This window comes from Python bivittatus, unplaced genomic scaffold, assembly GCF_059951505.1.
Source record: "Python bivittatus isolate LINGU-HERP-01145 unplaced genomic scaffold, Pbiv_v1 ctg000220_np1212, whole genome shotgun sequence".
NCBI lineage: Eukaryota > Metazoa > Chordata > Lepidosauria > Squamata > Pythonidae > Python > Python bivittatus.
Genome location: NW_028277048.1, coordinates 35,165,954 through 35,238,042, shown reverse-complemented (window position 1 = coordinate 35,238,042; position 72,089 = coordinate 35,165,954). Strand labels below are relative to the sequence as shown.

The 72,089-nt window shown below is 39.3% G+C and overlaps 1 protein-coding gene and 1 long non-coding RNA gene across 3 annotated transcripts; both read left to right on the top strand.

Moving 5' to 3' along the window:
* The first annotated feature begins 38,017 nt into the window (after nt 1–38,017).
* On the top strand, nt 38,018–48,361 carry LOC103064498 (uncharacterized). The gene is made up of 5 exons (XM_007421676.3): nt 38,018–38,045; nt 38,838–38,896; nt 42,416–42,467; nt 44,763–44,972; nt 47,498–48,361. Exons 2-5 carry the CDS (start codon nt 38,840–38,842, stop codon nt 47,857–47,859), a joined length of 681 nt encoding a protein of 226 aa, XP_007421738.1. The 5' UTR covers nt 38,018–38,045; nt 38,838–38,839; the 3' UTR covers nt 47,860–48,361.
* A 4,006-nt stretch (nt 48,362–52,367) lies between these two features.
* Nucleotides 52,368–66,818, top strand: LOC148216322 (uncharacterized). 2 transcript variants are annotated; one of them, XR_015795734.1, is made up of 4 exons: nt 52,368–55,507; nt 55,971–56,666; nt 57,453–57,635; nt 66,091–66,818. It is a non-coding gene; the product is annotated as an uncharacterized LOC148216322 (long non-coding RNA). The 2 variants fall into 2 exon arrangements; XR_015795733.1 differs by having other exon boundaries at nt 52,371–56,666.
* The last annotated feature ends 5,271 nt before the right edge of the window (nt 66,819–72,089 follow it).

Genomic DNA, 72,089 nt, shown 5'->3' with positions numbered 1-72,089 from the left:
AAAGATGTTATTGGTGGGAAGCCTGCGGTTTCATTTCATTGATGAACATCCCAGTCACAAGAGACTCAAATCTCTACCTACACTGGAGTAAAGCAATGCAATTAAGTATCACAGTAAAAACAAGAAATGTAAGAACAAGTACAATATAGTGTTTGTTCAGCTCAGGTACCCTTCCACCCTTCTTTTCCCACTGGAAGTATGCAACAGAATGAAGTTTGTGTTTATCTGAGACAAAAAGAGAATCTCTATATAGTCCTAAACTAATAACTACCTAAGAGAGCCAGTTTGGTGTAGTGGTTAAGGCACCAAGCTAGAAAGTGGGAGACTGTGTGTTCTAGTCCAGCCTAGGCACAAAGCCAGCTGGGTGACCTTGGGCCAGTCACTCTCTCTGAGCTCTAGGAAGGAGGCAACGGCAAACCACTTCTGAAAAACCTTGCCAAGAAAACTGCAGCCCAGGCAGTCTCTGAGAATCAGACACAACTGAATAGATAAAATAACAACAACAACTACCTAAACCTGAGCTGTACCTCCTGACCAGCAGCGCATCTCTATATATGCTGTCTGGCCACTCCCCAATCCCACCTTCTCTTCATTGCTCACCTCTCTCCAGTGGGTGCCAAAAGAAGACAGCAAAACAAGATGTTCTTCACAGCAACTAGATTGACTTAGGGCCATCCTAGTTCCTCCTGCGCACTGCAGTGCCATTGGAGCCACAATAAAGAAAGCCTTATATAAAACCTGCTTCAGTGCACTGAACTGAATCCACATTATTTGGACTTCCTTCTTTCCTCCCACTTTTCTTTCCCTGTGCACAGATGTCTTAGATAAGTCTTATTGTGGACAACCAGATACATATGGAGAAGAAAGGCCTTTTGCTTTGCCCATGGTGCACATCTTTAAAATGGCCCTTTCTTAATTCATGTTTTCAATGATTATTCCTAACAATTGATCACCAGCTCACTTCCTCCTTAGATTGCAGTCAACCCTGGAAACTGTCCAGTCCAAGTTTATAAGAACTATCCTTGCAGTTCCAAGATGTTTCATGAATGCTGGCTTACGGTTCAAGACAGGTTTAGTTTCCATGAGTGTCAGAGCCTGGTACTATCTCATTAATTTCTATTTTGTTTTTGTTTTTTCCCGTGGGTCTGGCTCCATTGGTTCTCAGAGATCATTTTAAATCAACCTGCCTAACCAGAACTAATAGCAAATTCCAGGCTTAGGTCTCTCTTTGGAGAGCCTCTGCCCATGGGTTTGAAAATGCCAGGAGCCATCTTAAGCAACTTATTGGGGACATTGATTTCCAAGCCAGTCTAAGCCTAGTATCCAATCCCACAATCCATGGATTTTTACCAAATGTGCACATGGCATCATCCTATCTCTCCTTCATTCTAACTCCGGCTCTTGTCAAGCCTTCCTTGGCCAGGTTGGATGCACCAGCCTCTGCAGTCCTGTGGGGGCATTCCTCTTCAGCAGTGTATATGCCCATGTGGAGAGAGCTCTGTGAAGTCCCTAAGCCACATGTTCCTCTGTAGCTCTATCTTTATAGGGAATCTTGGAAGTCCTTCATCTATCCCATCTTAAAGAACTGCCCTGGTGGAGAGGACAATGGTTATCTGTGACTTCATCTATCCAGCTGGGACCCTGATGTATCTTTCTAGGTTGCCCAATGTTGTGCCTCTGTTTGTTTTATTCATCCCACATACAGCTGAAGTTTTCTGCTAATCTTGGTGATGGCCATTGTTATTTATATTATTGTTATCATATTAATTTTGTTTTATGTAATTTATTGCATTTTATGCCTACTTTTTAGACTTATTAATCATCTTAGGTGTATGTGTTTCTATGTAATTTTTTTCTGACCTAAAGCCACATTAAAAATTTTGGATTCAAATTGCAGTTAGTTATTTCCAGTCTTTGGGCAATGGGAAACTTTTAAATGGCCACCACATGGCTCTTTGTTACCTCCTGGCTTGAGAATTATTTACCCTTGAGGCTAAAATTTAAGATTAGACCAGTTGCCAGAATATATGTGATAATTCTCCTGATGCATTTTTACAAACAAAGTGCCACAATAATCACTGATCTGGCAGGAACCATGTAAGCTTTTGAGTCCCTCCTAACTCACTGCAGGAACCCACATCAAATCATCCCCAACAGATAACTCTCCATCCTCTCTTTGAACAGTGAAGGGGAGCCCACCATCTTTCAGTAACTGGTTTCACTGTCAAATCACTCTTACTGTTAGGAAGTTATATGTAGTTGGAATCTTCCTTCCTGGAACTTAAATCCATTATTGCCTTATTACTATTCTCTGGAGTTATGGAGAACAGAGCTTGACCTTCTTTTGTGTGACATCAAAACTATCACAGACACAAAATAGCAAGCTCTGGGCTTTCCTCCATTCTATGGAGTCCTTGGGGTTCTCTGAACTTGGTTGTTTTCTTGCAAACATTTCATTACCCGGCTGCATAACATCTTCAGTGCTAGAATGGGATGGGGTTTGCTCTCTGTTTATATACTGTGGCATGCCCTGCCGGTGTTGGTGGGGGTGGGGGTTTTGTTTTGTTCTATTTTTTTCTTCTGGTAGTTCCTTGATTAAGGTATTGTTTACTGCTTGTATGCCTGGTGGTAATCTTGATGTTAATGTCTGCTTATCTGGGTGATGATTGCTGGTGAGGAGATGTTCTGGTCTTTTGTTTTCCTTTCTTTTATCTCTTTTGAATAGTGTGCAGATGTTGTTTATCTCTATGTGCCTGTTGATGGCTGCCTTCTCTGAATACCAAGCTTCCAAGAATTCTCTTGCATTTTTGGATTTAGCTTGGTCTAAGATGCTGACAGTTTCCCAGTTGAAACTATGGTTAAGTCTGTCCATGTGTTGTGAGATTAAGGAGTTTTCATCATGTCTTCTGACTGCTAGTTGGTGCTCATGGATGCGCTCTGCCAGTCTTCTGCTTGTCTGTCCTACATGGTGGTTGTTACAGTCCCTACACTGTATGTTGTAGATGACTCCTGTTTTTTCTTCTTGTGCTACTGGGTCTTTTGATTTGCTTAAGAAGTTTTGGAGGGCTTTAGTTGGTTTGTGTGCTATGGGGATGCCATGTGGTTGTAGTAGTCCGCTGGTAGTTTCTGAGACGTTTTTGATGTATGGCAGTGTTATCCTTTTCATAGCTTGTGTTGGTTGTGTTGTAGTAGGTTGAGTGGTCAGGCACTTTTTGATAAAGTTGCGTGGATATCCATTTTGTTGGAAGATGTTGTATAGGTGGTCTTTTTCCTTTTTCTGCTGTTCTGGGTTGCCGCAATGCATTTGTGCTCGCTTGAATAATGTTCTTACACAGCTCCTCTTGTGGAAGGTTGGGTTGTTACTTTGGTGATGGAGTACTTGATTGGTGTGGGTTGTCTTCCAATAAACTTGGGTTTCTAATTTGCAGTTGTTTCCTCTGCTGATGAGGATATCCAGGAAGGGTAGCGTGTTGTTGTTTTCTTCCTCTCTGGTGAATTTTATTCCTTTGAAGATGTTGTTGATGGTTTCATGTGACTTCCCTAGTTGTTCCTTTTTTATTATAACAAAGGTGTCATCTGTATACCGGATCCATACTTTGGGTTGTATGTGTGGAAGTGCTATAGCTTCTATAAGTGCTTCCACACATACAGCCCACTATAGCACTTCCACACATTGCACCAGCTCTGTTTTCTGAACACTTTTCATGATCCTCCCCACATACAGCATATTTTATTTGAATGGGAATAGAAGTTTGCAACTGGCTATTAAGCTTTTACTGATTACTTGACTAGGAAAAAGGATCTACCAATCTTTGAGTGAATATGATATAAATCTTGTTGCAGGTTTCCCCACGCAGTATGGGGAAACTGGAGATACTGGAATACAGATTGCAGATGAAAAACTGAGAGTAGGGACAGAACACAGTAGTTTACTATGGGGGAGCAGAAACTACACCACAAACATTTGTACTTGGCCTTTGAATAGAATATTGATTTATATATTTACAGTTCTTTCTCCCAGCGAAGGAGGATTCTAAATTAAAACAAGGAAATACTGATTACTTATAATTAATTATCTATCTATAACTAAAACAAGGAAATATTTATCATCTATCTATCAAACAGATTAATGAGAGAGAAAGAGAAAGTCTTAAGAAAAGCTGCAGTGAACATGGACAGGGACAACAAAATCACTCAAGGCCACTGTTCGGCATTCACATTCTCTCAGAACTCCTTTGGAAAGCTGTCAGATCTCACACATATTGCAAAAGCTAAAGTTTAAAAGACTGGTAGGACATATTGTAAACAAAGAAACCATAGCTGTAACATAACCTGTTTAATTAGGTTATGTTACAAAGGTAGGTGTGGTATTACTGATATGCTATGCATAAATGTTTCTGAAAGGACAATCATATTCAGCTGAGCCAGGAAAGGTAAATGATTAAAAGATAAAGGCCTTCTACAGGTGAGCTCTTGGTGACTTCATAGAATTTCAGTGTAGTATTTTTGGCCATAATACACTACTATCCCAACAATTTAAGGACAATGTAGGGAATTATGCAGGTCTGTGTTTATGCTTTAAATTTATATTTGGTCAATGGTATTAAAATGACTATCCAGCTGAATATACCGTTTAGGCCAGATCTAGGTTTTCATCAGTTGATTATGTAGCTATCTCTTCAAAGTTGTTAACTCATTTAATAAGATTTAAAATTGCTAATCTCCCTGATAGTGACCATCTTTCAAGAGAACTGCACTTGAATTTTTCAAGAAATCTTCTTTTCCTATAAAAAAAACAAACAAACTTTTCAAACTCAGTGCTGGAGGATTGACATTCTGTGCAAGATGGTCTCAAAAAGCACTCAAAAATCACAGGATCATTTTATTGCTGCAGTTAATTCAGAACCACTTCTTTACTTATTTTCTACTCTGTTAGCTTCCAAAATTTCTAACAGTATTGTGGACCATTATAACAACATAGGGGTAATCCTGCAGCCAGCCTTAATTGCCAGGAATCTATGGACAGACTAAGATGCTATCTACCCTTCAATGACCTAGTTTGACATAGACAGTATAAAGAACATGCTTTTGAACTTTGGTGTTGGAGAAGACTCCTGAGAATAGTGTGGACAGCCAAGAAAATGAAAAATGGATCATCAAACAAATTAACACTTGAGGCTCGAATTGTCATGCAAAGACACATTATGCCAGGACCGAGCTGTCTGGAGAAGGCTCTAATTCTGGAAAGGTAGAAGGAAAGAGAAGAAGAGGAAAACCAACAGCAAGGAGGATGGACTCAGTTACAATGGTGATGAGCATACCATGGGGAGACCTGAAAGATTAGGTTAAGACAAATCATCATGGAGAAAATTTACCTATATGGTTGCTAAAAGTTGACAATGACTTGATGGCATGTAATCAATCAAATTGTATAAAGACCAAAAGAGCTCTCATTAATGCATATCAAGAATACAGAGACCACCACCCATCATCCTTTCCTCCATAGAAACTTATATGTCTAAAAAAGCAAAACAAACTGCTCAAAAGCAAAAAGAGGGGAAGCTACAAGGATAGCCTGGCAACAACATATTACTGTGGCTCAGTCTAAAAACTCAGCATTTTTCTGGCATGCTATTGCATCTCACTCAACTCCAAAAGTCACCTCAATCTGATTGCCTTACTCCTCCAGCAGTGTGGGCGGAATGGTATCAGGCACTATGCAAAAGGGATGAAGCCACTCCTGTGCGGAATCTGGAGTGGACCTCCCCCTCTCCCTCCCAATTGGCCACCAAAAACTTGTATGGAAATAGTTTTGAGGGTAAAGCAGCTAAAGCCTGGTAAAGCTCCTGTGTGTGTGATTTCCTCACAGCAGAAGAAGTCAAGAACAACCTGAGGCTGGAGGAGAAGCTGCATTTTTATAGCTTTGTCCCTCATGCTTTGATTATAAGAGGGCATGACCCAGCCAGGAAGAACATCAGATAATGGGTGTTTGATATAGAACAATAAATGGGGAAGAGCCTAATCCCCACTGATGTTTATTTAGGTATTCAGGTCACCAAGCATAAGCCTGCCAGATATCTCAATCAGATGGCTACCCGAACATTTTGAACAGCTCTAACACTTGCATGCTGAAATGCTTTGCAAATTGAGGTTTTGGAAGGGAGATGCTAGAAAATTCCATATAACAAACTGCTTTGTCACTGCAAATCAGGAGCTATTGAAATAACAACCCATGTACTTCTCTATCATTAATTTTATCATGAATTGCAATACAAACTTATCACACCCTTATTACCTCAAGTTTCAGATTGCAGTCATTCTTTTTGCCTTCATGACCTTCTAGCTGACCAAGGTGATATACTCTCTTAAAATGTCACCAAATTCTGTTTAATAGTTGGCAAGATCCATCAAGACATTACCAGAAATGGTTTGATATGATTAGTCTTATTTTACTACTCTTATTCTGCTGTGTTATTTTAGTCTGGTCAGTGATTGAAATAAAGTACTTTGACTTTGGCCATAATACAAAAGTGGTTTTCCTTGCCTTTTTTCTATGTATTTTTTCAGTTTCCCAATCTAGCCTACTGCCCTGCTATTTCCTGATGATCTCCCATCCAAGTACTGACTAAGTCTGATGCTGTTTAGCTTTCTGAGATCAGCCAAAACCACCCTAAATGTTGCCTCCTCCTGTGGACTAAAAGTCTCCCTTGAGTTGAGTTAGACTCCTGGTTACATCATAGATACACCCCTCTAGTTTTCTTGGTAACAATATGCAAGTGGTTTGCTATTCTTAGGTTTTTATTTTATTCTCCCAATCTAGTCTAAAGCCCAGGGATTCCTGTGGCCTCTCACCTACACACTATCCAAGACCAGTTAGCCAGAATTAGCTAGAACTCAATAAGTTATTAGGAAGAATAAAATACTTAGGGTATTTTGGATTCTATATCCAAAGGAGTACACAGCTGGTTCTATGTAGCCAAAAAGGAACTGGGCTTGTGTTTGGTGAATGGAGACTTCTAGACTGGATGGCAGATTTGAATTCACATGAGTTTCATACACAGTTTGTGATGTGCCAGGTTGCCCTGTCTTCATAGGGGTAAAGGCACAAGTTGCCATAAACTCAGCTGAGCTCTCCAAATCCCAGCCGTGGGAAAGAACAAAAGCCTTTTTTTAAGTGGCATTCTCCTGCCCCCCACCTTTCAGTATCATCACTGCCAGAAGCGAGAATAGCACCAGCAGTGCAATCGGGACCTTAGCTTGCTAAAAACAGACAGCAGGTACACCACAGAAAGCTGCCTGGAGAACAAACAGTTCTGGATAACACACAAACCAAGCCACATGTTGCAAAGTGAGGCAAAACCAAACTAAAATAGGATTACCAGGCTGTAAGCAAATGATCTTCTGACTTCAGAGTGCATTCCAGTTCAGATTCCATGGAGGAAATGTTTTTTGGGAGTGACTGCAAGTTGTCCCTTGTTTCTCTGGCACACCCCAATGACTCGAAGGAAAGCTCAATTCAGGAAACAATAGAAATTACACATCTTCCCAAACAGACTGTTAAGGGAGAGATGTCTACCTGTCTCGTTTTGGACGGCTGAGCCAGATTTTTTTTTAAATGTACAAGCTCTATTTATTCTGAATGTTCTCTTCCTTGAAACCAATTTTAAAAATATTGATTTGAGGTAATTACAGCCTGTATATATCAAAAGAGCCAAGAGAGTTTATAGTGAAAATGTTCTCCATGTAGCAAATTATTAGGAACACCTAGAGCAAAATGCTATGTACACTTTACCAAGCAATAGTTTAAAGAACTTAGTGGGAGGAAGAGAACCAAAGACATATCTTTATTTACCCCACTAAATCAAATCTAACCCCATTTTCCTTTCCTTTCCTTTCCTTTCCTTTCCTTTCCTTTCCTTTCCTTTCCTTTCCTTTCCTTTCCTTTCCTTTCCTTTCCTTTCCGTTCCTTTCCTTTCCTTTCCTTTCCTTTCCTTTCCTTTCCTTTCCTTTCCTTTCCTTCCCTTCCCTTCCCTTCCCTTCCCTTCCCTTCCCTTTCCATTTTTAATAGAAAGCCAGGATGAGATGGCATTATATGTCTTGGCTGTTTTGGAACATGTTGAGATTCATCACACTAGAAGGATATTCAGAAATTTAAACAGAGCAAACATGGGATTTATGCTCAAATTAGAAATATCCATTCACTGCTGCTTTCTGCATCCACTTTTACTTGGACAATAAAATGCATATCCTGCCCTGAAATTAAAAACCCAACAGATTAGCCTTTAAAACTGCAAGATAAAATTCAGATGCTTAACATTTTAACATGAGCTGCATGAGGGCTGGTGGGAAAGGCCACAAGGAACTCAGCTCCATTGTCTGCTGCAAGTTAAATACACATTTGTTTTGTTTTTGCAGGTTATATTAGTCCTGGAGGGGTATCAGTGGGTTTGGTAACTGAAATTAATTGGGAGCCTCAGGACAGAGATGAACAATCTATTTATTGGTGAGGACTACATTTTCTCTGGAGAGCCCATGTGATGTGTGGGACTGAGGAAAGCAGTTGTGGGGAAGGGATAAACATAGTTTTTCGGCAGGCATCCTATTCCTTTTCCTTTTTCTGGCATATTTTTCCTCTTTCAAGCTGTAGAGAAAAGACATAGAGTTCTTATTAGAGTTCTGAACTAATCTTTTGCATCACAGGATTTGAAATAAGGGCAAGGTCCATATGAAATTAGCCCAAGAGTTGCTTGCATTCCTAGGAACTGCCTTAGGGAAAATATTTATCCAATCTGCCAGCTTTTAGAATGAATTAGAGGCATTAAGACAGGAAATGATTATAGTTGCCTCCTAACCAGATGCCCTCCAAATGTGTTGGACTTCAACTCCCAGAATCCTTTGCTTTTTGGCCATGCTCACTGGAGATTCTAGACACTGAACTTCAGGGCATTTGGCAAGGGTCACTTTAGGGAAGAATGACTTAAGGCATTAGATTTCGCTCTTTACAGAGATGTAATGTAGCAAGTCTGCAAATCTCTCTTTATCAAGCCACATTTCTGTGTTATAACACCCAGTCCCTGCCAGGCTGTGATAATTTCACTTCATTAAGTTTTATGTACAAATAAACATTTTATCTCTGTAGCATTTTGTTAAGCATGATAAGAAAACACAGGGTTATTGATTTTATGGGGAATACATGAGACATAAGAAGAAGAAAAAAACATGGCTTGCAGCTTATACTTGTTTGCAAGAGCCAAAGACTATCAAACAAGCCAGGTTTTGACTTTTGCAATGAAAAAGAAAAACCTAAATGAAGAATGAAGCATTATTAGCTAGAATGGGAATGCCTACTAAAGACATATCACTCCAACCATGATTAAGATCTTTTAACTCATCACTCACCAAGACTATTGCATCACTCCAAGAAAAGTCATGGGTTCAAATGTCTTCAGTGCCATAGTAAACAGTATATGAGAAGGTCACTGGGAGTCTTCAGCTTGTGCTTGTACTCTTGCAGCAGTATTGCTAAAGCCTTCAGTAAATTCTTTCCTTTTGTTCCAAGCTGAGGAATAGAGGGCATTTTATGGCATTGGTATCAAGCAATGCTTTGCTGCAGGAGACAGCCATCTTTATCCATCCTCACAATGGATAAAGCTTCAGTATCACCTGTAATCACCTCAAAACTAATTTTGAAAGAAAAGAGGCTAAGATCTCCTTTTAACTGGCTGGTGAAAATGGTTGGGGGAATGACAGGCTCGTCACTAAACTGACCAAACATATGTAATATTAACTTAGAGAGGAGGATGGGGTGGCCAATATTCTAGGATATCATCTAGATGTGCTATGCAGAGTGTTGCACTGAGAACTAAGGTATGGAGTGTGTAGGAAGAGACAGAACAAGGTTCAAAGTAAAGAGGCTGAACCCTGAATTTCTAGGGTTCTGTATTCTCTTCAGTAATGTAGAATAGCTAGAACTGAATGTCTTCTTAAAGTGTTTTATATCAGTACAGCTGCAATCCTTCTTGATTTTGAACTTCCTTCCTTAAAAGCAGCTCATGAATCCTGAAACCATCACCAGCAAACCAGCTACAGAACAACAATGTAACAGTAATCAATACCTGAACTGCTGATGTGGGGCATTCAGGAGGCATGTTTACTAAAAGCAAATATAAATAGGTTTGCTTTATGGGGATAGAATGTACTAAGATCCATTGATGAGTAGATCTTTGCCCCTGTCCCCATATATCTTATGACAGAGACATGTGAATGAGTATAGTGTAACAATTATTCCATGGCTGCCTACACCCACCCACTCCTATTTTCTCCTAGAAAAATTCAGCAGTAAAACCAATTTTGATGCACGTGGAATGTTGCCCTCTTCTCCGTCTTTAAAGTTTCAAAATGAGATCATTAAGTTTTAGCACATATATTCAAAACTTTTAATACCGAATTTCCTCCACTAAAAAAGCTCATTCCCCTGCTAATAGCAGCTTCCATTCTTTCATGTTTTGTTTTCCTTGCTATGTAAGCTATGGCTCTTACTTCTCTTCTTCTCTGACTAGGTTTACATTTCAACCTGGTGACCAAATGTATCTTCTGTGGCTCTTGGAGGCCAAAAACATTTTTAAAAGTGCATGCTCCCTATAAGAAGAAAAGTTGCTACCCTTAATGTAGTATCTCAGTGGGTTCATACTTTCTTCATTGTTAGGAATGCCATGGAAATCTGATTCTATCCAATTTGTATGTGAATTTACCATATTTGGATCCCCAATATGTATCAGAGACATCAGAGTGCATTGAAATACTGAATGTAATAACACAGCTTACAAGTGTGTTTTAAAAAAAAATTCACTATACACAAAATACAATATTTAAGGGGGAAAATAGCTGATGTTAAATTGAGAAAAATCAAAATTAAAATTGGAAAAATAGTATTTTTTTCCTCTATGGTTCAGTTTTTCCCAGTGTCTTCCTGCAGATTTTGAATGACAGAGAAACAGAATGGAACTTAGTGAATACCATGAAGATAAACTTCAGGATCTACCCTCTGGGAATGATGAAAAGACCTTTCAAGAGCATTTGATGAATATTTGGTAACAAATTGGAAAATAGGTAAATTTGTTCAGCTCTATAGAAATCTCCAAGCCATTATGGTTGTAGAAACAATTAATATATTAGAAATATAGAAGAATATTATTATGCTGCCTTGCAATGCAGTTGATTGATTAATTATGTGCTATCAAGTCACTGTCAACTCTTAGCATCTACATTAGATTTTCTCCATGAAGATTTGTCCCCAACCTGGGACTGAGTGCACATCTTCCAAAAGTGCACCCCTTGCCATGTAACTGAGTCCAACCACCTTGCTGCTGGTCATCCTCATCTTCTCTTTCCTTCCACCTTTCCCAATATTAGCTATTTCTACAGAGAGCTAGGTCTTCATATAATGTGTCTAAATGCCATACAATGAAGGCAGTTTATTTTCCCTCTCACTTTAAAATCAGAATGGGAAAACCAATGACTTCTTCATGTCATCCTATTGTCATAATTTTATTAAAAGTGCAAGACTCTCTTTAGTGATGGCTTGGAACAAATATTTCCTAGAGTCACAGATCCCAGTGAGATATAAATGGACAATCGGGTGACCAAAAGCCAACCTACTATATCTGTATCCTACACAGCTTCAGTTCTTCCATTGCCTTCCATTGCTGTTTCCATTTCATTTTTCCCTTATAAATTCTGCATCACAATGCTTCGTTATGTCTTTTCATTCTTAAATCTCTTCTTTCTCCTGTTCCTCATTAACATCCCTCACATCAGTTCTAGACATTGGGGATAGTTAAAAATGCTTCCTCTTTATTTATGAAATAGTAGCCGGGATTTTAGCTGTGTGGTTTGTCCAATATTTTGGACATAGAAAATACAGAGTTCCTGTGTACAAACCCTAGGAAAAGGGGGAAGTAACCAAGCAAGCAGCATCCATTGGCCTCCTGTATGTAGTGGCATCTGAATGGAATACCTACACCACACACCGACATTGCCAGTTGGGCAAAAGTCTGAATCACAGCTCAGTGCTGCGGCCCGTCTTCTAGATCCTGAGTTCCCTCTCATTTACAGAAGGACCATTAAGGAAACCTAATTAATGATCTTGGCCAGAATGAAATGATCTTGGTGGGAAAAGGGGAATTTTATTCTGGCTTATTCTGGAGCATTTCTTCCTGTACTGCTTGCGGGGTATATTCTGAGAACTTTTTTCCCCCCTTAAGACTAAATTCCTCCTCCCTCTCTCTCCCCCAACTTTGGTCTAGAATTACAATATGCATAGCCTTTCTCCTCAATCCTTGATAAATGGTTTCACCATTCTTTAAAGGCCAAAGGGAAAAAAAAAGTCGCAGAAATAATATCTTAATATATTCCAGATTAGGCAACATGCTATAATAAAGACTGGCATCCAACATTGGTTGGCAGGTTGCTCTTATGAACAATTATCCAAATAGCTATTAGGGTCTGATTGCACTCATTTCCAAGCAATGCTGAATTGCCAGGGCCAAGCTTGGCTGGGGGCTGGATTTGGTTTGACTTTTGGAGAAAACCGCAAGAATTTGTCAGTCATTTGGACTGTCAGGGAGGCTCTTCATGCTGATGCTAATTTTTCCCTTCTTTCAATTGCAATGGCAAAAATATGTTCTGATTTGGTTTCAATTTGTATATGATTTTTGTGGGGGGAGGGGGTAACCTCTTCAACAGTACTATTTTTTTTAACTGACTATTTTAAATGACGTATCGGAAGGTTAAGACAGATAGATCAATTTATTTGTCATCTTTCACAGGTTCAGCTTGTTCTGTCCTAAGTTTGTTATCTTATTTCTGCATTTTGAAGGCACCAAAAATGCATTAAAATGCAATGTAGTTCCCTAAAATATCTATTTAATTGAGATTTTCCTTAAAATATACTTCCCACCCTACAATATCAATTTCTGTATGCATTTCTCCCTAAATAACACTTTTCTGAATTATTGAGAAAGAATAGCACTCTATAAATTGGAGAAATACACAACCATTGGGAATTAGGTTCTTATTTATTTGTTTGTTTGTTTACTTATTTATATTTCTTTAATATACAAAAAAAGAAAGAGAAAAGAAAAAAAACCAGACATTTTAAATGGTAAAAAACCCACAGGAAATCAAACAGAAAAAGAAAAAAGGAAATAATGAAAACATTATATTACATATAAAAAGCCATTCAGCCCAATTTTTAAACACATCATTAAATCACACTGACCACATGGAATAATATTGATTCGTCTTTCCATTACATTGATAGAAAGCCAGTTTATAAATGGAAAGTGAACACCTATTGGCAATCCCAAATGTACTGTTCAACACTGAAGAGCAATTTTGTTTTGCTGCCCCCTGTGATTAATAAAGCCGTAATTCTTGATATTGTAATTATTTAGAATTGATTGCTATATAATTCAAGAGTACATTCACATCTCTGAAGCATATTTATCTTTGTAACACCATAGTAACCTACAGATAATAAACCAAAATATTGCAATAGTGGGACAACCTTATATTACATGATTAAACCTTAATCGTTTTACACCAACAGCCAACCCCCTTTAAAACATTCTCTGGAATGTCCTGTGTGGGGGAAAAAAAAGTGTATTTAATTGGTCTTATCTTAAGGTTTCACAAAATATACTTAATACTTTTTTTAAAAAAATAGTCTCTGATTTTTTAAATAAGGGATATTCCAACTGTTTATGCCAGAGTTCTTGAAGATAACTAATATCCACCTTAGCCACACTCTTTCATTGTTTATTAAAAAATGCAGTAGACTTGGAATAATCCAAAGCATATTCCAATACTGAAAATAGTTTGGGAGTTTCAGATGCTTCTAGTGCATCTGGATCAAATTGTGAAATTAAGACATGTTTTAACTGAGTATACTGCCATTCTGCAATTTTAGGCAAGCCAATAGTTCAAATATCAAATTAAAAATAAGAGGACACAAAGGGATTCCTTGACAAGTTTAATGAAATATTGTAATAGATGAAAACATAATTCCATTTGTAATAAACCTTGCAAAAGGAGTGAAATGGGTCCAACCAATAAAAAGGAGGGAATTCATATTTAGAAGAAACTAATTTTGAAAAATGCTCAATGCACTATATCAAAGGCTTTTTCTGCATTCAATGAGACCGCCACAGCAGACTTCAGTTCTTCTGTATGTACATCAACAGGACCCCTTAGTAATTGAATGTTATCAGACACTTGGTGAACTTTTATAAAATCAGATTATACAGGATGAATAATCAAAGATAACATAACTTGCAACATACAGTGGTACCTCGGGTCACGAACGCTTCTGTTCACGAACAATTCGGTTCACGAACAGCACCATTCGCAAAATTTTGCTTCCATTCATGAACTCCGCATCAGGTGACGAACAGGATCCACGGCCATTTTCCCTGCTGTGACACGTGGTCGTGGCTTCCTGTAGGCGAAGGGGACTCTCCCTCCAAGCAATAACCACCTCCCCACCCGCCTTCCTGTCCTCCACGCCAGAAGTTGCCTCGAGCAAGGTTAGTGTTCTCTCTCTTCGTACTGTACTGTACTGTACTTTGTTTCATATTTTTGTGGTTTAAAAAAAAATACATATGGTTCAGAACGGATTAACCGTATTTACATTGAACCTTATGGGAAAATTTGATTCAGGTTGCGACCAAAATCAGTTGGCGACCAAATTCGTAGGGGTTAGAACGGATTAATCGTATTTACATTGAACCTTATGGGAACATTTGATTCGGGTCGCGACCAATTCGGGTCGTGACCAGAGTCGCGGAACAAATTAGGTTCATGACCCGAGGTACCACTGTATATGCCAATGTCAGGTAAACAGTTCCGCAAAGCATTTAACAAGGAAATTGGATGATAGCAGGGTTTTTTCCAGCCTTCAAACAAAAAGTCAAGGAGTCAAAGACCTATTTTTCTTCTTTCAATACTTTCAAACCTACCCAGAAAATCTTATTACTGGATGGATTCAAAATTCAAAAGATATATCAAATAAATGTCTAGATCCTCAGGAAAGCAGAGTGGTGCCCCAGAAAACTCTTGCCTGTGTAGTATCCTCAAGATCCTGATGCTTTCACCTGAATAACAAGGCAGCCTTGTGCTGCAAGCTCTGCCCCTGTGGGCTTATGTGTGACATGACACACATAAAAAAGGAACAGGGTTTCGTAAGTCTGTCTCCCCACTCCTACCCTTTGTCACCACTGTTTACCTGGAAACATCTTCACTCTGTATCAATTTATCTCCTGTTTGTGGTGTTTTGGAATCCAAAATTTTCCAAATTCTCCACAAAATTTGTGGACATAAAATTGAGTCGATTTCACCACAGAAAGAAGAAATAATCCCAAATTTTATTCTACAGCATTACTGTTATGATTACTGCTATGTTGTTTATTTTATACTTCATGCTGGTCAAAGACCAAAATAAACAAGCTGTAGTGGTTTGTGGGAACAATCTTGGGAGATGGGCCGAAGAGATGCTACCTAGGGAATGGCCAGATAAGATAGAGCACAACCCCCAGCTGCATAGTGGGAGGAGCAAGAGGCTTAGAAGAGACCCTCCCTAGGTTCTTGGGCTATAAGAGGATGGCGGGAGAATTGTACTTTCAGACTTGCAAAATTGATGTTAGCCTTACCAGGTAGACCAGACAAGAAACATGACCAGCTAGGCTAATTCTACTTTATTGTAAAGCTACATTAACAGAATCTTGCAAGTCTGAAAGTACGATTCTCCCGTTGTCTCCTTTACAGTCCAAGAACTTAGGGAGGGTCCCTTCTGAGCCTCTTGTACCACCCACTATGGAGCTGCGGGCTATGCTCCCTCTTATCTGACCATTCCCTAGGCAGCATCTCTTCACCCTGACTCCCAAGGTCTTTCCCACATACCATTACATAAATTGTTTCCCTTTAACAGTAATAGTACTACTAACCAGTGGGAGGAAGAGTTCACTCATATTGTCTTTCCTTGGGATTTAATAAAAGGAAAGAAAACCAGGGAAGGTGCTGGAGAGATGCTGCCATGGAGGATTAGACATTCGCCCACAACTCTTGGTTGCCTTGGAACTCAGTAAGTACAAACATAGCACCTTTAAGCAATGAGAAAATTCTCTTCTCTTTTGAAATAAAATTCAAAAGCAAAATTTCTTTCATTAAACTGAATGAGAACTGGTATTTAAAAAAAAAAAAAAAAAAGGGCAGTGGGGATTTCTTTGCCCAGTACTGAATTTTTTACCAGACTAGTTGGACAAAATGAGTTTGGAACCACCCATATTTTTGTCTGACAAACCTGTTTTTTTGTGAAAGCAAGAGGCATGGAGTTTTCTTGATATAAGTTGCCTTTGCAACTTATGGATATGAATGTTGCCCAAAGAGATATCGGTAGGCACTGTATGCTTTGTTTAGCAGAATGGCAGATGGCACTGGTATGTTCTCGTTGAACAAAGTCTAGTTCTCAGGACTTTTCCAGAGAAGTGAATAACGGAGAGGGCTTAGTCTGTAATAGAGCTTAATTGGCCAGATTTCAAAACCATGACTACACCAAAGATGGCTGAAGCATATCCTACCAATGGAGCATAAAATTGCTTCAAGGCTAATAGCAGCAACACCTTGATGAAGCGAAGGCTGCAGTTGGCAGTAAAACTGCAGTGCCCCGTGGACTTCTTCTGTACTCTTGTATGATCTCTCTTTCCATCAGACACACGCTAATACAATTCTTGCCTATGCTCCTAAGCCTGCGCTCAGGGATGGGGGGGGGGCTATTCCCATGTAATATGTTAATGATGAATGTATTGCTGTTGGCATAAAATGAAGCATGTTCCATCATGAGACCTCTGGATCATTCCAGTCCCATACTTGTCTGCCTGCCTGCCTGCCTGCCTGCATACACCACAACTCCTTTATGGATGCATGGCGGTATGGGAGTGTTATATATACATTCTTGGAAAAATATATAAACGTTGCTGCTTAAACAAATGAAATGGAGCTAGCAGGTGTAAAAAAAAAAAAGACTCTCTAAAGCACTTCTCATGAACAGAAGGGGGGATTTCAAATGCAAATGTAAACTGTTCCATGGTGGGGACCTCCTCCCACGTACAATATAAATGTCATTTTCCATACCTCACCATCAGAGTCATTTGGGACTCCCTCAAGCCTCAAATGTCAAGGTCCATCAGTTGGTTCATATTTTTTGGCAATTAATTTCTCCTAGCGTCATGATTCCATTCTCCAGAGCTTGCCTAGGGGAAACGGCGCTCAGGCAGCCACAATCAATATTAAACTTAGTTGAAAGCTCTTTCACATTGTGCAAAGTGGACTTCCCCAAATGGCTGCCTTTCAGACGCTTTCTTTGTTTCTAGCCAGGAGGGCAGGCAACAGCTCCTGTTATCCCCGGCCATGGATGGAGGCCATGCTGGAGACAGCCAGCTTACAGAAGGCCAGTAGATTGTAAAGGTAGGCTTTCAGTGGTACAAATATATAGATCAGCTGAGGCTTCAATAGTGAAAATGCAAAGGCTGTTACTGGCAGCAAGGAAGGCTCATTTTTGCCTGGCTTCAGGTAAATGGTGGGTGTGGATGAATTCTAATAAAAGCAGACAGAAGCTCTTCTAATGATTTCAGATGAACTCCATGCAGAATGATATGCTAAACAGCCCCAACCTGATCGCTTAGCAAAAGGGAATGTAATCAATTGGTTCCCATTCAGGCAAGCGTTTACTTGCAGTGCAGCATATCTACCACCATCCTTCCTACTGGGGGTTCCAGGGGATAGCCTAGTACATTTCAGGGAACATTTGAAAGAATATGTGGAAGAACATTATCTGGCAGACATAAGTAGCCTCCAGGCCACGGAGAAGAGCTCAGTGGCCATCAACAACTTCTTCAGCTCCTGCCTCCCACTATTCTTCCATAGGACATGTACTTTTGACCCAAAATTGATAAAAGCTTTCCTGGCCCATAAATCTAATCATGGTTTAAAGTAATCTCTGTTGATTCCTCACGCTACACAGGGAGGGCAGTTTTCAGGAAGGATCACTGCTGGCTAGCCCTCTTTTCTTAAACACTGTAACAGCGTCTTCCAAACCCCAATATAATTTTGTACTGGTAGAATTGGAGCTTTTCCAAAGTCAGATTATAATGCAGAAGGCATTTCCTGGCAGGTTATTGCTGGGAAGAGAAAGACAGATCCTCCCTCTATGCATGCTGGGACCCACTCCTCTCTGAAAAATTGTACCTACTATCAGGATTCAGAATATCTCACACTGGTTCTGCAAGGCAAAAGTATATTCTTTCCTACTGTACTATGGACCTTTCTGGATCTCTTTCCTGTTTAAACAGTTAATGTTATTCTCCTTGATTTGGGGCAGGGGAAATTAAGTAGTAACATCAGTAGGGATGTCAATAGTACATTGCTATTAATTTGTACAATTTTATATTTCTTCATGTGCCAACAAGTTTCTTAATGGGATACTGTTATTTTCTAGTGCTGTGCATGCTTCAAACATCATTCACAAGAGATGTAGATTCTTGCAGAATTATTTCTAAGTTATCATTTGTCTATACCAATCTTTCAAAATACACGCCTTTGAGATGCATTGATCCTATCGTTCCCATTGCATTTGTAGAGCACCAGGTTGGGGAAGGCTGAGTTAGGTAGACATTTTATCTGTGTATCATTGGTAATGACTTGCTGTTGTATGTTTCCCTCTAGATTAATTCCTCTAGATTAACATTTTCCTCTAGCTATATTCAATTCCAGCAGCTGTTTGTTAAAATTTCATAGTAACAAAATACTACTTGCTTATTAGACAAGCCTAGACATTTTGATAAGCATTATTATTTAGACACAGTCAAACTGCAGTGCAAAAAGCTTTTTCTGGCAGGTTATTGCTTGGAAGAAACATACTGATCCTCCCTCTATCCATACCCAAACTGTGGATATACAGTGTTGTGATTTTTGTATTGTTGACCAGCAAGCAATGTCAATGTATCCATATAATTACCAGAAGTGGAGCCTGAAGGAGACTTTTGAATGATTCTTATTAATATAATTTACCAACTTTCCCATTTCTTCTTCTTCTGATTGGCTGTTTGATGAATCTTATCTGTCTGTAACCTTTAAAACATCTACTTCTCTGACTACTGTATGCTCCTTCCTTGATTATTTCCCCTGACTATGCTAAGTGAATTCTATTTGGATTATTTTGCACTGCCCTTTTCCTCTCAAGGTTACTTTTCTGCCCTCAAGAGCAATTCATAGAATAGATGAGAGCTCAGTTTCAAACATGTTGAGAAAAATTATGGTTTGGTTGGCCTCCATGTACCTACAAGCAGATGACATAAGTAGGACCCAAAGATCCAGACAGAGAGAATATGAGAAGGCCACAGACATATTTTTGACTTACCATTTAGTAGGGAAGTTGTGGGGATGAAAATAGATGAAGCAAAGTCAAGTGATACATGCCGACATGCACAGACAAATTGAAAACACTTTAAAACAAACTGGGTGAAAATGCTTGGCTTGACACCCGCCTCCTTTCTCCCAGTCTCGTCTTATTTCCAGGAGATTGTGGTTTGGGAGTTCCAGTGGGCTCCTGGCATTCCAGTTCGGTCTCTGCCTGCCACAGCTAGATTGGGTTTGCTGTTTCTGGATCAGAAAGCTGAATAGGATGCTGGTGCCTCAGGTAGGAGATGTTTTAACAGAAAGGAAGTAATACCCCTTCCAGTCTTCCCTTCTGAAGACACATTTTCTAGCTAAGATTTGGCAACTCAGCAGCTTGGGCAGATTTGTCAGAACTCACGCTTATAGGGTGGGAAAATTAAATGAGCTCTCGCAACCTAAGTCTAAGTATAGGATCTAAGTGTAAGCCAAAGTCCTAGATAATTACCCAATAGGTTACTTTTTGCTAATATGAAATGCCAAAAGAGCAGAGAAGTAATGTTCGATTTTGGATTGAATGTTGTTAATAGAGAAGGGGTGTTCTATAGCAGTGTTCCTCAACCTTGGCCACTTTAAGCTGTGTGAACTTCAACTCCCAGAATTCCCCACCCAGCCACACTGGCTGGGGAATTCTGGGAGTTGAAGTCCACACAGCTTAAAGCGGCCAAGGATGAGGAACACTGTTCTGTAGAGCGGTGGTGCTCAACCGGGGACCATATGGACCCCTGAGGGACCTAAGATATTTCAAGGGAGCCACAGGTGAAAAGCATGTAATGGGGGACCATGGCACGTGCCAAGAAGGCCACAGAAAAGCAAAGTGTATTACACTGCAAATACTGTCTTTATTATAAATACAAACCTATATTCTATTTACAAGCCAAGTGTGTAAGGGGTGACCTTTTTCACCAATAATGGGGCCCAGACAGGGGAGCCACAGGAGAAAAACAAGGTTGGAAGGAGGCCATCAGCAAAAAAAGGCTGAGAAACATTGCTAGAGATGATAAGTATTCTTTCACTGATTACAAAATGTGATAAGCCAGCTTTGCTGCCTTTGGGGTCTCTTATTATTCTTCAGACGATGTCCCTGGACCTCTGTCTAAATGGCACCCATAGGTTAGACCAAAAACATAATTTACTGCATAAAAATATCTATGCTCAATCTAATTCATGTTTATTTGGTGTCCTTATATGAGTAATGGTCAACCAGATGTCTTTGAAAGTCCCTAAGAAAGGAATTAAGACAAAACCCTTCTCCCCTTCCCTTGCCCATATAGACACAAACACCTGCAACAGTTGCTTATACAAGTTGTTCAATTTCACTTTAAAGACATTTAACCTATTGAGAATCATCATATCTTGTGTCAATGAAATGCATAGGTTTAGTGTATATTTAGCAATATCTTTCTGCTATGTGTGGCTTTACCTGTAATCATATGCAGGTCCCTTACATCTAATTTCTTCATTAAACTGTTGTTTACAGTTTATTGCCTTGTTCCTGTTTATTGCAGCATCTTTAGTCCACTGCATATTGCAATAGTTCTTAAACTGCTTGACCCAATTACCCCTTTTCCCAGTCTTTATAATATTATATTATATTATAATATAATATAATATAATATAATATAATATAATATAATATAATATAATATAATATAAATATAATATATGTCTTTACCCCCACCAAAAAACCAGACTCTGTTGTTTTACACAAGCATCTTGGCAATGGCAGTCCCAGATTGGATCCTGGACTCACAACCAAGCAATTACAAATTGCTCCATTAATCCCAGGATAAGAACCACTGTCCTAATTGGTGGGATGCAGGCAACAGAATGTTGGTTTGCAAGGCATTTCTCTAGTATTGATCCTAGCTTGCATAGAACAACATGAGCATGCATTAGATAGAATTGAGTTCACATTGCACTTGTAATGTACTGGTCCAGATGTGCAAAAACTGATTTGTACCATCCTTACTATTAACAGGGGATGTTGCATGTGCCATGGATATGGCTAATGCTGGCACTCAAATCTTCATGTTCTCTATCTTCTTAAAAGCATTATCTGATCCTTGTGGAGTGCTATTCATGAATACATGCAGGGAAAATAAGGTTAGAAACTACGAGTTGGTGTGATCTGACTTCTTGTTGTTGTTGTGTGTGTGTATGTGGAAGGAGGAACCCATTAGTTGATGACAGTTCCATGTTATGTTCCACTGAATAGTGAGAATGGCAGAATCATGAATGAAAAGAAGACCCAGGGAGATTAATCCACTTTCAGTCACGGAAGATCAATGGATGACTTTTGGCCACTGACTTTCACTCCAGCCTACCTCACAGCCCTGTTGTTGTGGGGAAAAATAGGCCTTACACTGCATTTGGAATAAAATAAAATGACTAAATACTAACATCCTAAATCTGAATTGGGGAAAAGTTATCCTGCAGCAGGGTTGGCAGCTCCTCAAAATTAAGATATTGGAAGTAGAGTTGCATACCATTCCAGTAAGTTAAGACCATCAGGCTTAGGAAACCACTGGATTTGCATAATGAGCTTTCAACTAAGCTAAGAGCTAAAAGGGAAAAATGATATAGGGACTACCAAAATACTTTATTCCTGCAGTGCTTCTCCTGATTGAAAGACTGATACTCTAAGCCTTTCAACCTGCTTTCTACAGAAAGAGTAGAACACTTCCAGTGGACGTGTAAAAAAGCTAAAAAAAATTGGATTCAGATACAATACAATACAATACAATACAATACAATATGATACAATACAAAATACTTTAATGACCAAGTATAAAATATATACAAGGAATTTGTCTTCGGTGACGAACAGCAAGATCAACGGTGCGTTTAGATAGCAACAGAAAAATAATAAACAATAACAATAACACTGTCCAGTAAAATAACTTTTCCAAAGGGAGAAGCCACTGTCCAGTACATATTAAGTCATATAGTATTTAACAGAGCAATGGCACAGGAGAAAAAACTATTCCGATGTCTAGATGTTTTAACATATGGTGCTCTGTAGCGCCGTCCTGAAGGAAGAAATTGGAACAGATTATATCCAGGATGGGAAGAGTCTGCAGATATCCTCTCTGCCCTCCTTTTAACCCTCACAGTATATAGTTCTTCTATACACACATTGATACAGAGGATTTTAAAGTTTAATATTCAACTGAAGCCAGAACTTTTCCTTTTAGGACTGATGGATACACAGTTATAAAACAGTCAAGGAGGATTATTTCAATATATGATTACTGCGCCAAGATTATGATATGCATAAAGATGGAAAGATTCAGCATTACCCACCATGGAGGAATGGTTGGTGAAATTGACAGAACTTGCTGAGATGGCCAAACTGACCTCTTGATTAGAGGAAGGTCATTACTGACATTCACCAATGACTGGAAATCCCTTATGGGCTTTTTACGTAAAAAAAAAAAAATGATTTGGTGACTTATGGTTTTGATGATTAGAAAGAATAGGTTGTAGAAAGAAGGGAATTATGATGTAATCTTAGAGAGAGAAGTTTGATTAGAATTGCATATATAACTGCCGAGAGAAAGATCGAAAGCCATATATGTATATATTCATGTTTTCTGTTCTTTTCTTTTTTCTATCTCCTTTTTTCTTTGTCTCTTCTTTTCCTTTCTTTCTTTTTTCTTTTTCACATTTGCTATATTTTTTCTTTGAATGTATTTCTTATTATATATGTAAAATCTTTTAAGAAAAACTACTTTTTTTAAAAAAGAAAGAGTAGAACACTTTCTTCTCTTTTCTCCAGCCATGAAGGCAGAACAATCGGAGATAGAGATTTTCTAACTGAGCATGTACTTGAGAGCTACAACATCTGAGCTGCAAAAGCCTGAATGATCATTAGATGGCAGCATTGGGTTAGGGTTTTCTGTATCTCTGCTGCCATCAGCTGCTTTTTTAAAAAAGGTATATTAAGCATTCACAGATTTGGGAAACGTTCTGGAGGAGCCCAGGACATTCCATTGTCCCTCTGAATCATGCCAAACCTCCTTTGAACTGAAAAGCAGTGCAGCACTTTCCGGAAGTCAATCTTCCAAAGAGAAAGCAGTTTGAAATGTTTCAGATACGGCATTCTGGATAAAACAAGCCTGTTAGAGAGCCAGACTACATCCAGATCACCTTCATCTACTTCCAGTTCTAGGAGATTTGCTTCCATTAGCCTGTATGGTCCAGTGGGAGCATTCCAAAATTATCTGGAATGTTCTGTTACCAAATGGGTGAATTTTACACATCCTTTTAAAAAAATAAATAAATAAGCATTACTTGCTTTGAACTGTAAAGATTTGTGTCTATATACTCCTCCTCAGCTTCCTTCTACTCACACAACTATGCTCTGCTGAATATAGACTCCACCCAAAATGAACTACAGCAGAGGTTTTCAAACTTTTTCAAGTTGTGGAACCTGTTAGTTAAATCCTCTGAATTCTTGATCAAGAGGCAGAGCCACAATGAAAGAAAACTGGCATGTTCAAATTAACTTTCTTTTTTTGCCCTTGGTCTCTCACAAGAGACCATCAAGGTCTTGTGGAACCCCAAGGATACGTCAATATTATTTTGAAGGCATCTCCTCATTCCTTTCCAACACATGAACCATTTACATTGCACTGGCTCCCTTAGAAGAATCAGTTCAGTTAAATAGCATTACATGCTACCTACAAAATACAGCAAGAATCAATTGCCAGGCATCAGATACTGACTTGAATATCACTGGGTGCCAATTACAGATAGCACTTTTGTCACCAACATTTGCGAAACAAGAGGAGGTTTGGGGTGATGGGATTTTAAAGCCATTCAACCAAAGCCTGAGAGAAACAAACAAAAACCCAAAATGTCCTCAGTGGCTGTAATACACTGAAGAAGTAATCATATGTAGTAAATATGATTTGTGATTTTAACAAACGAAATGAGTGCCAGAGCCCCTTCATGGATCACTGCCTTGTCGTGGTGAAGGGGCTTGCGTAACTCAGTGAAGCCATGAGCTATACCGTGCAGGGCCACCCAAGACGGACAGGTCATGACAGAGAGTTCTGACAAAATGTGGTCCACTGGAGAAGGAAATGGCAACCCACTCCAGTATCCTTGCCAAGAAAACCCCATGGACAATGTTAAAAGGCTAAAAGATATGACGCCGGAAGATGAGCCCCTCAGGTCGGAAGGTGTCCAATATGCTACTGGGGAAGAGCGGAGGGCAATTCCAAGTAGCTCCAGAAAGAGTGAAGCGGCTGGGCCAAAGCCGAAAGGACGTTCAGCTGTGGATGTATCTGGAAGCGAAAAGAAGGTCCGATGCTGTAAAGAACAATATTGCATAGGTACCTGGAATGTAAGATCTATGAACCAAGGCAAGCTGGATGTGGTCAAACATGAGATGACAAGATTGAACATCGACATCTTGGGAATCAGCGAATTGAAATGGACGGGAATGGGTGAATTTAATTCGGGTGACCATTATATCTACTACTGTGGGCAAGAAACCCTTAGAAGAAATGGAGTTGCACTCATAGTCAATAAGAGAGTGGGAAAGGCAGTAATGGGGTACAACCTCAAAAATGACAGAATGATCTCAGTGCGTATCCAAGGCAAACCATTCAATATCACAGTCATCCAAGTCTATGCCGCAACCACAGATGCTGAAGAAGCTGAAGTTGACCGCTTCTATGAAGACCTACAACACCTTCTAGAACTAGCACCAAAAAAAGATGTCCTTTTCATCATAGGGGATTGGAATGCTAAAGTAGGAAGTCAAGGAGTAATTGGAATAACAGGCAAGTTTGGCCTTGGAGTACAAAATGAAGCAGGGCAAAGGCTAACAGAGTTCTGTCAAGAGAACAAGCTAGTCATAGCAAACACTCTTTTCCAACAACACAAGAGACGACTCTACACATGGACATCACCAGATGGTCAATACCGAAACCAGATTGATTATATACTTTGCAGCCAAAGATGGAGAAGCTCTATACAGACAGCAAAAACAAGACCAGGAGCTGACTGTGGCTCAGATCATGAGCTTCTTACTGCAAAATTTAGGCTTAAATTGAAGAATGTAGGGAAAACCACTAGACCACTCAGGTATGACTTAAATCATATTCCTTGTGAGTACACAGTGAAGGTGATGAATAGATTTAGAGGATTAGATTTGGTAGACAGAGTGCCTGAAGAACTATGGACGGAGGTCCGTAACATTGTACAGGAGGCAGCAACTAAAACCATCCCAAAGAAAAAGAAATGCAAGAAAGCAAAATGGCTGTCTAATGAGGCTTTACAAATAGCTGTGGAAAGAAGGAATGCGAAAAGCAAGGGTGAAAGGGAAAGATATAAGCAACTGAATGCAGATTTCCAGAGAATAGCAAGGAGAGATAAGAAGGCCTTCTTAAATGAACAATGCAAAGAAATTGAGGAAAACAATAGAATGGGGAAGACTAGAGATCTCTACAAGAAAATTGGAGATATGAAAGGAACGTTTAGTGCAAAGATGGGCATGATAAAGGACAAAAAAGGCAGGGACCTAACAAAAGCAGAAGAGATTAAGAAGAGGTGGCAAGAATACACAGAAGAACTATACAGGAAAGATTTTAATGTCCCTGATGTCCACGCTGGTGTGATCACTGACCTTGAGCCAGACATCCTAGAGAGTGAAGTCAAGTGGGCCTTAGGAAGCATTGCTAACAACAAAGCTAGTGGAGATGACAGTATTCCAGCTGAGTTATTTAAAATACTAAAAGATGATGGTGTTAAAGTGCTGCACTCAATATGCCAGCAAGTTTGGAAAACGCAACAGTGGCCACGGGATTGGAAAAGGTCAGTTTATGTTCCAATTCCAAAGAAGGGCAACGCCAAAGAATGCTCAAACTATCGCACAATTGCATTCATTTCACATGCTAGCAAGGTTATGCTCAAAATCCTACAAGCTAGGCTTCAGCAATACATGAACCGAGAACTACCGGATGTACAAGCTGGGTTTCGAAGAGGCAGAGGAACTAGAGATCAAATCGCCAACATTCACTGGATCATGGAGAAAGCACGAGAGTTCCAGAAAAATATCTACTTCTGCTTCATTGACTATGCAAAAGCCTTTGATTGTGTGGATCACAACAAACTGTGGCAAATTCTTAAAGAGATGGGAGTACCAGACCACCTTACCTGTCTCCTGAGAAATCTGTATGTGGGCCAAGAAGCAACAGTTAGAACCAGTCATGGAACAACCGATTGGTTCAAAATAGGGAAAGGTGTACGACAAGTACACCTGTATACTGTCACCCTGCTTATTTAACCTATATGCAGAGTACATCATGAGAAATGCCAGGCTGGAAGAATCACAAGCCGGAATTAAGATTGCAGGGAGAATCATCAACAACCTCAGATATGCGGACGATACCACCCTAATGGCAGAAAGTGAAGAAGAACTAAAGAGCCTCTTGATGAGGGTGAAAGAGGAGAGTGCAAAAGCTGGCTTGAAACTCAACATTAAAAAAACTAAGATCATGGCATCTGGACTCATCAATTCCTGGCAAATAGAAGGGGTAGAAATGGAAGCAGTAACAGACTTCATTTATTTGGGCTCCAAGATCACCGCAGACGGAGACTGCAGCCATGAAATTAAAAGACGCTTGCTCCTTGGGAGGAAAGCTATGGCAAGCCTAGATAGCATATTAAAAAGCAGAGACGTCACCTTGCCGACAAAGATCCGCATAGTCAAAGCTATGGTTTTTCCAGTAGTAATGTATGGCTGTGAGAGCTGGACCATAAAAAGGCCGAGCGCCGAAGAATTGATGCCTTTGAACTGTGGTGCTGGAGAAGACTCTTGAGAGTCCCCTGGACTGCTAGGAGGTCAAACCAGTCAATCTTAAAGGAAATCAGCCCTGATTGCTCATTGGAAGGATCGATAATGAAGCTCAAGCTCAGATATTTTGGTCACCTAATGCGAAGAGAGATCTCTTTGGAGAAGACCCTGATGCTGGGAAAGATTGAAGGCAAAAGGAGAAGAGGACGGCAGAGGATGAGATGGTTAGATAGCATCACTGAAGCAATGAGCATGAAACTGAGCAAACTCAGGGAGGCAGTGAAGGACAGGAAGGCCTGGCGCAATATGGTTCATGGGGTCACGAAGAGTCGGACACGACTTAACGACTAAACAATGAGTGCCAGAGAGGTATGCCACATTCAGCAGACTAGCTGCTAATGACTGCTCATTCTTTCTTATCATTCCTAATATCAGCATGGCGTTGCAGAGCAAAACAATAGGAAAGAGAATCCTATTGACAGAGGCAGTCTTGCCCAACCATTATGTCTGGCATATAATTCCCTTTAGCCTTTCCTAAATAGACTTATCTTCCCAGTTTAATACCAGCTCACCTTAAGCACTCCTTTGCAACACAGAAGGTCCTTTGCACCCGCATCCTGTCCTAATAAAAAGATTGAAAACTATCAGCTTACACTCTTTCTTTCATTTAATTCTGCTGACCTCTAAAGTGTCGGTTGAGCACCTGCTACCTTGAATTTGCATCGTATTTCCAAACAGGATGCATTTTTGCAATCTTTCCAAACGTTACTGGGGGCTGCGTTTTTCTCCTGAATTGCTCTCCAAATGTCTTCCTGGAAAGGTAACTAAATCTTCACCATTCACCTGAGCGCACAATTGTTGATTGTCATAAAAAGCCTGATAACATCTTGAAAAATAAATATCGGGCTGGTAGTTCACCGAAATGCATTCAGATTGTTGCCCACACAGACATAAACATTTCCCCTTTGGGCATCGATGTCTCTGAGCTTCAGGTCCTCAGACACATGGCACTTTCTGCTAGAGGCTCTGTGGCTGTTAGGGATGCAAGGAGTTTCAGAGTGGATCCATTTGGTGGAAAAAGAGACATCCTGAGAGAAATCATCTTTACATGGGGCATATAGCACAACGGCACAATAGCACCCTCTGCCATTTTGTCATTGTCCTATCTTCACCTTTTCAATATGGGGCTTGTTTGGAAGAGAAATCCACCTTGTTCCTAAATGGTGTGTAAAATATACAGCTCACTCCTTCTGTCAAGGATAAAGAAGACTTCACAAAGGCAGTTTGTGAAGTATCTTTGCAAGCATCTTTTGCAGTAGAACAAAGTTCAAAGGTGCAGTTACCTGCTGAGTATTTTCTTGCTGCGTAATAAAACCATTAAGAAGATATCCAGCAACAGTGCCAGAGCTGAAAATGCAAGCCCTGCTTATCATGGAATCTAGATCCAGTTCTTGCCCCTTTTCTTCCATCTAGCCAGGTGATGGGCTAAAGGCCACGTGCCTGGGGTAGCAGGAGCCATTGCCACTTCTCCCCTGTTAGGGTAATGGACTAGTCTGGTTTCTGGTTCTTAGCTTCTGACCTTGTCAAAACTAGTTGGGGTTCATTTTGAAACTACAAGTCCCAGAAGCACTTAGTTTAAAAGAGTGTTTACTAATTCCTCTTTTTATTGTCTTTTTAAGCAGAATCTACATTTCCCTCCCTATTGATGGTCAATCACAATATAAGACCCAGAGAATTAATATTCTTTCCAGTGCCATTCTAGTTCTTATGACAACCTACCAGCTTCTGATGTCACGGATGTGACATGTGAATGCACAGAATACAGTAGAAGAGAAGTGAAAGTGACTGACTGATTTGCCCATTTCCTGACTCACAAAAGCAAAATTTTATTTGGAAAAGAGCAGGCGATATGCAACGCTGGATATCTTCCAGACTGGTTTTGATGACAATGCCCAGCATATTTCTAATACATACAGAGGATAATGAGTTGGAAAAAGCTGAATGTAGGCAAGTACTGAGTGCAAGAAAATACTAGTAGTGGCATGAAAATTCACAAGCACATTACATATTTGCATGGCGAAGTTCTAGATTCAAATCCTGGAATCTTACAGAGGAATCTGGAAAAAAAAAAATTCTGCCTGAAAACCCAAAGAGCCACTGAAAGACTGTTGAGCTAATTGTCTAAATCAACAGAAGACAGCTTTGTCCACAATGTAGGATTAGTTTGGGATTCTGCTATTCATACCTCCTTCCAATGATGGAGAACAGGAAAATAACTTTGGATTTGGTCTAGCATATCTTGGTTGCTTACTTAAAACCCTTCAGTATGAATTGGCTTAGAATCATCTGCAACATGAGTGGATTTTTGGAAAGCATCCAGTTTAATGTGCCTTTTATATCTATGTGAAAGTAAACTCAGAGGTCCTTTAAAATTATACTTAGTCAACTGAAGACTGCAAAGCCCCTAGCAATAACATTTCTAACACCTTATTCTTATTGTGACTGCTCTCATTTGTTATAAAAATAAGGGACATTTCAATCACATTGATTAACAACCATCTTGTCTTTACTGTGTTGTGGTCAAACATTCAATTACCATGAATCATATGTTTCAAATCTTGACACTTCCTTTCTGAAGTATCAGGGGGAAAAGTGAAACCCAAATTATATAAAATCTCTGAATGTTCTGTTTCCATTAATATGTTCAGCCTGAAATACAGCTTCAGATGTTTGGGATTATCATCTGCCTTTTGACAGGCATTTTCCCCCAACAGGCTAGTTTTACTAGGGGTACAGCAGCTGTGATAAATTATATCTAACACAAACTTCAGGTATTAGATTTTATACAACCTTATGAACTAAAATTTGTGGTTGGTATTAAACATGGAGAAGAACAAAGCATGGCATAATCTGGAAGGTATGAAACCTTTGGTTCACACCAAAGTCAAGAAAGTTATGCATTTCAAGACACCAAGTATACACGTTTGTACAGATCAGCTTTCATCAGCTTGGTACCCTCCAGATGTGTGGAGATAAATTTTTGCATCATCACGGCAAGATTGAGAAATGCTGATATAACACCACATACCTAGTGGTGGCAAAGATCTTTGGTTTGACTGAGAGAAAGAAATTACCGTGGCTTTGATTTCAAGTATAATACACCAGACTTCGGAATTTATGTCTCACTTTTCTTGTTCTTTTTCTCTTCACTTCACTTGTTCTTTTTCTCAGTAGTGCTCATCTGCAACAAGTAGTCTAACATGCCATGGTTGTACTTCTCAAAATCTCTCAATATGCCTATTATTGTTATGGGTTATTATCTAGTTATTTAAAGATCTCTCTAGTTATCTCTTCTCTCCATTCCTCTGTAGTTGCATCTGTTTAGATTCCCACACCAATATTTCTTGACATTGGTGATTTCTTCCAGATTATCTCATCATTCTGCTCTTTAATAGCCTACTTGGATGACTCCTCTTCCAAAGAGCAAGGGGAGAAGCTAGAGATGGTAAAAAGCCTATGAACTTAATCCATTGAAGCCCAGGCTTAATACTGAGATCTTAGAAGAACCATCCTCTGGTATCCTATCAAACACTGGCTTCTGACCCTTACACAGGACACAAGCATTGTCATCTCCATACAGAGAAATGAAGAACTGACAAAACTGCTTAGAAAGACACATTAGGACAATGTTTTGCTTGGTAGTAAAGTCTACTTGTAAATTCCAGGTAGTCTCAAATTTCTGTAGATTCATTTAGGTGGAGGCCAGGAGCTTCCAGGGTTTAGGTCTCTGCCTGAGAGAACTCAATTCTGAAGCACATTCTTTTACTTTATTTTTTACTTTATTCTTAAACAGATTTTCAGGAAACCCTCACCTTTGCCTGGACTGTCAATTCTTTGCTGTTGATACTGGATCTTATTTACCTGAATTGTGGACTAAACTTTGACTAAGCTATTGTCAGTTTTAGTACTCTCTGCTGGTTTTTTGATCCTGCACTGTCATATGGATCCTGGGACAGATATTTGGGATCCTTTCTCCATCTGCCACAGGTTTATCAATAGCTGACAGTGATAACTAGTGATCACAACTGTTAATTACTGGGTAGGGGTAATGTTCAAGCTTATGTCAGGAACTGTATATGCAACCCAGCAACCTCCCATTTTTGGAGGGAGGGAGGGAGGGAGGAACAGATGGATTTAGTAATTAATATTATGTTGTATGCAGGATAATATCTCATTTATGGTATTAAGCAAAACTCAGGGTGCACAAATCAGGGGAAACACATGACCTTGAACAGCTCAGACAAACATTTGAATCCAGGTTACAGCTGACTGGAATCCTGAGGTCTAGCTGGCACCAATCCAGTTCAAAAACAGTTCCAGCCACCCTATATTTTATAACATTGTAAAACCCATATTGTTTGAAACATGTCATAGTACCTTTTTTTAAACACAAAAGCTGGCATGTTCCCAAAACCATCTCAAATGGTCCAAAACTATCAGCAGCCACCCACCTTCCTGTCTATTGCCATCTGATTAATGACATTCCACCATCGGGGTCCATCATTAAGAATATCCATGCTGTGGGGTTTCTACCTAAATAAGAATATTGAGACTTGTAAATTGTCTGTATGGCTTGCAGCTGTATTTTATGTAGAAGTGTCCCTTTCAGGCTGCAGGGATTGAAGAAAAAAGGCAGGGTGTGAATGTGTGAGCAGGAACATCTCTCCTCCCCACCCCCTTTCCTACCCCTTCTTCCTCCAACCAGTAGGTCAGGGCTAGCAAAAAGAAGTAAATGGTAGCTAAAACTCAGGCAGGAAAAGTCCTTTATATGCTATTAAATTTAGCAATCTTGGCACATGCAGATACAGGAAAGTTTTCTGAAGCTTTGATGGAAATCATCCCCAAGGAAAGAGAACTATATCTTCTCTCAGTTTTGTGAAAGATGGCTAAACCATCTGTAGACATACATATACAACAAGGATAGAGGTTTGCCACACTGCTATTTCTGAAATCACCAAATTTATATACTTTTTTTTTTTTCCCCTCTTGCAACCATGTTCTGCGGTTGGGCTGGGCACGAGAGGAATTGAATGTTTCTGCTTCCCTGAAACTTGAAACACACTGAGAAAGAGAGAAAATCCAATTTTCATGACTTCTTCTCATGACTGGCAGTTTTTCTTTATGGCAGCTGTCCAAAGGTACAGGTAGCATCAGGGCCACACAGATGGACCCTGAGGTGGCCTATAGGCAACTAGTCGCTCTTTTCTAACCAACATATGTCCTGGAGAGTCTTTGACTTCTGTGAGATGTTACAGAGAAAGTTTTATATAGTAGTGACTCAACTTTTTAATAGATGTTCAGTTTTTTTTCTTTAAAGTGCACAATCCAAGAAAGTCTGACTAACTCTGTCCTGCCACGTACTACGTGTAGCAGGGATTCCGCCTAGCTTTTGATGTACCCACAGAAACTACTAATTCACCTCAGAAACAGTAAAAAAAAATTGTGGGTCAATGCCCTGTGTGATGATGACCTTGGCCAGGGCTAACCAAACAAAATGGTCCCCAGCTCCTGGAGTTGATGCCATTGTGGTAAACAGATTTTGGGCCAACAGGGCAAAGTTTCAGGATGCCCTGGCACAGGAAAATGAGCTAGGCCTAGGCCACATTATTCTTCTCACCAGCTATATTTTCTAATGACAACCTGGCAACTTTAGGACAACTTTGGGTGTGACAACTAATTCTGTGTGTCAGCTTGGTTTTCTACCAATGCTGCTATTCCCCCTTAGTGGCATATGTAGCCATTTAAAATAAATTACAACCAATTGCAGTATAATTGATAATAGGGATTGGTTGTTAGACACTTGTTCATAGTTCAGGATAACACAGGAAAGTTGGAGTGGGTTGAAGTAGTTGGTTTTTTTTGTTTAGATTTTTTTATCCCGCCTTTATTATTTTTATAAATAAGTCAAGGCGGCAAACATACCTAAGACTCCTTCCTCCTCCTATTTTCCCCACAACAACAAGGGGAAACTGTGAGGTGAGTTGGGCTGAGGGAGAGTGACTGTCCCAAAGTCACCCAGCCGGCTTTCATGCCTAAGGCAGGCCTAGAACTCACAGTCTCCTGCTGCCTAACCTGGTGCCTTATTAAGTAGGTTATTATTAAAGAGATCATATTATTTTAATATACAGCCTTTTTGAAGTGCAATGATTAGAACTGTACAGACTTTCCTCATCAGACTTATGGAGTGTCCCATGGAGTTGCTGTGCCATGTCTTCCACTCCTTCTGAGTTTTGGTTTAACTGGAATAGATTCTAAAATAAATTTCAGAACTGGAGTATGCATTGTTGTCCATAATGTTTAGGTCTTTCAATTCACTTGTATTTTCCACTTTCTACATTACCCATTCTTCATTGATAAAACAGTGCAAGGCAGATAGCATGATGCGTAGATGCATGCTTTGATCAAAAATTATGAGACATAATACATAATGTAATCATATGTAGGAAATTGTGAAGAATTTCACCTTCCATAAGAAATGAGTTAATTCACACTACTTGCATGGATGAAAATAAGCAGCTTTCCATCAGTTTTTGTACTTCACAAAAAATTGCAAATCTAATGATTGCTGGACACTGTTGTCCTGCAACATCATCAGGGTTCTGTTGTTTTTTTCTGAATGGAGCTGATTAATTTCTAGCTCAGTGCAAGGCTTAAAGAAACATGATGAAATACTCTGCAGCATTAATGCTGGGTGGTTCCACATTGGCAGAAACTCCCACCCTGTGCTGCCTCCTAACATTAGGCATTCAACTGATGATCTGCTGCAGAGTCCATCTGAGGCCTTGGCTGTTGCTTGGAATGAAAGGGAAGCCAAGGCTTTAGATCAGATTGCACCCATGCAACCTCTCCCCTGCCCCCGGATCTTGTCACTTTCCCTGATTTATGGAGGATTTGAGGGAGATGAAATTATTTTTATTAATTTATTAATCATATTTATATAGCTGCCCATCTCACAAAAAAGAGATGGGCATCATACAACAAATGGGAGAAGAGACATCTAGAGTGCCACTGAAGGTCGATGAGGGATGAACTCGACCAAACATGGTTTAGAGCTGCTTTTAAGGCCTACCTCATGGCACTAAGGGTAGTGAAGCGGCAATACTTCTCCACTCTTATTGTGTCTGCATTTAGGGTGACTTAAGCCCTTTTGGGTAAAGAGGAGTTGGAGGTTCACCTACAAGGCTGTGCAGAGGAATTTGCAGAGCATCTGTCAAACAAAATCGCTCCAATTCATTCCCAGTTAGACACCAGCCGTTGTACAGGTCCAAGGGAGATGCCTGGGGCACAGTCTTGCCCTGTTATCTGGGAATGGTTTGAACCTGTTGGACCTGAGGAAATGGACAGGCTCCTCATGTCTGTGAGTTCAGCCACTTGCTCATTAGATCCATGCTCCTCCTGGCTAGCTAAAGCTGCTGGGGGTGGGAGTTGACATGTGGTTGGGTTCTAGTGATGGCGAATTCATCCTTGAGAAACCTCCTCCTCAGGAAACCTCCTTCCTTCCTTCCTTCCTTCCTTCCTTCCTTCCTTCCTTCCTTCCTTCCTTCCTTCCTTCCTTCCTTCCTTCCTTCCTTCCTTCCTTCCTTCCTTCCTTCCTTCCCTCCCCTCCTCTCTTCCTGTCTCCCTCTTCCTTCCTTCTGTCATTCCTCTATTGCACTGTGGTTTCTCAACTGAGTGACTCTTCTCTTTGCTGAATCAATGGACAGCACAGGAAAAGACCTGATATTTATTTATTTATTTATTTATTTAGTTAGTTAGTTAGTTAGTTATCAGATTTCTATACCGCCGCATTCAAAATTACTCTCAGTGGCTCACATTAAAAAACACAATATAAAGCATAAAGATATACAAAAACAAGCACTACAACAATACAAAAGGAGAATTAAAAAGATGGCAACATCACAGCCAATCAGGGAAAGCCTCTCTGAAACTTCGAGAACTTTTGGAAGACCAAAACAATCAGATCTGTTCTTTAGAAAAACAAGAGACAGATGGAAACTAGACCTTCTTCCCAAAACAGAAAATCAGCCAACCTACTGCAAAACTCAAGCAGAGCTTTAAAAAATGAATGTCAATGTCAGGATTCTTGTATGCCTGCCTTATTGGTTCCTGTCTCTTCTGCTGGGAGAAGACTGACACCTGGCTCCAGTGCTTTCTAAACTGGGTTACTTTCCTCCTTTCCTACCCCCATCCCCACCCCCACCCCCACCCCCCAAAGCAAGCACAGCAAGGCAAGGATAAGGATAGGGTGGGGGGGATGAACCTCTGGCTGGAAGCTAATTTTTGCACTTCTCCACTGGTCAGCTGCAGGGTGCTGTGCTTGGCTCATGAAGAAACCTGAGCATGGCTGTCTATGCTTTCAAAAGGAATTGGAGGAAATGCTTCAGACCTCCCATAGACATAGCACCTCCCTGCTGTTCACTAAAACAGTCTGACTTTTATAGCTGCTGCTTCTTAAAGAGTTACATCTATATACTACTAAAACTCTCATGTCTGTAACTTTCCACTGTACGAAATGGTGTGTTACAGGACAACAATTTTTGAACCAAGGTACCTCAAGTGGGCTAACTTTGCAGAATGTGTCCAAAATCAAGGACCCATGGCTCCCATGGGATTGAAATTTGGGAAATTTGTGGCTGCTTAAACACTGCTGTGTTTCTGTGACACCATGGTCTGCGCAGGCCATGTGATTGCCATGAGCATATCCCTGACTTCTTTCCCACCTCCCTCTGTCCCCTGTGCCCAATTGGCTGGTGGCAAGGCCTGACAGGCAAGTGGTGATTGGCTGCTTTGGAAATGAGGCCAAAATCTGAAATCTCTTAATCGCTGTGGGTGTTGAGGGAAGGATGAGGGAGTGACTTGGATGCCTGCTGGTGAGATAGGACTGGCTGGGGGGTTCTGGTGGTTGACGGGTGAGCCCTCTTCCTTCCTTGAGGGAGAAAGCTCTTGGAGACATGCTGGAATGGGGAGCGGGGGTGCAGTTTTCTTCATGGTCCAAGCTCCCTTTGTTCCACCTCCCCCCAACAAAGTGGCAGGCAGTTCCCCTGGTCAGCTGAGGAGGAGGAAGAGGCTTCACAGGGGCTCTCCTGAGGGTTGTGAGGGGCGGGGAAAGAGTGCAGGCCTATATAATATGTGGAAATGAAGGGAGGGAGGGAGGAAGGAAGGAAGGAAGGAAGGAAGGAAGGAAGGAAGGAAGGAAGGAAGGAAGGAAGGAAGGAAGGAAGGAAGGAAGGAAGGAAGGAAGGAAGGAAGATTTTTAACACTCCCTGCCAGCTTCCCATAAGCAAAGTCAATGGGAAAACCGGCCGCAAGTCACAAGTTGCTCATACTCCCACTGCTTTTTTGTATTCTGTTCCTCTGTTTACGTAAGGAAATATCTCTGAAATGATGACCCAGCAGGTCACGGGTTGTCTAGTTAGTTTTAATTCCCTAAAGCGGCTTCCTCCTCTTCCTTTTCCTCTTTTCAAGCTCACATAGAAGCCTGAACAAGCTCAAGCTGCTTTAATGAAGAGCAGAGGGGTGCTGCACTCACACAGTAGGTTTGAAGCACTTCTTCCTAATAATTTTTAAATCGTTCACAATCCTGGTCTCGAGTACTGAGCAGCAATAATGGTGAGAACACTTAATGAGTAGCACAAGAACATTTTTGAGGGCTTGAATTGTGAAGAGAGTGACTCTGTGAAAATGTTTTGATTCCCGGAATTAAAACTGCAGTCCTATATATGTTTACTGATAGGTGAGCCTCACTTACTTCCAGGTAAGTGAATGTACGATGCAGATTTGCATTTGAATAATACTTTGAAAGACTGTCTGTCTACATTTAGGAATGGACAAATCTATCAATTTCAGTTTGTCTCAGTTCACCATTGCTTAATTTATTTTGCTGTTTCCTCATGAGTTTGGAATGATAAAAATAAGTCTACAAAGAAAAATGTACATAGCTGTATACATTTCTCTTAATATTCATATTTTGTTTTTATTTTTCCCTGTTATAACCAACTCTGCAAAGAATGGTCCTTATTTATTTTACCTTAATTATATAGTACCTCAATTAGTGCAGCGTGTGTGTGTGTGTGTGCGTGCATGTGTATAATCATTACATGTGTCAATACATTTTGGAAAAAAATAGTTAAGGACATTAATGTGATGTTAAATTATATTCCTGAAACGTGGAATTTGTCAGCTCACGAAGACCTTTGCCTCTGTCAAGCCTGGGGCACAGCAAAAAATAAATAAATAAAAGGCTGATTTTATATAAAGATGTTGATTTTTTAATCAAAATCAATTGCCTTAACTGATCGATTAATTAATTAATCACCCAGAATCATTGAGAGTTGTGCAGCAAACAAGTTTAATAAAGTGAGTTAATATAAAATTGGCTTCTGGGTGATATTTATACACATAGATACACATAAGCATGGCATACATGTCACATAGACACGCTCGTGGAGGTAAGCAACCTCTGGATTTTGAGGAAAACCTGCTATTACAGGGAACAGTTACAGGTTGTTTTGTTCTGTTTTTAAGATGCACCTACAACTATTCCGCTAAATAATTTTTTTCCTTGAAATGCGTCAGGATTGGGTTAGTATAATAAAGTATGTGCGCATCGTGTCTTCTTTTTTCTTCAGCTGGCAATGTTAACCCAGAGCAGGCAAGACGTGGAAACTGGGTAGGACTTTTATCTTCGTTTATATCTACTCTAGCTTTTTCTTTTTCTACTTAGAATTCCGAGTTGTCTTCCTTCCAAGTAAAGAGCGTGCATTTTTGAACAATCCTTTCCCAGATATTATTTCTCTGGTGACTAATTTTTTGTAAGTTCAAAGATGAAAGAGGAATACAACGATTGTTATAAATTAATTCTCCTGTTTGATGGGAGAGTAGAAAGAACTAGAGAATTGTCCATGAAAAACAAATAGGATTCTACATCAGGAGCCCATGTGTTCAAAATGATTGAAGTATATATTTAAAAAGATAGAAAAATGAATGAGAATTAGCAGACCTGTGACAGTCTTTACAGACAAAGACTTAAGGGAGTACATTTCATTCATCTATTATTGTAGCACATTAGTAAGTGCTGCCCTTTTCACTGCTCTCCCTTTTACCACAGACACACACACCCTTCCCCAGGATAATGGTACATTCTAGAGGAAGTCACGTTTCCAACGCAAAAGACTTGTTTAACTATGCAGAGAGTATTTGCTGAGAAACCAGTTAGACTTGTTTGGGATAATTATGCCCATGAGCAGAAACACGATTTTCAGTTCAGTTTTTCACTGAGAGACTTTTCCCTAGACGGGAGGATAACTTTATGTCTTTAAGTTTCTAGGTCTGCAGTGCACCAGAGCAATGTTCTTTGAAAGGGTTTCAGCTGGCTTTGACATTTACTAGCAAAGCTGGCATAAAGACAGATTCCTGGGGCTGTCCAGCAGGTATTCTGAATATATACCATCTCATTTGATAGAAATGGCCTTTTCCTGCTGCTTCACCTGTTGCCCCTTGTTCCCAGGTCCTTCAAGAGAGGTAAGAGAACAAGATCATACTGTAAATGGAAAAACGCAAAGCAAAAGTATCTAAGCTTCATCATCCTTGTTAGCAAATCTAGATGGTAAAGGAAGCTAGACCGGCATATTTGGAGTGGAAAATTAAGCTGGGAGGTGGATTCTTGATGTCTGTGATGAGTAGAAGAGTTTGAACTCTAAGGTTAGGTTGGAGGAAGGAAGGGCTCATGTGACCCTTAGTAGTGGGGATTAACAACATGGCACCCTGTAGATGGTTCCGGCTACAACACCTACAATGTTTTGCCATTGGCCATATTTATTGAATATGGTGGGACACACCAAGTATCTGGAGGGCATTAGATCTTTTATACTTTCTTAGCTGTTTCCACTGTAATGGTTTATAGTATCACTCAACCATTGCTTGTGTATAATGGCTACCTTCATTATGCTTCAGCAAAGCAGTGGCTGGAATTTAGTATAAACCATTAGTGTGGAAACAGCCCTCTTGTTTGAATTCACTCCTACCATCCCTGACAATTATCCATGTTTGGCTGGGACTGATGGGTATTGGAATCCAAAACCTTCTGAAAGCCCTGTAAGAGGGCCATGTATCTTGCATAAATTCATAATTAGTAGGAGAGAGAGAAAATGGAGGTGCAGGTTATGTGTCCTTTATGTAGTAGATAAAGGACTACAAATATTGGTAATATAATTTGCAACATTAACTTATAATAATGTATACAGTAGCAGTAGTATCTTATGCCTTTCTCTAGTAAATAATTTGAATAAAATAGACTATGTACATTAGGGACAGGCAACTTGGTGGCCTCTAAATCTTTGGGGTTACCATCCCCACCATCTCTGATTTGGGCTTATGGATTTGTAGTGCCATCTCATGAGCACTTTTAATTTTTTTAAAAAGGAGACCATATTGGCCACATTGATCAGTGATGATGAATATTATTATACTCTTATGCCTCAGTTCTTCAGGTTCTTTCAACACATGCCCAGACTGTGAAGATGTTCTCTGACTCCTCATACTCCTATTGCAATGACACATGCTCCTGCTGTTGCAAAAGGGCAGCAAATTCTAGGAACTCGCAAAGGGTTAGAGAGAGTGCTAGGACATCACTATGCTTTAGAATCACCATCGGATGCTTCCACTATACATTATAGCTTAATTTAAGAAAAATATCCATCATACTTTCTCAGTGGCCACCTCAGCCCTTTGGAACGGCCTCCCATCTGAGATCCAACATATCTCTACCCTTTAACTCTTTACAGAAGGCTGTAAAAACTGGCTCTTCTCCCAAGCACTGGGGGACTGGGGGTTGAGCTGTGAGGATGTTTGGTCTGGCACCTGGCAGAAGGGTACCTTCATTATTAACTATGTGTTATGGATTGTTGTGAGGCACCTAGAATCATTGTATGAGATAGGCAGCCATATAACTCCTGTACATAAATACATGCATGCATGCATGCATGCATACATACATACATACATACATACATACTTGGGGTTTCATACCTCTGTTTGTCCAGAAGGTTGCAACCCAACATTCTTAAATCAGAGCTAGGGATTGGATCTGTAAGTCGAAGTTCTATGCCTGTATGAAACAAGTAGACCCTATTGCTTGGAGTCCATTCCAACATGGAGGAGAAACAAAGTCCTGCTTTAACAAAACTCCATGAGCCCAGGATCTCATTTCACCCAATAATTATGAAGTAAATTAGTTCTGGTGGTGGCTAATTCTTCTTTGAGTGAGAGGGTTGTTCCTTTACCTTTTAAAGAGGCTCTGATTCTCTCCCTCCTCAAGAAGCCATCGCTGGACCCCACCATACTGAATAATCTAACCTCCCTTTTTGGGGGAAGATGGTTGAAAAGATGGTTGCACAGCAACTTCAGAGGACCTTGGAAGAAGCAGATTATCTGGATCCCTTTCAGTCAGGATTCAGGCCTAGGTATGGGATGGAAACAGCAATTGTCGTGCTTTTTCTATGAGGGGCAGGATGGGGGTTGTGCATCTATCTTTGCCCTACTTGACCTCTCTGCGGCCTTCAGTACCATCAACCATGGTATCATTCTGGATCGGCTCAGAGGATTGGGGGTGGATGGCATGGTATTGTGCTGGCTTGCTTCCTTTCTCCAGGGCTGATTCCATTAGGTGGTGTTTGGGGAAGAGAGGCCCTGCCCTTGGCCCCTACTGTGTGAGGTGCCACAGGGTTCAGTGCTCTCTCTTCACTCCTATTCAACATCTACATGAAGCTGTTGGGTGAGCTCATCCATTTCCATGGGGTGAGGTATCATCAGTGCACTGACAATACCCAATTACATATCTCTGTCCCTGGTGAATTAAGCAATGCCGTAAATATCTTATCCCAGTGCCTGGAGGCTGTGAGGGCCTGGATGGGGAACAACAGGCTCCAGCTGAACCCTGGCAAGACTGAGTGGCTTTGGGTTTGGGGGCCTGCTTGTTCTAGGACTATGCCATCTCTGGTGCTGGATAGGGTTGCATCCGCCCTAGACAGACCCCATGTGCAATCTGGGGTTTCTCCTGGACTCATGACTCCTGTTTGCGGAGCAGGACTTCGTGTTGTGTGCCAGTTGCACCCGTTCCTAGATCAGGAGGCTGCTCACACTCACTCACACCCTAGTCACCTCCAGATTGGATTACTGAAATGCACTCAACATGACACCCTTGAAGAGTATCTGGAAGCTTCAGCTGGTGAAGAATCCGGCAGTGCGGGAAGTTATGTGTGCTTCCAGAACAGCACATGTCACACCTCTGCTCTGCGAGCTGCATTGGCTGCCAAATTGCTTCCAGGTCCAACTCAAGGTGCTGGTTTTAACCTTTAAAGCGCTTCATGGCAGGAGACTGGGTTATCTGAGGGACTGCCTCTCCCCAATTACAACTGCTTATCCTTTTAGATCTGGCAGAGAGGGCATGCTTCAGGTCCCATCTGCTAGAGACTTACACTTGGCCGGTCCCAGGAAGGGGGCCTTCCCATGGCACCTGCCTTATGGGACGTTCTCCCCCTTCCTGAGCAAGGTGTGGTTGGCTCAATCCTCTCGATGTTCTGTAAGTCCCTCAAGACATGGTTAGATCACCAGGCCTGGGGATCCCAGGAAAACAGAGACATGACTAGATGCCTCCATTACTGAAGTGGATATACTCACTCTCTCCTGTATGGTTTGTATGTTGGTTTGTATATTGAATAATGATTGCTTTATATTTTTTACTAATGATTGTTTTTATATATGTATTGTTTTATTTAATTTAAGAGTCACTTTCAGTGAGAGGGGCAGCCGTATAAGTCTGATAAAGAAAGAAATAAACCTTAAGAGAAACAGCTTAATTTTGCAAAAGTTTAATAATAGTAGATGTAAAATACCAGACAACGAGGTGTCTAGCTCTAGAACTCAAGGCTCTGACTTCAAGGTTTGGCAATCTATTATTTAAAAGAGACAGCAGAGGAAGAGGAAAGAAATTGGGGGCATGGTGAATGCATTTGTTTTTTAAGCAACCTACTTTTTTCACAGAGGGAACCTCTGAATGCCCAGCACTCAAGAAAACGTCAAGACATCAGAAATGGTAAAGCTCTGGGTTATTTAAATGTTTTGGTTTTCTTTGTATTATAAATATGTTCAATATTATAGAGCAATTGAATTATGATTAATTATAATTGAAGTTGCAAGAAATCATTTTGAAAGTGTAGATTTTTTTTTACTGCAAATCACAACTTTTAAACTATGTGAATACATCCTTAATTTGTATTATTCCCACCCACTCTAATGCTTCTTCCTCCGTGATGGTTAAGTCATGTACTGTGTTTCAATGAAATCTCGCTTTGCTGCAGATGCCCATCTGTGTGAATCAGCTGTTCCAAATAGTTATCCCACAGATGGAAAATGAGAGCAGATAAGAGTTAGGACAATGAATAGGGAATCATGCTGCTGAAAGGAGGCTCCTGTTTTGTTTCTCAGAAACATTTAAATCTTTTGAGTTAAGATGGCTTATCCCAAAGTCTGACATTCATTCATTCATTCATTCATTCATTCATTCATTCATTCATTCATTCATTCAATTTATATGCCGCCCATCTCCCCCAGAATCAACATGCATATGATTCCCAAATTAATCCTTTTCAAAATTCCACGTGCTCCTCAGAATTCACTCAGCAAAATTTAGATAATCACCATCATGCCACCAAAGTTGCTTTTTTAAAAAAAAAACAAAAAACCTTTTGCTCCAAACTTTCACATATATACAGTATGAGCTCTAAAAATTATGGATCTTTGCTAAAATTAGGTCTGGGAAAATGTATGTACAGTGAGTATTAAATCATTTATTTCATGCAACAATTGATGTAAACTACAACACATAATTACATAATGTATAATCCATTATACTCTAAATTATAACAAGGAAGTATGAAAGGAAACATGTTAAATAAAACCAGCTCAAATTATCTTGGCAAATGCAATCTGCTATTTGCTAAAGATGCATCAACCTCTTCAACGAATCTTACATTTTTAATTGATCACAATTCCTATCTATCTATCTATCTATCTATCTATCTATCTATCTATCTATCTATCTATCCATCCATCCATCCATCCATCCATCCATCCATCCATCCATCCATCCATCCATCTATCTATAGCTAGCTAAAGTTTGAATCACCAGGGTAGTGAATAATGCAGTTTCAGCCTGAATGCTAGTCTGAATCTAATTTAATTTGTAATGTCATTTCTGGAAACAGGAACAGATTGTTTATCTTCTCCAAAATATTCTAGAATTGAATGTTTTTCCTTCTTTCTTGAATGAAAGATGAATTGTTTTTCCCACAGAAATGAGACATTTTTAAAATGTTCCCATAATTAATTCAGCTGTTATTCACTGAATAAAAGTGAATTGTGATGTACAATAGAGCAAGACTGGGGGTTTGTAGCCAAATAGCTAACTAGATTTCCATTTCCTGCTTGCCTGCTTGCCTGCCTGCCTGCCTGCCTGCCTGCCTGCCTGCCTGCCTGCCTTCCTTCCTTCCTTCCTTCCTTCCTTCCTTCCTTCCTTCCTTCCTTCCTTCCTTCCTTCCTTCTCTTGTGACATGTTCTGAAAATACTACCAACAAATGGATGATGTATCCCATTGCTTGGAAAAATGCAACTACTGTAGGTTCTACAAGTTTGAAAAATAAACTGTAATCAAATCTAAAATATGTTGACATAGAACCACTGGTCTGATTTTTATTGGATAATTCAAGGTTTAATTATGGCTCCATTCCTTATTCTGATAAAGTTGCTTTCCAAATATGATGGCTGTGATTTTTCAGAACTGAGCTGAGAGACTGGGAATGCCAGTTTCCCATTAAAGTTAATGGGAGTTGGCTACTGACAGTACTTGGGATGTACTTGAAAATACCAGCCAACAAAGTCATTGCACAAAAAGACAAATCATCCTTTCAGCACAATATATGTGATGTTCCCTGAATTATACAGACTATAGATGAAACTAGACATTCTCTGAATTATATTGTCCTGATAAAATGCTTCATTCCCCAATGGCCACAACTGGAGATATTTTACATCACAAGGGTGTTCATAATAAGCCTTATACTTAAAAGACACTTGTATAAATGCCAAAGCCCACAAAATTAATTGGCAGTAGGATCAGTATCATCATATAACAGGCTAGTGCATATAGAAAAAATATCTAGGTGGGATTTACTGCCCTAAATAGAAATGTTCTATCTGATTCTGGGCACAGAAATGGCTGAAGGTTCTATTTCAGAGCAGAGTACAGAGGAAATGCCCTTGTTTCTATTTATTATTTAGTGACTCTTGTGGTATTGTATTCAAAATAGCACCATGGCTTCTATTTTTCTAGTTCATTTCAGCAAAGGGAAACCGCTTACCATGAAACGAGTCAACATACCTGAGATTGATGCACTGTTCAACAGCATTGCTGAGACTTTCAATAAGCAGCAAGATGATTGCCTGTCTCTCCGGGAAGCTATGCAGAACTTAAAGGATTCCTATGACTGTTCCCCTGCAAGCAGTTTTTCTGTATGCATAGAGAAGATCTTGCAGGAACATAGTAAGTTGGTCAGCAATTAATGCTGGAGAACAGTTAGAATTAAAGGAGAAAATGTTGATGTACAGGATTGCCAGCAAGAACATATTTTAATCTCTTGTTCTTGTGGTGCTCAGCCACAGTAAGTCTAATTCATAGGATTGGAACAGGGGCTGATGCAGTCTAGGTTCCCACCATTTCTCAACACTCCAACATACTATGTTCAAAACAGAACCAGACCATACAAACAGAAGACCAAGACTGCAGAGAAAGAATGAGATTTTGTTCTCTATGGCTGGAGTGAACCCACAACCTATTAGTGTTAATGCATGGCACGTCTTTACTGCTTCCTATATAAATGAATGCTTCATGTACACTGCTCTGCAGAAAGCAGTTGTGCTACCCTGGACAAGTACATTGTTCCTATGAGAACAAATCAAATCAAATATTACAGTATTTGAGAACAAAGCATGCTCTGATAATAAATACATGATTTGACATACTGCTAGGCATTGTAGTAGTGTTGGTAGTCGATAAGAATATGTGGATTTGGAAACATCCACTTCAATCTTACTGCACACTTAAATGGGGCGGTGTTCTGCACCACTGAATACTTTTTAGCTTTAAAATTTTTTTTTTAAAGTACATTAAAACATCTACCACATAAGTTTAAGGGATTGCACTTGTGTGGTGATATTTATGAGGTAACCAAAAGACTTCAACCTTGTTCATGTGTTAATGATGTGGTCCGCCTTTCCGAAAAGTTCTTTCTTCACCAGCACTTCCTGGAATGCCCAGGTAATCATGCAAAGTTGCAAGTCACTTAGACTTTGCAGGAAAAGCCCTATCAAAGAGGAGGCTTGCATTGGGAAAATAGACTTGTGCAAAAAAAATTTTTGGGTTGTAATGCCCCATCCTGACTTTGGAACACTGTCCAGATCATGAAATGTCTCTCTCTGACCTTACTGGAAACATTCTAAAGTTGAAAAGGACCATTCCCAACTGCAGAATAAACTAATTTAAGGTAGAAGTATTTCCAGTTAACACCAGAATACTTTTTGTAAGTTTGGAACAATAGTTATTATGTAGTTGGAGTAGAACATTTCAGGATTAAGATGTTTTGTTCAACAGTAGTTTTGCACGCATCTACAGAAAAGCCTTCACTCCTGGAAGCAAAACTTAAGATGTCTTCAAGACAATATATTTTCTTTAAGATAAATTTTATATAAATCCATCCTTCTATACTGCTGCAGTTGTTTCAGTGATTCAGCTGTTACCATCAGACACATTCTGAATACAGAACAAGTATAGCAGTGAAAAGGATAATCTATTGGATAGCAATGATTTTCTACAGAATTGCACATCCAAAAGTCTTGTGCTGTGCATGGCCCTCAAAAGTGTTGATGTAACTACAGAGATTCCAATCGTGGTTACCAAGCTGTAATACTGAATGTGGCAGGAGAAAAATAATAAAATACCTGATTGGAAAGAAATTTTATTAAGTTGTGCACTGCCCCAAATTAGTTTCATGGTGGTGCTATTTAAAATATTGTAAGATAAGTAGGTAAATAAATAATAACTGTAATTAATTTTAATTAAATTTAAATGACTTGGCCTCACCCAGTATTTTTTGGAGCATGGCCCCTTTTATTCATCTTGGCCCTCAGGTAAGAAAAAAAAAATGTGCATCTCTGCTTTATGTGACTGACAGCTCAATCCTAAAACTTTCATCCACCAAGAAAGTTTTTGGAGGAAAAAATAGCAAAATATCATACCCATTATTACTCCTAGACTGATATTTCGATGCTACTATTTCAGATTGATGAATTACATGTTTGGAAATCCAAAATTCAGACTCTTTTTCAGGAGAGTATTGTTTGGATTGATCAATTCAGCTTCTTGATTTTCTGCCTCAGTAAATTACCAAGATGCAAGGATTTTAAATTTCCAATCCCCGGATGAGTATTGTACTGCCTGGATTGCATGTTACAGTGAAATTAGACTTACCTTCCTGTCTATTATCCCTTCATGTGCCTTTAAATCCGATCTTTCCTATGTAAAGCCTGCCTTCCAAAAGAATGCCAAGAAGGCCAGCAACACTCTTCATAAAGAAGAGCCCAGTGTTTGTGAAACCAACCGTGAGAAAGACAAGAAATTAGTTCAAAATTTATTGGGGAGACTTATCTAATACCTTATCATTTTGTGCTGAATGAGTAGCAGGAAAAAGCCAAGGGATTATCCGTCAAATTTATAAGATTTCACAGAAGAGCACACCACTGGTGCTATGCCAAGGATTACAAGCAACTGGTCTGGCTAATCTTGGCTTAATATTACCAAATTACTATATTACATCTCTCTCTTGCACACCCATAAATGTATGCATTCACCTGGGTCACTGATAAGTAAAGTGGAAATAATTGGATTTCATGGCATTGTGATATCTTTGACAGTTGGCCACTATTAGAAGCTTTCCTGGAGTTTAGCTTTCTTGAGACTCAAACAATTAGTCCTAATCACTCATTTGAAATTAACATCTCTTTGTTTTTCAGGTGCTTACCATGTGCAGGTGTGTATGGAAGGATACAGGTTTTGGCTAGATGTGGGAGCAAAGGAAGTCCCTGAGAAACTGAAGCAGACTCAGCAGCAGGTGGGAAAGCTGAACTTTGCCACCAAAGGAATCGTTAGTACAACAGTACAGGAAATGATCCACTCAGTTCATCAGAGCCAGGACAATTTGATGGAAAACGTGAGAAACTCATCACCTGAATACCTAGACTGGCTACGTCTAGAAAACAACCTGAAAGAAAATATTGGGAAGATAAATCAAGCACAGAGGTTTTCAGAGCAGCACAAAGAAGAAGCTCATTGTGTGCTGATGGATATGGCAAAATCAGCGAACGCGACTCTGTAAAGAGAATGAGAAAGTTGCATTCTACTTTTCTTACCTGAAAGATGCATCAAGCTGCTTGCAACAAAAAATCCTGCAGAATATGATTTGGCTACACAAGTTATGCTACATCTAGATGTTAAAATATATCCAGAGATGTCTTATGGAAGTGCCACATGCCCATGGTCTCCAGAAAATCTTGATGTTTTCTGAACACAAATCTTAAATGTTCAGTAAGTGACAAAACTTAAGTAGCAGACTGGCTCTGAGCAGATGTTGCTTTTCTTATGACATCTGTCTTTAGCAAAGGGTGGGGGGCTCTAAATGCTGTTGTTCCAAAGATTGCTCTACATTTGGAGGAAAGAGATGGTCTGATGCCTCCTTGGAAAAAGAGATTTGTGCCATTTAAGAGCTTTAGTGAAGGAATTCAGCCTACCAACCTGACTAAGGAACCTTCAGTTGCCAAAATAAAGTATATCATGTTTTAAAAGTGGATGTATGTAACAATAAAGCTGATTTACAAACACTTTTGGAATACAAAGTTTGTATTTCTACAGAATGGACAGGGACCATCTAGAATACACAGAGGCCTTCACATTACACAGTTTCTAATCCACTCAAGCTATTCAAGGCATCTCACTTCACACCACTTTGTATCTTAAGGGAAGTGTCTTGTCTAAATCAAGGACTTAAAGGAATTCTTCCACTTAGATTTGAGATCATTCTACTTTCAAGAGTGATCTTTCATAATCTACTTCCTCTTCCATGGCTATTGTATATCTTTTTTGGTTCTGCCTCTCCCAGCCAGCTCTATTTTTATTATTTCTTTGAAAATTAAGGGAAGAAGATATTACTGATGATGGTTACTTATGATTACCTTTCTTTGCCTTAATACAAAAAACTTGGAAGGCCAAGGTGATTAATATATATTTTTTTAGATATTTGCATTTGGCACCTGATCTCTGTGGAGGTAGGAGATGTCAAAAAAGTCAAGATGTTGCTGTGACTGAATGATTGAAGATCCATCCCATTTTTACATGCATTGCCATACTTTATCTCCTATCTAGTTGCAGGTGATGAAATATGACAACTGTTGGGTGCTGATAGGAGCCAAACCTATATGGAATCAACTGTACATCTATTAGTCATACTTTGATAATTGATTATTCATTGAATAGGATTTTATTAATTCTTAGGGTCAGTACTGGAAATTATGTCTAATACAGAGCTAGTATAATGAAACTACAATGAATGTTAATGTTTTATCTACTTCTAAAATAGTAGCCTGTCTATTAAACATTTATTTTTTTAAAAAAAAAAATCAGTTTTACCAATAAAAAGGTATTAATTATTCTGCTTTAAACTAGCACCAAGTCTGAAAATTCTACACGTACCTTAATGCGGTATCAGTCACTGATCTAAGAGGAGCTGTTTAAAGAAGTTGGAAGGGCACCATAATATGATTCTATAATTCTATATTGGTGCATTTAAAAAAGAAAACAACCAATTATGCAATCTAAACTGAAACTAAATTTTGGAAAAATCCTAAAAGGAGAAGATAATTTGGTGAAGTTGATCCTGAACAAAATTCCTAGAAATTTGGGTGAAAATGAGAATGTCAGAATATGTACTACAAAATAACCTTTGTGTACTAAGCCAGAAAGTATATTATACTGAGCACTCAGAAGATATATATCAAGTGCTACTGAAGTAATGTAATTTGTTTAGTGGAATACTTTATAGACTAATACTATCAGTTAACCCAAAGAATTGTAACTAATTATTGCATATGATGGTATAGGCAACAGTTACGTTACAGTATGGAAAAACCTGGTATATATCTGCAGACCTGAAATGTGAACAGCTATTTTTTCTCTCAAACCACACAGCAAGCAATGTAGCAGTACTTGTACATGAAAACAATACTTTTAATGGAATACTTATGAGGTATTTAGTTTTCAGTGTCTGAGAGTTTTCACATCATCAAAGAAGTCTATAATTACCCACAGCCATCCCACAAACCTCATAATCATTATGTATTTGACTCAATACATCCAGGCATTTCTTAATGTACAGTATATACATCATGGAATCACTAAGATGCCCATTCTGGTTTTCTTTCAGGAACAAATACTTTCATACCAAAGGAAGAGCTCACTTCTTTGGCTTCCTCTATCTGTCTCTGTCTGTCTGCATTTCAAGTATGTCTGCTGAATACAATTTTCCAGAGTGGATCTCACTATGCATAGTGCATGTCGGAAAGTGGCCGTAACTTGACTGAATTTATATTTCAGTTTACCAGGATTTATCAAGGATGCAACAACATGATCTTTTCCTCCCTCCTAGATATGTGGCATGGGACTGGTCTTACAGAGAGATATGATCGTGTAGGCCATGCGCAGAAACAAGCTGTATCTGTGTGCAGGCCAGCAGAATCAGTGAGAAAACAGCTATTTTTCCTTCACTGCTAACCCCATTTTGATTTTGATGGCATTCACCCAAGAGTCCCTTAAGCTGCAGTTTAATTATGAGTGATCATTGTTGAATGGCTGTTATATCTGCTGCTCTGTGCAACAAGTTTGATTTTCACTCATTTTACAGTTACTGTTCAAAGAGTGCTCACTGCTTGTAGCATCAAATAAGGAAGTTTTTTTTTTTCTTTCTTTACAGTGGGAAAGCCATGCTAACGAATAGAAGAACTGATGAATGCTTTATGACATTGTCACAATGAAAAGATCTTTCTGAAAAGGTTAGTTAAATTAATGTCCAGTTTGGGGGAAGAAAATATTACATGGCTTCATTTAAAAAAAAAAAAACCTTTCTGTTTGAAGTTCTTTTCATAATAACTATATAACCATGTTAACCTTGCAACATTCATGGTGATATTTAACTCTTCTCTATGTCTTCTAAGATGTGCATTACTTTCCTTATTTATAGTGAGAGGTGGGGCTTTTTGCTCTTCTCTTCTCTTTTTTCTTTTTTAATTGGTGTGATTAAATTCCTTTCTCTGGACCTCACAGAGTCATGGGATGTAAGGTTTGGAAGGGAACAAGAAAGTAATATAGTCCAATCCTCTCCCCTGGAATCTATTACTACAGCATCTCCAACAGAAGTCCATCCATCTCTGTTTAAACACCTCCATCAAAGGAGAGTCCATCACCTCCTGAGACAGTCTGATCCATTATCAAATAGCTCTTACCATCAGGAAATTGCTCTTCGTGTCCAAATTATATCTCATTTCTTTTGACTTAAACCCACTGTTTCTTGTCCTATCTCCACAAGATAGCCCTTCAGATTTTGAAGGAGCTATCATGTCTTCCAACAGTTTTCTCTTCTCCAGGCTAAACATATCCAGTGGCTCCAACTGTTTTTGATAGTTTCCCCCCGCCCCTCCGCTTCCAGTTCTCTTATCATTTTTGTTACTCTCTTTTAGAAATGGACTAGTTTGTCAGTGTTCTTCCTAAATTTTAGTGCCCAGAATTGGATACAATATTCTGTGTTGATCGTGCTGATGAACAATGGAACAGTGACTTATTTTGAACTTGACACTATACTTCTGTTAATGCAGCCTAGGATTGCACTGCTTTATCCAAATGTCAATCCTACTAGGCAGACCAGATCAGGAAACTGACTCCATAGGAAGACTAGAAATAATCTTTATTGAGATAGCCTATAGTAATAGAATCTTGCAAGTCTGACTGTGCTTTTCCTCCCCTCTTTCTTATTCCCTAGTGAGTCAGGGAGGAGTCAGCCCAAGTCCTTTTCTAACACTAACTCCTTTCCCAGGGCTTAAGAAATGCTTCTGCCCTTGTTGTTTCTGTAACAGCTTCTAAATATTCCCTTCAATGCCTTCTCCATGGTTCTCTACACCAGATGTTTGGCCTAGCTATTCTTACCTAAATGTTCTTGACTTGGACCCTCTTGCTCAGATTTCTGGATCTGAATGCATGTGTGCAATTCCTTCACATAATGCCACCCTACCTCCCCTTTTGTCTGGCCTATTCCTTTTGAATAAGTTATAACCTTCAATTTTTATATTCTGCTCTTGAGTTTCATCTCACCAGGTAATACTTACTAAATCATTATTAGTAAGGCCTACTAAAGCATATTTGCCTTCTTTCATTAAGTCTTCTAAATCTTCCTGTTGTTCCTCATACTCTGTTCATTTGTATAGAGACATTGGAACCATTGGGTCAAATAATCTGACCTTTTCCTTCCTCTCTTTACATATAATTATTGGGGGCTTACATGTGCTGCGTACCCTTCCTGTTCCCATCCCCAGTACTTGCTTGGTGCTATTTTCTAGGCTCTCTTCTCTCTCCCCCACCACAGGATTCAGTTAGAAGCCTTCTGCATCAGCTCTGCAAGGTGCTTTCCAAACACGTTGTTTTGATACTGACTATTGTAGTTAATTATTACATAGTGACTTCATTTTAATAATGTTTTGAAGTTCTACATTGATACCTTTAATATGTAGCACTAAGGTAATGTTTTTATTCAGTCTTACAATGCTTGCAAATCTCTTCCCCCCCCCCTTATTTTCCTTTCTGTTTTTCTTCTTGATTCTGTCTTTAAATATCTACTAAAATAAAATAAAAAAAGATTATTAAAACATCCTAAAATATTGTTTCCAGGTGTCACGAACTGCAGCCCATCCCTTGACAAGAGTACTTTAACTCACTGCTCAGAGTCCATTGAAGTTGGGTGGCTAATAAATTTGAATAAATAAATACATCTCAGAAACACCTCCCATTATCAAAGAATGCCAATTGTGCCTATTGATACCATCTGTGAAGCTAGTTGTTTGCTTCCAATACTCTTTTCTCTCTTCCTTGGCAACATCATTGAAGAGAAAGCAGTGAAGAACACATTATCTATGCCACTAGGTCCTTCACATTCCTGACCTGCTTCATAGTCCCTTGCAGTCCCTTAAAGGCTATACCTGACTGTATTGTGTTTTTCCTATATGCAATAGTAAAAAGAGTTAATAATCAGTGGGCATAGAGAGTCTTTGGGGGCCTTCTGTCACATCTTAAATGTTTGCCTCAGGAAGACAATACTCATCTCTGGACAGACTATCTGGCCAACCAATTGTTTTTTTAATCCCTTTTAGTAGGTGCCATGCTCTAACGCTGGATTCTCTTTAACAAGATTTATTGAGAAGAAAGGGATGGGATTAAAAGAATTCCAGCAATCAAACTATTTCCCATTTAGAACTACTATACCCTGTTTGTGTTAGGGTGGGGACTTTTTTCCCCTTAAGAGCCTTCCTGTGATCTGTTGATGAGGTAAGTCTTTTCACTGTTAACACAGCACTTGCAGCCAGCTGTTACATAACAATCTTCTGAATATCAGAAGTCTGGGAACCAACTCTTACAACAGAGAGTCTCCAATCACCACCATCCATTGCTTCCTTCTTTTCAGGGCAGAAGGAAGAATCCTTCCCTTTGCACAGCCTGTAGAGTTCTCTTCTTAATCCACAAAGCTTGTGGCATATAGGGCTTCAGCAATGGAAAGGCCCTAGAGTCCATTGTGAGGCTCCAGAGAATAATACCTCATCTCTCTGTCCTCTTTGCCTGGCTTTCTTCTGTCTTCTGGGAGGTTTCTTCATAGTGTTGACCTCTACAAGCACCTCTTATGTCTGTTCCACAAATGCTTTAGCTTCCCTGATGAGGAGTGGACAGTTTTGCTCCTATCCCCTTCACCTTCTCTTCCCGGAAGCAATCACCTTGTACTTGCTAATTCTTATCAGGGAGGGAAATAAGCATGCCTCATGAAATCACTTCCCTCTGTTCCCAGATTTCTCAGGAAAAAAAAAACAAATAAACCCAAATAAATGCTTTCCCCTTGAACTCCTCTGTTGAACTCCTCCATTAAATTTCTTCTTGCTCTGTCCATTTGCTTGCTCAATTAGTTGGGTGATTAGTCTCTTCCAGGCAATTCTTTTCTGTTATTTAAAAGCTAGAAAGCCTTCACCTTGCTCCAAAGGCTCTGCCTTTCTGTTTTCATACCATGGAGAAGAGATGTATTTTTATATAATGCCTGTCTATCCAAAAGCATACAGGCCAGCAGATTATTACTTGGCAAGTCACTGAGCCAAAGCCTGTAAACCAAAGCAGTCTGGAAGGATTCTCCATGCACACCGCCAAAAAGCAAGAAGCATATGATGCAGCCCACCCCTTTGTTGTGACTGATGTTAAACATTTCCTTTTCTGGAAGATGTATGAGACTGGGAAAACAATGAAAGTGGAAACCTATGAGAATATGTTCCATGTACTCCAGCTTGTCTTAGAAAAGCGTTTCTTAGTGGTGTCCCCCAAAATGCCATCTGACTTCCCTTTGGTAGTTTGTGTAGCAGATATTAATCAACTAACCCACATTTCAACCTGAAGAGAATATTTAACTGTGGATAAGTGGGTTAAGTACCTAGCTGACCTTGGTTGATCTCAAAGAATCAAACAAGATTGGACCTAGTTAGTATTTGGATGAGAGGGCACCAGCAAATGCCACTGCTGAAGGTTAGGCTAGGAAGTAAAAGCAAAACAAAACAAAAATCCCAGAAGAAATGACAGATTACTTCTGTATTTTTGCTAAAAGAATTAGATGGAAGTGTCCATGAAGTTATCTGACGTTGAGCTCACTCAAAGGGAAACTTAACCTTTATAACTGGTATATGGCCATGCTTTCCCCTTCAGCTCACCCCTTTATTGTACTTACTTGGTACCCTCTGTTCAGAAACAGACATCCTGCTTTATCAGACCTTGAGACCTTTTAATTAAGTAAGGTATGACTGGTATGGTTGGACACAGGAGCCCTGTACAGCTATTACTTGCATGAAAAAGCAAAGAAATTACAAGGAAATACAAGGCCATTTAGCTGACTCCTGCGGTTACACAGCCCTTCTTAAAGCATCACATGCAGAGTGATAATTCTGCAGTAGGGATTCTTTTCCACTTATGGATGTTACCGTACAGATTAAGAATCTGGAAAATTGGCCCCTTGTCCATCTGAGAGCATCTTGAGTACGTGTAGGTTTGGGCAGCTCTGGCAAGTTTCTGTCCATTGGCTGCTTCATCAACATTAGTGGGTTAACCAGTTTTGTTTCAATGATTAGTCAGCCTTGCTGCTACACAGGAAACAAACTACCGTCTTCTCTTCAAGGATATCAGATGAGATATCAGAGGTGGGGTGAGTAACTGCCCTATGGTTGGCCATACAAGCAAGGTTATGGTGAGAGGATGGATTAATGGGTGGACCATACAAAGATAGCTAGTTGAATACACCCCATAGATCACAGAACACACATTTTTAATATTAAAACCATACAAACAGTAAAACTATGCAATATGCAATATACTTAAATGGTATATGGGGAGGCATCACCATAACCAAAACTATGCAATATACTTAAATGGTATATGGGGAGGCATCACCATAACAACTTAAATGCTATGCCTAGAACCTGTTAAGAATCACCACTACACATTATTACCAGCATTTTTTTATAAAACCCAATCAATCAATGGATACTTTAGGAAAAATGATGATAATCTTAACCTGATCATGGCCATTTCTTTCTCAACAGTATATTCTCATATCCCAAGATCGAAAACACCTAAGATAGCTCTTCTTAATTTCATATGCAGAGCAATAAAGACAGGAGTCTAGTAAGGTAAAGTTCTGATCTCTCCCTTTTTTGACTATGCCTGCTTCTCCCAAATGACTGAGAAACAATAATAACAAGATTTTTCAAGAACTGCAAAAGCAGAAAAGGGGTTATAGTTAAGTAATATATTTCGGGCCTGCGACTGGTGCATGGTGTAAGTTACTTTTGCCACTGGTGACTGTTTATTATGTTTGTCTGGTTGCCTGGGGAACCAGCTCACACCGTTTCACTCATTTTATAATGTTCCTGTAAATGTTAGGTAGGGCTGGGATTTATTATGCACTGTCAACACCTCAAATGGAACGCGCCACTGAGCTCCACTTACTTGGCAAGGTGCCCCTGTTTGCTCCTTTTTTTTTTTTCCCCTTCTTCAATAATTTTAAAATAAAAAATTAGCCTTAGGCATCCAGATTTCTACTGTTCATGTAATCCAGGGTATGTTTCTGCTTGCATATGTACATCTTTCCAGCAAAACTATAGGTGGTCAGATTCTCAGTGGAGCCATTGGTTGGAGGAGAACTGATGCAGAATTGGTCAAGAGAACAAGCAAGTGAGCAAGCCAACTCCCACTGAATGGAATCTGTGACTGACTTACAATTTGTGAGAGGTAACATTTTAGGGGAAAGAGGTAGGAACATGTTTACTGAGGGTGTTTCTCATCCAAACACAGTATGACCCCATCACCATCAACTCAACAGCTCCTGTTGATTCAGAAGAGGAATAATATAGATTATTATGACCAGTATATGATGTTTTTATTTTCCTTCTTCATTCCCACAGAAGAGTAGACATATTTGATTGGTATCAGGCACAGTAGACTTCTTTGGGAAGATGGGACCGACCTGGGATAAACATAGAATGAAATACAGAAATGGCATTAAAAAGTGACCTTTCCCCATTGCTTAGCTGAACTGGTATCCATCCATCCTTGAGTCAGTAGAAAACTACTAGCATTAACTATGCTGTCCTCTTTGCCACTCCCTATCCTATATTCTCTATTTCAAGGCCCTGCAGTCCTCCCTGGACTTCCTCCAAAGTAACGGGTGATAGAGTCTAAGTCAGCTGTTGAACACTGCTGGAATAAAGGAAGAGGGACTACTTACACTGATACTGCTGTGGCTACTAAGGATGGCTGGTACTGCTAAGGATGACTTATGCTTATTACGTAAGTCACTGGGAATGAAATGAAGGCAATGTCATGGAGTAGAGAAGAAATTGCCAGGACATGTTCATACCATGCTTAGATGCAGGTGGGGAAAAGCCCCAAATTGGATCATTGTCATTGTAAATTCACATGGAATTTTTGTATAAATCTTTTAAGCACAATTTGGCTCTTAGCAGTCAAGGTTTCCTGGGATCATCCTAAACTTTTTTTTTATCTCTTTATAGTAATAACCATTTAAATTTATCAAGAAATATTATTCAGTATTTAGTTTGGTGTATGTAAGGTTGTTTGTTTCATGTTACTTCTGCTAAGTAACACAGCAGTTCCACCTCTTACCTGGAAACACATTGCTTTTTTTTAATATTCTCGTTAATAAATTTGGTTTGTTTGTATATCTCTTCTTATCCTGATTCATATGAATCAGTACCCTCCTTATAGCTAGATCTGTGGAAGAAGCATGTATAATCCTTTGGCAGTTGTTATAATCCTTCATCATGTCTTTTTTAGACATCAGTCTGGATAGTTGTAAGCAGACAGATATATACCTCCTTACATTCACAAAAATGTACAGATAGAATGAAATAATTTATAGCCAACCTTTCTTTTTGTCAGTCTAGATTTCAGAATTGCATGGCAACCAGAAAGGCTAAACTGTGTCAGCAAAATTACAGTCTCTCCTTTTAATTATCTCCAAATTTGCCTCCCTGGAGCTGGCTCATTTGAACACTGTACCTCTAGGAGCTTGTGAGGTCTCCAACACTAATTTATTTTGTCTTGCTTAATCAGATCCACAAGAAGCAGAGCCCAGTTTGTGCTGACTGCTTTCTAAGCAAAATTCTGGCACTGGGTGAGAGAATGGAAAGAAAACACACAGACTGAGTTGCAGAGGAGCGTTAGGAGGACTCACCAAAGCACTTGTTGGCCAAGATCTGATTAAAACTGCAAGAAGCCAAGATTCTGTGCTGAAAGGTGAGATTCCACAATATATTATGTAAATATATAGCTTTATGGCCCTCAAAATGCATTTCAGGGGAGACCTCAAATGACTTTATAAAATCTTGGTATATTATATGCACAAAACATTAAAAAAGCAAACTTCTTGGCTTGTACTAGTTTTTTAAATGTTAAGTTTCACTTTTCAAGTTGTCAAGATAAGATTTAATATAAAAATAATGAACCATTCTTCATGTCTGAAAAAAAAATGGGGGCAAGATAAATCAAGGAATGGGTTCCAAAAAACAAATTTGTTAATGCACTTATAATTTAAGTGACATTCTGTTATTTTTGGTCCATAAGCTGTATTTATTAATATAATTGGAAAGTGAAGGAAAGGAAACAAAAGAAGAAGGTGTACCCATTTTGCTTATTACTAAAAAAGTCCATTTTAGCTAAAGCAGCACAAGCTCTGACGTGGATACTTAATCGTGCTCTTTTGTAACTAAGTCCTCATAGTGGCCTAGCCCCAAGTCTCATATAGGCTGTTGAACTTTGCCACATTAGCCTCGTCATTACAGCTATTCAGAGAATTTATATAACCACCCATCTCACAGTAGTGACTCTGGGCAGCATTCAGGGAATAAAACACAAAACTCACAGCATACAACCCACAGTGCCCAAGAATAAAACAACAACCCCATTTATAGATAATGACATCAGCAGCAGCAGCAGAGCTCACCTAACCTCCTAACCCAAACACCTTGGGAAACAGCCAGATCTTTAGAGCCTTGTGAAAGTCTAACAAGGTTGGGGCCATCTGGTTCTCCAGGGAGATGCCGTTCCATAGAGCAGGCAGTAAAATCTCCAGAACTTGGGACCTTAAAATCCACAACCACTCATTCTTGCCATGGTTGAGGCAAAGCCTATTTTTCCCTATCCAAACCTGCACAGCCTCCAAGCACTAGGAAAGGACCTTGATGGCATTGCTTGGTCACCCCAGGATAGAGATGTACAACTGGGTATCATCAGCATACAACATGTAGATGTTAAATAGGAATGTGGAGAGAGTGGAGCCCTGAGGCACCCCTCAAAGCAGGGGCCTCAGACTCAACCTCTTCTCTGTACCAATATGAACTAGAACCGGCCCTGGAAAAAGGAGGACAGCCACAGTAATAGAGTGCCTCTTATTCCAAATCCCTTAGGCTGGCCTAGAAGGATGCCATGCTCAGTGGTATTGAAAACCACTGAGAGATCAAGGAGGGCCAGGATGGATGCCCTACCCCTATCCCCCCAGAGGTAATTGACAAGTGTGATAAATGATGTCTCAGTGTTATAACCAGAGCTGAATCCTGACTGAAAAGGGACCAAATAATCTGCTTCTTCCAGGGTCCTCACAAGCTGTAAACCAATCACATTCTCAATAACCTTATTAAAACAGGGAAGATTGGAGACTGGACAAAAATTGTCCAGTTCTGTTGGGTCTAGCAACAGTCTCTCAAGAAGGGGGCAAATAATCACCCCCTTCAAGGTGGATGGGACCACCCACTCCCACATAAAAGCATTCACCACTGCACAGATCCAACTTAATCAAGGGGAAGGATCAGGGATCCAAAACACGGGTGGTTGAAGCTTGCCTACTATTTTTTTCACTTCTGAGTGTTCAAGCAATCCAGCACTGATGGCATATAGATTGATGATACAAGAATTCAAATGTTTCACTTTTTTAACTCCTATGTATACATCAATCAATCAATCAATCAAATCTTTATTACAGTCATAGACCAGCATAAATGTATATATCGGTCTATGAACATTTGGAGTCCATTGGCATTATCTGATCACTTGGTCATCTAATTGGGCCATGATGTTGGCCAACCGTTGGGCCCATCCTAGAAAGATATAAAATTGCCCAGACATAGCAGATGTGTGTGTATATCTGTGTATAGTGCCTGTAAGTTAAATCAATAGAACTAGTATACTTGTTCCTAAATTTAAATAAGTAAATTTAAATGCCAAGTATTTGGAAGATCAGGGCCAGGCTAATATTACTGGTTCTCCTAGGAATTGCAAAATTCTGCTATCCATGATCAACTTGCTGAAAAAAAGAAGAAGAAGAAGAAATAAGAAATAGGCCATAAGTCTAAAAAGATTTATAGGTCTATTTAAAAATATTTATCATTTTAAATGCAGCTGTGCTGCCATTGACCACAGATAGACTGGTAAACTACTTAGAAAGAGAAAGACACATTACATAAAACAATATATCCAGAATGTTTAAAGAGCTTTTGTCATGCATGGTCTAACTTTGAAACATATTTTACTGAATCCCCATTTATTTTCTTTCTAGCTTTTCTCTCTACTTCCTTTCCCATCATTTCTATACACCAAGGTACTTGTGTAAATAGAAGTATTCCCTCTACTAAATGATGACTTCTTAGTACTGCAATGATGTTGAAATAAGCTAGTGCCCTCCAGATGTGTTGGGCTTCAGTTCCTTTAATCTCCATGACACCATGGTCAAAGCCTTGGTATATTAGGGTTGAAGTCAAATACATCTAGAGGGTGCCTAGTTGGGGAGGCCTGAAATGCACAGAAACATTCAATAGCTCTCCATTACTCCTTTATGTTGTTACCTGTATATTTAAGAAACTGTTTTAGTGCCTTCCCACTGTTTTCACTCCCCAGTCTCTCAAATGTAGTTTGAAACAATCTGGAATCATGTTGACATCTGACCTTAAAACAAGGAACAAAGAATACCATTTAATCACTACCTCACCCCAAGATGCCACTACAAGATGCCACTACAATAACACAAATCTTAGTCCCACTCCATGAAAAAGGAAAATAAATTACCTATGTCTTTAATTCATATTCTGTATGTTGTCTGATGATATGTAAACAAATAAACTCAATGGTCTCTTTGGGGAAGAGTTAAAAAGATGTTAAACCAGGTAGCCAGGAGCTGTGGTGAGACAGGAGTTCCTGCAAACAGGAAAATTAGCAAATTTCACACTACTTCAGTGCTTTAAAAACAGCAACACCAGCAGGAACCACAGCCACTAATCTTACTGCAGTTTCATATACACCAGAACTAAAGAAATAAATCTGCTTACCTGTCAAACACAGGCAATATCATAGATCACAGAGGTCCACAACCTGGTGCAGAATATGGAGTATGAAAGGGAGAGCTACCATATCTGGGCTGCAAAAATCCAGATAACTACTAATTAGTTTTCCATCTCTCTTTACTTGCATCTAATGATTGTTTGGATTTTTGCAGCCCAGACTTACATACTCTGTAAGTATGTCTGTATGCAAGAATAATAAAACAACAAAGACACTGCAACAATACGAAATGCATTATGAAAGCATCACTTTTCAACCAGGGTAAACCAAAGGAGATCAGGATCTATTGGCAGTGTCCAATGTGCACTAAGAAAAAAGACTGTTGAAATGGAAACAGAAATAGGAGCTTTGGGGAAACCTAGCCCAGGTTGGTGCCGGACCAAGTTTCTGGGCTGAGCATTCACGCAGACCAGTTTCATATTTTTTTTAAGGATATTTTATATATATATGCTATAAGTGTATGTGTCTTGTCAAAGCCACTCTTGATTTTTTGTAAGCCCTTGTTTATTAAAGTAAAGTAAAGGATGCAAACTTTTCCCAAAAGAAAGGTATGGGGATAACCCCACCTCAGCACTCCTCTTAAATCAGGGAAGGTGATCACTATCACTATTACTCACTCCTGGCTGATAAGCCAATGAATCTGATGATGGGGTTGGTGAGATAAGTATCTATCATATGGATATAAATGAGCTGTGGACATGGACTGCAGGATATATTCCTTCTCCCCGCCTTCTTCTTCTAAAAACTAAAATAAAACCATCTGTTAAGTTTCCAATCAGCTTAATTCATAATTTTACTACTAATTCTTTTGCCAGAACAAAGAACCCAGATCTCACTCCAAAAAAACTGAAAAATGAAGCAAACGCTTCTAACCAACTGCTGATGCAAACAGCCTCTAGCCACAGAAAGATCGCCTGCAAAACAGGATCCCTATGAAGCATTTCAAACTATCAAGAGATTTTGCCTGCAATGAGGCATTTCTAAAACAACAGCCTGATTCATGCATCAAAATAAGTCAAGGTTTTTTAGAAACATGGTTTGTTGAACATGGATGAAATATATCATTACATCATAATAGACAGAGTCACATGTCACTCTTTGCCAAAAACAATGAAGATAAATAATGGCTTAAAGTGATGCATAAACCAGTCCAGAGCTTCTGAGAAAAATCACTACAGTCATATCATGTTTCTCATTTTATGAAGTGGTATGTGGGCATGATGGGAGCAAGGAGAGCCAGTTTGGCCTAGTGGTGAAGGCCCCAGGCTAGAAAACAGGAGACGGTGAGTTCTAGTCCCGTCTTAAGTACGAAAGCCGGCTGGGTGACTTTGGGCCAGTCACTCTCTCTCTGCCCAACTCACCTCACAGGGTTGTTGTTCTGGGGAAAATAGGAAGAGGAAGGAGCATCAGGTATGTTCACTGCCTTGAATTATTTATAAAAATAAGAAAGGCAGGCAGGATAAAAAAAACTTTTTAAAAAAAGGATGGTTTGAAAGAGATGGAAGGTTGTAATGAGAGGTGTGAGTGTAAACTAGATTTAACTATATTTCCTTTCCTTTTGTTATCTTGTGCCTCTAATCTCTTTGGCTTACTATTTCTTACTCCTTTTTTGAGCTCTGCATGATACTGCTTATCTCAAAAGGAAATAGCATGATAAGGAGGTACAAATTTGTGCTTCTTCTCTGTAAAGCACTAGAAAGGGTTCCAGTCACATGGTGGGAGGAAAGAAAGGAGGCAAGCAGAAAATCCTTTGGGAAAAACACTTGTTACATCTTGGCATCATCCAGTCTATGCTTCACTGCCTAAGCTGTACAGGAAGGCAATTTTGAAGGAAATCTGCCTATCAAATTTGAAAGATTGGCAAAAGGCAGAATATAAGGGTTCATTCTCCTCAGCTTGTTAAAAAAAAAATCACAAGCAAAGAAATAAAAAGATAAAAACCTGGTTTTTAAAATGACGTGACAGCTTTTGTGTTGTTCTGCAACTTAGGAGAAGCACCTAATTAATACGTGAGCCTCTTATACGGCCCTTCTGGATAAAAGATAGATCCAGCTTTTGCACTGTAGGTGGTCACTTGCTCTTAGGTGTAGCTGCTGAGGCAGTTCCTGTGGGTGTGTGAGATAAAAACTCCACCGCCTTTTACTGAGGTCAGCTGATCCCCAACATCATTCTCTGCCTTCCACAATATAGAAACTCACAAGAGTTTCGACAGAGCATATCTAACACAGTACGTAACACCGATGCAGGCATTTTGTACTGAGCTTGACTAGTGACACAGAAAATGAGAAGAAAACAAAATGCAGAGACAGACACAGGGTTGGAGGGTTGAAGTTAGTATCAAAGAAATCTGCATCTTGCATTTTCTCCTGTTGACATTTTTTTATCTTCCTTTTCTTATTTTTTTTCTTATTTTAAAATATTTTAAAATATTTTCTTATTTTTTTTAATCAAGCCTCACAAATGGAATAAAAGCAAGACTTACAGTTCAAGTGTTTATAGTATTTTCCCTACAAATGAACTGATGTATAGCAGACCAATTATTCCATTTACACATTATTTTCCCTCTTTGCACATGTATTTGCTTTAGCCTATTTATTTTTCTGCATAATTTAAATCTGTTTGTCTTGTCTCAAAGGTCTGAATGATAGTGAGGCTAGACACTAATATGAAAAGTCACCTCATAAACACCTTGAAAATATGAAGGTCACCCCATAAAAACAGAGTGAAAATAACCAATTTCATATAATTGTTGTAAATACTTAGTACATTTTTCGCTTTTAACAGAGCTTTTTAAAAACAGTATATTCTGTTTTCAGTTTCTTTTGATGCCCTTTCTCTAGGCACATCCACATGTCCCCCTAGCTTCAGCTTGAAGATGCCTCACTAACCAGTGTTTTGTTTAATGACACAGCCTTCTCATCTCCAGTTTATAGCCAAGGCCTGCAAACTTTTTTTTTTTCCTGATCCGAACTCAAAGTAGTGTTTTCCATCTTCTCCCAACAAAACTTGCTCTTTGTATGTTGTGGGGTGGCTGAGGTGATGATATAGCAGGTGGTAGGATCTGCTCAGCTCTTATTGGCTGGTTTTTTTAGATTGCATAATGGGGGCGGAGCAAGTAGTCCTGCCTGTATGTGAGTCATTTTTTTTCTACATGGATTGACATGTGTGAAAAAAGAAAATCCCTAACTGACTGAAAGATCACTTAGCCAAATGTTTTTGCTGCCAACAAGGCTGAGTCTCTTTTCTGTTAGTTCTTGCTTATCTATGGATCACCTGCAGTATCTGATTCATGACAGTAGCTGAATGTCACCCCATGCCTATAGATCAAGTACTGTCAATGATGCATGGGATGGACAGAGACTTCCCAGTAAAGCAGGATATGGAACTTCAGCAGAATATGAAAATCTTTCCTACTTTACTAGGAACCCCACCCCAGTGCTTAATCCAGGGGTACGATGACATTGGTGACTGGGCAGCCTCTGTCACCCTACTACCAGCTGCTGCAGGTGATCCACAGAATGGATAGGGGCTTCCTGATAAAGTAGGAGTAGAACCCACAGATCAAGTTCCTACAGATGACTAAACCCACTGCTCTAGTCATCAGTCAAAACTCACTTCCTCCCCCAAAGCAGCTGAAAAATCTTTTTCTTGCCATCAGGGAAATCCACCAATTGCTGTACCTTAACATTAAACTGTTAGGACAACACTACCCATTGGTCTTGTTAACAAGGCAACATGGGGATTGGCTATATAGAGCAAATTTATCCTACTTTGCACTGCCTCAGGCATTGGAAGGAAGCTTATTAAACATAGCAAACAACCCTCTGCCTTTTAAACTGTTCTATACACTAAGAGTATATAAACCCAGTGGGGCTATCAAGGCATGAGGGTCATCCAAGTTACTTCATCTAAGAAGGCAGCTATATTGAGCAGCAGTGATATAGGAAAATACTGGAGGTGGATATTACTAACAACAGCAAAGGTATAATTTCATACTGCAATGGATTTTACAAAGAAAACCACACTAGATTAAGATAAAGGGATTGACTATATACTGCCAGATGATGGGTTCCTCAGTCAGATGGTACTCAACATGCTATTAAGGAATAGATAAGGATCTTTCAGAGTATTAATGGTGTTTTTGACCCTGCTAGATTAAAGTCTTCCAGGTCTAGTTGTTGCCATTTAGGAAAAGAAAATCTGAAGCTGCAAAGACAGAATTACAGCATGAATATAGGAAAATTCAAATAAGTGAAAAAGAAATGAATCAAATACCCATTCACAACTTAGTAATCAGAGAACTGAAATGGACTAGAATTGGACACAACTCAGGAGACAACAAACAAAGAAGGAACAGCATTGCTTTGATAGTCAGGAAGGATACAGCAAAGGAAGAATCTGGGTACAACTGCAATCATTGACTGAATAGCATCATTTAGAATTCACAGACAACTCTTTAATATGACAGTTATCAAATTTATGTTCTAATCATTGATGATAAGAAGAGGAGGTTGACAAGTGTTATGGTCAAGATCAATCTGAAATTGACAGAGCATGCAAGCCAGATGGAGATCTTGCAATTGGAGGCTGGAATGCCAAATTGGAAATAGTAAGAAGGAAAACATAGTTGGACTGTATGGCCTAGGAAACAGAAATGAACCAAGAGAACTACTTATGTTTCTGCCAATCCAATGATTTCTTCATTGCTAACACATTCTTCAAACAACCAAAGCAGTGGCTATATACATGGACATCAGCAAATCAAATTTACTACATTATTGGTACAAGGAGGTGAAAGAGCTCCATAATAACAGCAAAGACATAGCCAGAAGCTCACTATGGAACAGATTATGTGCAAATTCACAGTCAAGTGAAAGCAGAAGATGAAAGTCAACTAGTTTCCACGATATGATCTTGAGCACATACCAACATTGTAGCACATATGCTGCTTTGTTTTACTCTTTCACTGACCTAGAGCCACTCTATTTCACCATATTCTGCCACGCTGTGGCTGTCAATGTAATAGTGTCACAAGGCAAGTACCTCCCCTTTTCTAAGTGATTCATGTGCCACTGTGTAGCATCCTTCAAATATGTTGGATTTATTTCCATAACTCTAAGACAGTATAGCCATTGCTGGCTAGTGAATATGGAAGTTGAAATCCAACATACAGTACATGGGAAAGTCTTAGCAATTATAATATATGCAATATCGTCATAGATTAGCAATGGATCTGTATGTGTAATTGTTCTAAGCCTTGGGGAATGCAGAAATATATTGGATAATTATGTTGTTGATTTAATATACAAATCCACAATAAAGTACTTTCTTTTTTTCCTCCACCCCCCCGCCCCCCAAAAAGTATGACTTATGGAGCAGAAATACTGTACAGTAGTAAAGAAGAAGGATGAGGTTTCAAGGAAGTTCCTCCATTAATGAATTCCTCGGCAATGGTGAATAAAAAATACATTGAAAAGTGTTATAATTTCAATTATACTGGGGAAAGGACAATATGGTAGCTTTTGCCTTGCATGAAATGCAAACTCCTTTATATATTCACAAGTGGGATCTAGGTACTTTGTTCATTTTATTATCAACTACATCAGTTCCTTAGTAATTCCATTTCTAAGTTAAAAGTCAATATTTTTCCTCAATACATGATTACCGCAGCAAGACTTTTGTATGCACAATTTTGGAAAACCCAGACACTACCAGCAATACAAGAATGGTTGCTAAAACTGATGGAAATGGCAGAAAATGATAAACTGACTTGTTTATTAAAAGAAAAATCAAATAATCATTACCTTAAGGAATGGAAACCATTGATGGACTATTTGCAAAATGCAGGCAGGGCGAAGCTTACATGGGGATTTGAAGATTAGATTATAAATGTAATGGGATATGTTTTGACAAAGAATTATTCCTATTTAATGCATTAAAAACTAGCACCTATGACACTCTTACTATTCTCAAGACCAGAGATAGATTGGAAGCTATCTATTTTTCATGCCTTTCTTCTTTTCCTTTACTTTATCTCATATTTTCTTTCCCTTTTCCTTATAATTTGTATTTTTCATTTTCTTTTTCATTTCTGACTTTTAACTTTGTAATTTTAAAATTTCAATAAAATATTGTTATAAAAGTCAATATTTTTCCTATTTGTCCCTCATTTGCTGTCATGGAGTTAGTCTTATGACAGTTAATCAAGAACCTTGGGATTGTGTAATAAAGACGGATGTTCTCCTATCCCATATCTTGTCACAATAAAACACAAAATAAAAACAAAATATTTATAACTAGAGATAAATAACTTTTTAAAGATTTTTGCTGATTTTTTTTCAAAGCTTGACTTTTCCTCAGTAACTGTTTTTTATGAACAATTTAATTTAATTTTAGTCAAGAAAATGTAGTAACAACCATCTCATAAAGACAGATGTTGTGTGCTTTTCATAGCAGAGAAGCTATCTTTATCAGACATAGTCACCGGGGTGTTTTATATCGTGTCTTTTACCCTTCAAAAAAGGAGACCAAGGAAATTACAGACTTGTAAGCTTGATGTTAATATTGAGCAAAGTCTTGGAGGAGATTATTAAATAATAAGCATCTGTTTCAAGAATCAAAAAAGTTCCAGGTGAAATTCATAATGTCTACTAAAATTCCTATAGTATGCTGTTTGTTTCACCTGAGGAAAGTGGATCTACTTTTCTACTTCACAGGTAAGGCATTTTTGTTTAGATTATAATGAGTCAGAACATATAAATATCATATACATCAGGCTGGAGAATCTGTTGTCCACCAGATGTTGAACTACAACTCCCAGTAACGCCAGCTCACATAGCCAACAGCAAAGGTGGTGAGCAATACTAGTTGGGGAGTATATCTAATAGGCATTTTGTTTTTACATTTATATTTATCTGCATGCCACCTCATCTAGGGATTCCAGGCAATGTTTAAAGCTTTCAGGCAACTTTCCCACTGTGTTGGGAGAAATTCCAGTCCCTAACAAAATCAAAAGCATACAAAGGAAGTAAGGTCTCAAGGCCAATATCCTGCCTTTACCTATTTAATGGAGGGGAGCATCATTATCTCTTGGGGGAAAAAAAATAATTCTTCAACTGTTCTATTGAATTTATGAGCTACTCTTGAATTTAGACAGCTTTCTGCATTTAACTTAAATTGCCTGATGATAATCAGGGCATGGCAAAATATAATGCGCCATTATTTTAAAAGAGCAATATTGGCTTATTTTAACAACAAAGCTAAAAAGTTTGCCCTGACTCATAAATAAGACCCCTAATGTTGTTTTAATGAAGTCTCCATACCATCCGAATCTGGCATTCGCTGTTTGAAAAGCAGCAATTATATGATAACTGTAGGCAGCACAGACTGCGTCTCATTACCACTCATTTTGGAGGTGCCAAATCTATACGGGATGCCGTCATTATTATGGCTTAAAGTTGGCTAAGGTCACCCTGGTTCATCTGTTTTTTACATTGGTAGCCTTCTCCTTATTACTTGCCAAACAAACCTTTTTATTTTTGCACACGTTTATGTTGATGTTGTGGTTTCTGAAATTGGATTCTGGCTCCTACAAGCCTGTGTTTCCACAGCAACTCCAGGCCTTATCTGCTACTGCCGCTTGGCAGACAGACAACAAGACCTTTCAGTTTATGTCTCTCTCTCTCTCTCTCTCTCTCTCTCTCGCTCTTCTTTTTTAATGCACTTTTTCTTCCACTTTTCTATTTGTCCTTTTCCTCACGCATGTCATTTAAAAATCACATCAGTCATTAAGCACATCCTGTGCCACATAGGGTTGCCATCGCTTTGAAGCCTCAACAGAACATTTTATGCAGGCAAGGATGCCGTTCAGAAGAAAAAGGAAAAAACAGCACCTGGCGCCAGTATGAAGCCTTGTGGAATTTAGCATATCCTACTCCAGGTATGATAAAGAAACCCTGGCACTTTCTGTTTGTTTTTCCTCATTTCCTTTCCAAACGACCTTTTTTCAATATATACAAAAGACACAAGTTTGCTATTTTCTGTCCAGTTGCCACCCCCCGCCCTCCGGCTTGTTATGAGCCCTGGCTTTGACTGCTCCTTCACTTGTGGCAAAGTTTTTCTTTGGCCTGGTTTTCCCCCTTCAGCAAAGTGTGCACTGATGTAGCATCACCCAGCTTAGAGTTGTTCCTGATTTTGCATCAGGAGCAACAAGCAGAAAACAGCAACATCAGCAACAACAAATTATTGACAAGCTCCCTTAAAAGTTAAGAACAATAAATGATCTCATCAACTTTTTAAATACAGAGGGGCATAGGGTAAAATACAGTCCTTTACCTTAGTGAATGAATGGCCCTGTTGGGACACGTACAGTGGAAGACATTTCTAATGGCACCATGAAGGAAGAACGTATTCTGCTGAGTTGAAACTGTTATGTCTGCCGAATTTTTTTTTTAAGATGTTTATGAGGTGGAATGAATGAGCAAAGGGAATTGAGGAAGAAGGTAGAAAGGATAGAGCATTAGATAGCTATGTAAGCTGCAAGAAAGATGAATGTTGTTTTAATCTCTCAAACAGTAAGTGATAAGCTATGCTATCATGTGTTGGCATTTAAACCCAGATGCTCTGATGCCTGGGTATCACCAGGCCCCTGGGCCCACTGCGCTTATAATTACCTAGGACAGAATTTTAAACAAAATTAAAAGAAAGTTGTCTGTCTGCAAAGCAAAGCATCCTCACAAATTATTTTCATGTCCAAGACTACCCTTAAATTCCACATTGACCTCAAAGTCACATAACTAAGATGAGCAGTTATAGCCTAGGGCTCTGCCATGGTGCCGAACTGCTCAAGAAAAAAAGAATCAAATATAAACTGTGGGTTGACTGTGAGCATTCCCAGGAGTTGGACAACCAGCAGGGAGCAACCTGACCAGCTTGCCTCGTGGTAAATTGATGTTTTGTGATATCACAACCCTATGGCAGATATTATCTCTAAGCATCTATTGCATGCTTTCAAAATGTCAAATGTGTCCATTACTCTCAAAAAGTTGGGGACCCTTAATCTAGAACTTTATCTGGGAAATGAGGAGGACATTCCACTGCCAATAATGCTCTACCGGCATAATGCATTATGAATTCATGTAAGCAGGTCTTAGTTTAAGAGGTACATTTGATTCTTTGTGGGACAAAGATAAACAGATGCTGTAATATGAATAGAGAACTCACCAATTTCTCATGGAAGGGCAGCCATATAAGGTGGATGGTGTAAACCCCCCTAAAAGATCCTGTAAATTCATAGCAACAAGTTATATAGGTTAGCTAATGATTGCATGCCACAAAATACACAATGAACTACACGGAGAGATTGCTTTTAAATTCCTATAAAGGAGTGTGCTTCCAATATACAGTATCTAGAAATGGAAAGAAAGGGGGATCAAACTGAAATGATTTAATGGCTCAGATTCTATGTAATAATTATTAGTAGTAGTAGCAGAATGTACTCTATACCCATGTATGCTGTATAGCAGTTCCATTTTTGTAACACAAACATGTAATGCAAATATCTTGCATTTCCAGTTTCTTCACTTCAGTATAAAATATGAAGAGCAACTTTCTCATTTTCCTCAAAATGAGCTGTGCAAACTGTATAACTCATCATAGTAATGAGATATGTCCATTCCAGATGATAAGAAGAAGGATGAAACCCTGGTACTCTCTATTCCCCATACATTTCCAAGTTGCTTTATGTGGTATAAAGAAAAGTAGAATCAAGGAAGATTTGGGAAACAAGAGAGTCAAGAGGGACTAGGCACCCTTTTTTGAAGATTCTAGGGACTGATTAGGTATATTATGAGAATACTCCAAAAATCATGTGCCAAATTAATTACACTTATAGGACCAAGAATTGATTAATTTTATTTTCAACTGGGAAATTGTCAGCATCTTAGACCAAGCTAAATCGAAAAATACAAGAGAATTCCTGGAAGCTTAGTATTCAGACAAGGCAGCCATCAACAGGCACATAGAGATAAACAACATCTACACACTATTCAAAAGAAGCCATAAAAAGGAAACAAAAGAACAGAACATCTCACCAGCAACCATCACCCAGATAAGCAGAGATTAACACCAAGATTATCACCAGACACACAATTAAGCAGTAAACAATACCCTAATCAAGGAACTACCAGGAAATCCACCCCAACCCCACCAGCACTGGCAGGGCAAGCCACGGTATATAAACAGAGAGCAAACCCCACTCCCTTCTAGCACTGAAGATGTTACTTGGCAAGGTAACGAAACGTTTGCAGGAAAACAACCAAGCTCAGAGAACCCCAAGGACTCCACAGTTCAACCCTGAGCTACAGATATTCTCTTCTATTGGTATTTGAACATTACTCACTTTTGCTTTCCTTTCTGTTCTACCTTATTCCTTTGTCAAATCTAAAGATTGTTTTGATAATTTCCACATTCTTTTTTTCTCATCCTATTTTATAATCCAGGTAAAGCATCATTTTATTACAAGCATATGGGGCTTCCTATGTAGTTTTTTTTAAAAGATTTTTTTTAATCCCACCTTTATTACTTTTATAAATAACTCAATGTGGCAAACATGCCTAATACTCCTTCCTCCGCCTATTTTCCCCCACAACAACAACCCTGCGAGGTGAGTTGGGCTGAGAAAGAGTGACTGGCCCAAAGTCACCCAGCCGGCTTTCATACTTAAGGCAGGACTAGAACTCACCATCCTGCTTTCTAGCCTGGTGCCTTAACCACTAGACCATCCTGAAGAAAATTCTGCAGTTCAGTCTAGGATTTTATCTTTATCTGTCACAATTATGTCAAATACTGAAAATATTAGGAAAATTAAGTTTTAGATAATTATATGCAAGTGGCTAAACATTAAGACACACACACACATTAAGAATTGTTATTACAAATTGAAGTAAGAGTTGTGCCATTGTATAGAAACTGTTAGCCAAATGGCTAAATGCTAACGTTGGACGGCATACAGCATACTTAATATGAACAGGCGTGGTAAAGCTTGTGACCAATGTAAGTGAACTGGGGAGTCTTGTAAATGGCTGGCCAAGCTTTGCACTAACTTCTATGAAAGGCACTATTCATGTCAAAGGAAGGGATTAAAAAAAAAGGAATTAGGTCTGATGATACTAAACATCGAACCCAAACTTTTTCAGCTATTAGGGCTGCTCTGGCTAACCTACCCTTTTCTGGTGGTAAAGTTATTCATTGATTTTAATATTTTACTACTCAGGTACAGCTACTTCTAGACAATTTTTTCAACATTACAGACTGAATAGTCTGTTATTCAAAGGGACGCATTTGTGCTATATACAATAACAA

Excerpts from the sequence above, each read along its gene's own strand:
- LOC103064498 (XM_007421676.3), top strand. The coding sequence starts at position 38,840 with ATGGCCTTTTCCTGCTGCTTCACCTGTTGCCCCTTGTTCCCAGGTCCT. Across the intron at positions 42,468-44,762 it reads ACGTCAAGACATCAGAAATG|TTCATTTCAGCAAAGGGAAA; the intron begins GTAAAGCTCTGG and ends CTATTTTTCTAG. Across the intron at positions 44,973-47,497 it reads GAAGATCTTGCAGGAACATA|GTGCTTACCATGTGCAGGTG; the intron begins GTAAGTTGGTCA and ends TTTGTTTTTCAG.